Below are 72,089 nucleotides of genomic sequence, written 5' to 3'. Positions count from 1 at the left end.
CATTACACAAAGATGCGTGTAGCAGATTAAATAATTCACGAGGATTTCGAGGTGGATTTCTTGAATACTCTTTCAAGTGATATCACTCCCCACGATAAGGCGTAATAAGTCCACTTCTCAACATCAATCCAGCATCAACAAGGTATCGCACCTCCTTTTTCCATACCCGAGAGGGTACAAGGGAGTTTTCTCCAATTAAAGGACAGTCGAAACGGGATTTGTTTGTTTGTTTCAGAGTCGCCACTTGGGAATTTTAAGGCGTCCCAAGTCACCAATTTTAATCCCTGAATCGAGGAGAATATGACTCTGTTTATTATTCTGCGAACCAGAAATCCTGAATAAGGAATTCTGTTAATCCGGAAGAAGGTGTTAGGCATTTCCGAATTCCGTGGTTCTAGCACGGTCGCTTAACTGTTTTTATTCTTGGCTTAATTATCTCGATTTTACATTTTTATTGCATGATTTTGTTACCGCTTTTGTTTAGATTGTTTATAATTAAAGACCCTTCTTCGAATCGAATCACGCGTACGTGTATTCGTTTTATATATTATATATTTTTTTAACGTGAGGAATCGTGTCACGCGCACATGTACACAATGATATTGATAATATATTTATTATAAAAATAATTATTATTATTTTTTTCGAAATTGTGTTTAAAAATAAAATTAAGAACATTCGCCTTTCTTAAATAGTGAACCGCACATCTCGGGTTTTATAAAATTAATTTAATATCCCCCGATGAATCTCTTTTTAATAAATATTTGCTCGAAATTGCGCGAACGCATAATCCGAATTGCTTTTAGAAGTATAATCAAGTCACGCGAACGCATCCTTAATTATGCAAATATTCTTGACAGTAATATAAATTCTCTACAAATGTTTATTGCATCCATATATTTTTAAATGTAAGGGTCATGGAGAATCACCGATTGGGATGCCACCAAATTTCTTGACAAAGAATTCAAAATTTATTAGGCGTTGCTACAAGTCTTATTTTACGCGTATGAATTATATACCTCAAAACTATTCAAATTTTAAAGAATTAATGATATGAAAAAGAAACAAACAACATGTAACTAAAAATACTACCATTTTTATCGTGGATACAACATTAATATATCCAAAAATCAAATCGCATATAAAACTGGAAAAAGAGTTCATTTGATAGACAAATTAATAATTTCTGAAGAATTTTCATTGTTATATTTAATGCGAACTCTATTTCTACATATCCTTGACATAAAATGTTGCAATTCGCGCTTATAAATCTCATATCCTTCTCATATATTTGTTTTTAGTCCAAAGTTATAATTATTTAGTTAATTTTTGATTACGAAGATTGAGTTTGAGATAAATAAACTAATTCTTATTCTCTGCCTACGCGAATATTTGCAAACACTAACTCTATATTTTGTAAAAAATCATCGACATTATTTCATACATTAAAAGAAATGAGTTGATCGCGTTCCTAAAATAACTATGCCATTTGTTATTAAGAAAGAGAACTAATCTACCAATTGATTTAATAAGACGACATCATCTAGCCTTAAACAAAATTGGATATTTGACAAAATAAGCTAGTAATGTAATTTCTGGGTATTTCCGTACTATTCTTTACTTAGCTCAATATCACAAGATTTAATTAATGGCCAATTTTCTGCAATGTTCCCTATCTCAACAATTCAAACAGTAAATGTCATCACTAGTCCTCAAAACATATAAGATTATCGTGGAATTTACTACTCCAGAAGGTTAATTAGTTAACAGTTTATCATATCAAGTATAATACTATGTTAACCAACTAAAACAAAACTGAAACTTAAACTAATAAAATTTAAATAAGTAGAAGACATCCTTATAATTCCAAACTTCATTTACTTGCCATGTTGAAGCTTTTCATGACATGAATTTACAGATATGTACCTGATATTGGAAGCAAAAGAAAATGATGATGAGAATCAGCGACAGTAATAACAATACAGCAACAACAGTCCAGCAACAGTAACAATCCAGTAATAGACCGGTGGAGTAGTAATCCCAAAAACAAAAGCTTTAAGCTTTGAATGAAACAACAACCATTAATACTAATTTCAAACAAAGAAAGAAAGCAGAAGATTTTTTAGTTTTTATTTTTTCTTTGAAAGCTTAAATATTTTTCGGAATTTTTTTTTCTCTTAAATGTTCAGCCCTTTTTTTTTCTCTCTTCTATATGTGTATTTTTTCTCTCTGTCTGCCCTAAATCTGATTTCAAGACTTCATATATATAACCCATCCCATAAACCTTTCAATTAATTAAAATCCATACTTTTTCTCTACCCAACCCATTATCTTCTTACTCATCCCCATTACATTAAATAAACATATCACACCACCCCATTATATTTTGTCCCACATGCCTAACATAAAATAATGCAAGATTCCCCCCACTAAATTTTGTCTTGTCCCCCCTTTATATTAAATAACCATATCACAATCCACCCCATTTTATTTTGTCCCCCATGCTTCATATAAACAATTGCAAAATGTACAATTCCTAAACTACCCCTCCGACCTTACTCAAAATTACCAAACTACCCCTGAACGTACTACAAATTACCAAACTACCCATCAGCTATAACACATCAATTAATCAAACTTAACCAAAATATAGGCAATATGATTAATTTCTAACAATGTTCAAACAACAAATTTCATGAACATGATTTCTTCAACATTTCAATAACAAATCACATGAACATGATTTCAACCACAAATCATATGAACACAAATTGAACAACCAAGAAGAACTAAAATTTGATTGAACAATATTTTTAGCAACAACAAACCTATTTTCGGATTTAAACAACAACAACAATCAACCAAGTATATTTAGATTTCTAAATTCAATAATATTGAACTTAAAATCAACCATAACAACATTACAACCAACAATTCCTATATCACACTTAAACAAGATTATGAGACAAATTCAAGAGATAATCATAAATGATAAACAAGAAATCAAACTATACAAATTTCGGATTCAAAATCAACAAACAAAGTATGAACATAAATGAATCTATTTTTAGCAACAAACATGACAGATTCTAACGATTCAAACAACATTAATATTTTCTGGAAAAATTCATAACAACATGAAACAAATTGAAGAAATAATTAATTAAATTTCAATTTGAATCTAACAAACATTAAACCAACAAATATTCACTTAAACAACAATACAAACATGAAATAAACATGAAAAATAATTAATTAATCTTTCATTTGAAATCTGAAAAATTAATTTAACAAACAACACATGAACATGAACTAAAAATTAATTCAAACGCTAAACAAAACAAACATTTGCCGATTTTAGATTCGAAAATATCAAAACAAAATACGGACAAAAATAAAACTCAAAAACTACTAATCGGATCGAAATGAAATATGTACGGACTGTTTCGACGAACCTCGAATGGGAATGAATCTGTCCGGATTCGACGACGAACTCACCTTCCTTGTAAACTTTGACGAACTCAAAACGACGCTCGACGACCTCGACTAAAACTCAACCGAGCAGCTCGTCTGAAGATACAACAGCTGGAACGAAGGAGAAGTGATGAACTGAAACAGCTGGAAGTGAAGAAGAAGGTGGAACGGGAAGCAGCTGGTCGACGTTTGGACGCCATGGACGTGAAGCAGAAGCAGCAGCTCGGAGACGTCCATGGCGGAACGGACTGCTCCCGATGGCAGCGTGCGAGCTTGGCCGTGACGAGCAGCGGCGATGGGAGCTTCGAACAACAGCTGACTCGTCGAGGCTGTGTTCGTTTGGTTGTTTGGTTGAGACAGAAGCAGCCTGGTCAGCCATGAGCGTCGAGCTCAATCGAGCTTCGTCAATGGCGGATAGGGCTAGGAATTTTGGACGAAGAAGAAGGAAATGAAGACGATGTAGCCATGGGTGGTCGGAGAGCAGCTTTGTTGCTGCGTCAACTGTTGGACGAAGGGTGGTCGACGGGCGGACATGGGAGGGCAACTTGGAACTTGAGGAAGAAGAAGAAGATAGGAGGGTGGCGGATGATTTTGCAAATTTTTTAGGGTTTTCTTCATTTTGTTTTGTTTTGTTTTTTGTAAAATGTAAGACAAAAGGGGTTTGGGTCTTTTGGGTTATGGACTGGGTCGACCCAGTTCGAAATGGACTGGGTTGTAGGGAATATTGGGCCAATTTTTGGGCCTGTAACTTGAAATTAAAGAAGAGGCCTAATTCCGACTTTCTTTATATTTTTGCTTTCTTTTCTTCTTTTATTTTTCTAAAACTAAATTATAAAAATACTTAAACTATTATTAAGAACTAAATTAAGTTATAAAAGCGCAAATTAACTCCCAATAACAATTAACGCACAATTAAGTATTAATTAAGCATAAAATTGTATATTTGGACATTAAATGCTAAAAATGCAAAAGATGCCTATTTTTGTAATTTTTAATTTTTGTAAAACAAATTTAATTACTAAAAATTGTAGAATTAAATCCTACATGCAAAATGCGACATATTTTTGTATTTTTTTATTAATTTAGCAAATAAACACGCACAGACAAATACAAATAATTATCACAAAATATCAGAAAATATCACAAAATTGCACACCAAAGAAAAATCATTTTATTTTTGAATTTTTTGGGAGTAATTCTCATATAGGGAAAAAATCACGTGCTTACAGCTGCCCCTCTTTGCCCGAAGACACGAAGGGTTTTCGTGCAAAGATAAAGCGGGCAATTTTTGCCCATCCGAGTACTCCGTGTGAAGCATTTTTTTGAAAAAGATTTGACCGAACCTTTGCTTCAAAGGTTTCCTACATATCCTGGGCTAAACAGGAATCAGGTCAATGTAGTTCGGGAAGTTTTGGGTAGCTGGGACTACCGTGGGACTGTGATGTTACTGCTGTTTTGTGCTGCTTTTACTGCTTGCTGACCTCCTTATCACACCTTGTTTCAAAGGTAATACAAAAAGCTAATTCCGTATCTTGTTGTCTTGATATCTTGGTGACTCTTGGGCATTTGGCTTATTCCGTATTCCTTTTCATTGTGTCCCATACTTTCTTTATCTGTTTGGACTCTTGTTGTTTCCTGCTGGGGACTTTGTTGGACTCTTCTGCTTTATTGACTCTAAGTGTGCTCCTTTCTCATATGAGCGGGCTTTTGACTTCAACACTTCAATTGTATTCCCTTGTTTTCCAGGTGGGTGCCTGACTTCGGCTGTTTTAATTGTATTCCCTTGTTCTCCAGGTGGGCGCCTGACTGCTTCTTCTTCTTTTCTCATCCTCATTCTCCAGGTGGACGCCTGACTTCTTCTTTTCTCATCCTCATTCTCCAGGTGGACGCCTGACTTCTTTAATTCTCATCCTCATTCTCCAGGTGGACGCCTGACTTCTTTAATTCTCATCCTCATTCTCCAGGTGGACGCCTGACTTCTTCAATTCTCATCCTCATTCTCCAGGTGGACGCCTGATTTCTTCTTTAATTCTTCATCCTCATTCTCCAGGTGGACGCCTGATTTCTTTAATTCTCATCCTCACTCTCCAGGTGGACGCCTGACTTCTTCAACTCTTTGTCCTCATTCTCCAGGTGGACGCCTGACTTCTTTTAATTCTTCATCCTCGTTCTCCAGGTGGACGCCTGACTTCTTTAATTCTCATCCTCATTCTCCAGGTGGACGCCTGACTTCTTCTTAATTTCTTCATCCTCATTCTCCAGGTGGACGCCTGATTTCTTTAATTCTTAACCTCATTCTCCAGGTGGATGCGTGACTTCTTCTTTATCCTCATTCTCCAGGTGGACGCCTGACTTCTTTAATTCTCATCCTCATTCTCCAGGTGGACGCCTGACTTCTTCTTTTCTTATCCTCATTCTCCAGGTGGACGCCTGATTTCTTCTTAATTCTTCATCCTTATTCTCCAGGTGGACGCCTGATTTCTTCAACTCTTCATCCTCGTTCTCTAGGTGGACGCCTGACTTCTTCTTTTCTCATCCTCGTTCTCCAGGTGGACGCCTGACTTCTTTAATTCTCATCCTCATTCTCCAGGTGGATGCCTGACTTCTTCTTAATTTCTTCATCCTCATTCTCCAGGTGGACGTCTGACTTCTTTAATTCTCATCCTCATTCTCCAGGTGGACGCCTGACTTCTTCTTAATTTCTTCATCCTCATTCTCCAGGTGGACGCCTGATTTCTTTAATTCTCATCCTCATTCTCCAGGTGGACGCCTGACTTCTTTAATTCTCATCCTCATTCTCCAGGTGGACGCCTGACTTCTTTAATTCTTATCCTCATTCTCCAGGGGGACGCCTGACTTCTTCAACTCTTTGTCCTCATTCTCCAAGTGGACGCCTGACACAAATGTTGTTTTTGCCCCTGTTTTAAATCAAAGAAAACTTTATTAGTTTTAAAACAGGAGGGTTAACTGGGCATTCTCGCCGACGGTGGGGCTTTCTCTGTCTTGTTTTGTTGCCTTGAAATGGTTGAAAGACTGTTTGTCCTTGTAATTGATCCTTAACTATAGGATTCCCCTCTGTATGTTTTCCTTCAAACCCTTTTAATCGTAATCATATGTTCTCCTAACATTGTTGATCCGCTTTTGATTCCATTTTTCTTACACCCATATCTTATTATTTTTATCTCCCGCCTTTCATGGCCGTATTTTGCATCATGTAATCTTGAATCTTGGTAGTATACCTTGACATTCCTTCTTATTTGTTTGGAATAAAACTTATCTCAAAGCTTTAGAAAAGTAAGATTATTAGTGACGAAACACGCTGATTTCGACAATTATAGAATGAAAGAAAAAATCCAAATTTGGATGATCGTTGACGAAGGAATAAAGGACTTATCTGATTGGAGTCACTGGCGCCAATGATCATGGTATGCAATTTGGATTAATCAACCCAGTCTTTTAATCAATCTCCTTTCAATTGTCTCATTTTTGTTTTCCCCAAAATTTCCGTAATCCAACTTCATTTTTCATTTTACAGACCTGTTGGACTTGCAATATCTCAAAGAGTTTTTACCGATAAACCTTCCTCATTTGTTCATTTCTTACTTCCTTTTCGCCTTATGGTACCTACGAAGGTTTTCACCAATAAGACTCTCTCATTTTACTTTCTCTCAACTTCTGTCACCTTATGGTGCCCGTGTGGGTTTTCACCTATAAGACTCTCTCATTTTTACTTTCTTTTCTTGTTTATACCAGAGTGTTATGAACCATCTTCATTTGCTTGACTCAGCATTTTTCTAAGATTGGTCGAAAGGTCTTTTTGGTATGTGGTGGGAAATGGAAAAGTATCAAAAACTAAACAGTTTTGGTATGGGTTTAAAATTACAACTCTTGGAATCTTTTTCTTATTTCCAATACAACTCCTGCCCCAGTTTTCTTGATTGGGGTCTCTTGATGCTTCTTTTGTGCACATTATGCATATTGTGCACCCTATGACCGAGCCGTGAGGCGCCTACGTATCCTTCTTTGAGAAATCAGGTCAAACGTAGTTCACTAAATAATAGTGATTTTCTTTTTTTTTCTTTTTTTTTATTTATTATTTTTTTATTATTATTGTTATTTCATATTTGATTTTCATCGATTCCAAGAGAGGGTAGGAACGAAACAAATATGGCTCAAAAGGGGAAGCAAAGGGTATAGTGTTTGAATAGCAGAATAAATTGCCTTTGTCATTCCAATCTTCGAAATAATGCTAAATACAAACATTCAAAAGTTATGCATAATATCTTTTTACCGCGTCAGAATTGATCGCCATATCTATGCATTTGCCTTCAATATCTGTTAAGCATAGTGCACCATTCGATAATACTCTGGTCACAATGAATGGTCCTTGCCAATTCGGGGCAAATTTGCCTTTTGCCTCAACCTGATGTGGAAGAATACGTTTCAGCACATGTTGGCCCACTTCGAACTTCCGTGGACGCACTTTTTTGTTGTATGCTCTTGCTATTCTTCTTTGATATAATTGACCATGACATACTCCGGTCAATCATTTTTCATCAATCAAGTTTAACTGTTCTAGACGGGTTTTGACCCATTCATCATCATCAATCTTTGCTTCGGTGACGATCCGAAGGGAAGGAATCTCAACTTCTGCAGGAATTACTGCTTCAGTGCCATACACCAACAAATAAGGAGTTGCTCCTACTGAAGTGCGAACAGTAGTGCGGTATCCCAATAATGCAAATGGTAATTTTTCATGCCATTATCTTGAACCTTCTACCATTTTCCGAAGTATCTTCTTTATGTTTTTGTTGGCTGCCTCGACTGCTCCATTCGCCTTGGGCCGATATGGGGTAGAGTTGCGATGTGTAATCTTAAATTGTTGACATACTTCCTTCATTAAGTTCCTGTTAATATTAGCCCCGTTATCTGTGATGATCACCTTTGGGATTCCGAATCGACATATGATATTTGAGTGGACAAAATCGACCACAGCTTTCTTGGTCACCGATTTGAATGTCTTGGCCTCAACCCATTTGGTAAAATAATCAATGGCTACCAGAATGAACCTGTGCCCATTGGATGCTGCCGGCTCAATTGGTCCAATCACATCCATGCCCCAGGCAACGAAGGGCCATGGTGCCGACATTGTGTGCAACTCGGATGGTGGAGAATGAATCAAATCTCCGTGTATCTGGCATTGATGACACTTGCGCACAAAACTGATACAATCTCGCTCCATGGTAAGCCAATAGTAACCAGCTCGGAGGATTTTCTTTGCCAACACATATCCGCTCATGTGGGGTCTGCAAACTCCCGAATGTACTTCAGACATGACAGTTGTAGCTTGTCTGGCATCTATGCATCTTAATAATCCAAGATCTGGTGTTCTTTTATACAAAACTCCTCCGCTTAAGAAGAATCCATTTGCCAATCGCCTAATGGTCCTCTTTTGATCTCCTGTGTCTTGTGCGGGATATATCCCCATCCTGATATACTCCTTGATGTCGTGGAACCATGGTTCACCATCAAATTCTTCTTCAACCATATTGCAATAAGCGTGCTGATCGTGGACTCGAATATGTAGTGGATCCACATAAGCTTTGTCTGGATGGTGCAACATTGATGCCAAAGTAGCCAATGCATCGGCGACCTCATTATGGATCCTTGGAATATGCCGAAACTCCACTGATTGAAACTGCTGACAAAGATCATGTAGACATTGTCGGTATGGTATGAGCTTTAAGTCTCGGGTTTCCCATTCTCCTTGAATTTGATGTACCAAAAGATCCGAATCTCCCATGACTAAGATTTCTTGGATACCCATGTCTGCGGCTAGCCTTAACCCCATAATACAAGCTTCATATTCAGCCATATTATTGGTGCAATAAAATCGCAGTTGTGCCGTAACAGGATAGTGATGCCCTGTTTCAGAAATGATTACAGCTCCTATTCCGACTCCTTTCATGTTAGCAGCCCCATCGAAGAAAAGTTTCCAACCAGGTTTTTCAATTTGCTCCATCTCGTCGATATGCATTATTTCTTCATCAGGAAAATAGGTTTTCAACGGTTCGTACTCCTCGTCGACCGGGTTTCAGCTAAATGATCAGCCAATGCTTGGGCTTTTATTGCAGTTCGAGTCACATAGATGATGTCAAATTCTGTGAGCAATATTTGCCACTTTGCAAGTCTTCCCGTTGGCATAGGCTTTTGAAAAATATATTTCAACGGATCCAAACGCGAAATGAGGTAAGTAGTGTAGGACGACAAATAGTGTTTCAACTTCTGAGCTACCCATGTTAGGGCGCAACATGTCTTTTCCAGATGGGTATACTTAACCTCATAAGCTGTGAACTTCTTGCTAAGGTAGTAGATGGCCTGTTCTTTTCTGCCGGTGAGGTCATGCTGCCCCAATACACAACCAAATGAATTTTCCAAGACCGTCAAGTAAAGAATCAGAGGTCTTCCTGGCTCTGGCGGGACCAACACGGGTGGGCTTGACAGGTATCCTTTTATTTTGTCAAACGCCTCTTGACACTCATCGGTCCATTCGACCGCAGCATCCTTTTTCAACAATTTGAAAATTGGCTCACAGGTTGTTGTGAGCTGAGCAATAAACCTGCTGATGTAATTTAACCTTCCCAGCAAACTCATTACCTCAGTTTTGTTCCTTGGAGGTGGCAATTCTTGGATGGCTTTGATTTTTGATGGGTCTAGCTCTATGCCTCGCCGAATGACTATGAATCCCAGCAACTTTCCAGATGGAACTCCAAATGCGCATTTGGTAGGGTTAAGCTTGAGGTTGTACTTGCGAAGTCTTAAGAAGAACTTCCTCAAATCCCCAACGTGGTCGGCCTGATGCTTTGATTTTATGATCACATCGTCCACGTATACCTCAATCTCCTTGTGTATCATATCATGAAACACTGTGGTCATTGCTCTCATATAGGTTGCTCCGGCGTTCTTCAAACCGAATGGCATTACCTGGTAGCAATAAGTTCCCCATGGTGTGATGAATGTCGTCTTTTCTGCGTCTTCTTCATCCATTAGAATTTGATGATACCCGGCATAACAATCCACGAAAGACCCCATATCGTGCTTGGCACAATTATCGATCAAAATATGGATATTGGGTAATGGGAAATTATCCTTCGGACTGGCTTTGTTGAGATTGCGGTAGTCGACGCATACCCTAATTTTGCCGTCTTTCTTTGGCACAGGAACGATATTAGCCAACCAAACAGGATATCGAGTGACTCGAATGACCTTTGCTTCCAATTGTTTGGTGATTTCTTCCTTAATTCTTACACTCATATCAGGCTTGAATTTTCTCAGCCTGCTTGACAGGAGGCACCGTTGGATCGGTGGGCAATTTGTGAACCACTAAATCAGTGCTCAGGCCCGGCATGTCGTCATATGACCATGCAAAAACATCTTTGAATTCTATGAGTGCTTTAATTAACTCTTCTCGGATCTTTGGTTCGAGATGGACACTTATTTTAGTTTCCCGGATATTACTCGTGTCCCCTATATTGATGTCCTCGGTATCACTCAAGTTAGGTTTGATTTTTTCCTCAAAGTGAATTAACTCTTTACTAATCTCTTCAAAAACCTCATCTTCATCATATTCTGATTCATAATCACAATATATTTCTTGAATTATTACTTCGGAACCAGATTGATTTTTAAGACTGGGCTGAAGATTCCTCATGCATGTCATATCACTAGAGCCAGCGTAAAAAGAACTGTACAGAAAAAAGAAGAAATGGAAAAAGAAAACTATCAGGAATGATAATGAAAAAGGAAACTGTATTTTATTGGATGATGAAAGATAACAAGGTTTGCACACTTCAAACAAACTGTAAGATAAGCATTGGGATTACAACCCTGAGGTAACCCAAACAAACTGAAAAAAAATCAAAATAAACTACCAAGACTCCTTTCGAATGGGGAGAGGAGTGGCTTTCCAATTATTAAGCTTTGTTTTTTGCCCAACGAATTGAACTTCTGCGTTGCTACAACCTTCCCCGCTTTCCACCATATTCACATCGTCAAACAATTTCTCGAATCTTTCAATTAATTCCTCCTCAGGATTGACCAGGGATTTAGGAATTGTTGTTATCGGGCGATTTTTAGCACCGGTCTTGACAAAAGACTTTGACAGTCGTGGGACTGGTTTTGGAAGAACCCATGCCTTGTGTTTCAACTTTCTGGCCTTTGTCACGTCATTGACAGTGGGTATGAACCCCAAACCGAATGTTCCCCAGTTCTCGGGGAGAGATACTGGTTGTGTAATTCCTTGCAACGATGAGCCTAGACCTTTGCCGGGTATAAAACCATTTTTTAACATTTCATAGGCTACCATGACTGGTGCAGAGGATATTTTTGGATTCGGAAGGTACTTCCCCTCTGGAATTTTCTCTACCGACACTGTGTCGGCCACTTGGTATACCCATGGTCCCTGGTCATTTTCTGTTCCCTCGACCGGTACAATGGCACTGCTGTGAGCATTTAAACTTTCTTCTCCATGCACAACTATTTCTTGATGATCCCATTCAAACTTGACCGCCTGGTGTAGTGTTGACGGGACTGCTTTAGCAGCATGGATCCATGGTCGACCCAACAACAAATTATAAGAAACAGTTATGTACAGTACTTGAAACTCCATTGTGAATTCAACTGGCCCTATTGTCAGTTCTAACACTATGTCACCACATGAATCTCTGCTTCCACCGTCAAACCCCCGTACGCAAATACTATTTTTCTGGATCCTCTCTTCTTTGATTTTCAATTTGCTTAAAGTGGAAAGAGGGCAGATGTTTGCACTTGACCCATTGTCAACCAATACCCGGGTTACTACGGAGTTTTCACATTTCACGGTGAGGTAAAGAGCTTTGTTGTGCTCGGTACCTTCCATAGGCAATTCATCATCAGAAAATGTAATTCTGTTTGCCTCAAAGATTCTGTTGGCTATTCTTCCCAAATGATTTACAGAGATTTTTTCAGGAACATGAGCCTCATTCAGGATTTTCATCAAGGCCAGACGGTGCTCCTCTGAATGGATCAGTAATGACAACAATGAAATTTGAGCGGGCGTCTTCTTCAATTGATCCACAACAGAATAGTCATGGAGTTTCATTTTTCTTAAAAACTCTTCCGCCTCTTCTTCCGTCACAGCTCTCTTTATTGGTGTTGGATTATTTTTAGTTTTTCTTAACTCTTCGGGCGTAAAGCATCTTCCCGAACGAGTCAAGCCTTGCACCTCACACACTTCTTCCTTGACTTTTTTTCCCTTGTACATTACAGTCACCCGTTCATAGTTCCATGGGATGGCTTTGTTGTTGATCACTGGCAGCTGGGTTACAGGTGTGATAATAACCCGATCTGTACGGGCTCCTTCCACGAATACAATGGGTTTGTTGGCAACCCCTGGTACTATCACTTTCGGCTTTTCTTGTTTTGTGGCAACTTTGCTCGATGATCCCTTCTCGACTATCATAGATGGTTCGTCACCATTTCTACTCTCTTTAGGTACCGGCTTCTCCTCTGTTAACTGCTTATCTGGCTTGGCTTCATGAGACTTGATCATCATGACAGTTTGTGACGGCTTCTTTGTCTCCCCATCAGCTTGTATGATTTCTATCATATTGGCCTCTTGATGGGCTGGCATTGGATTTCTATTGATATTGGGAGCTTCGGGAGTTTGAACCTCGATTTTATTAGTATCAATCAGCTCTTGTATTGCATTTTTCAAATGCCAGCATTTCTCCGTATCATGGCCTGGTGTACCGGAGCAATACTCACAGCTAATGGTGTAGTCCAGATTCTTTGGAGGAGGATTGGGTAGCTTGGATTGTATTGGTCTTAGCATGTCCAGCTGTCTCAGCCTGTGGAACAGACTAGTGTAAGACTCTCCCAATGGAGTGTACGTTTTCTTTTTCTGTTCCCTTTCTCCCCTGAATGCTGGCCTAGGCCTGAAACTTGGTCCGGGATAGGCTCGTGGGTAAGTACTTGGTATGGCAGGAGCATGCCAATTGGCGTGAACAGGTGGCTGATTGTATGCTTGCGCATGGTTAATGGAAAAATGAGGCTCCGAAGGGTGATAGTAGTGTTGGGATAAATCGTGATGGTAAGTTGATTGGCGAGGTCGTTGTTGATTATAGTAAGGCGGTGAACCTCTGGGTCCTGACCAAATTCCTGAATCAACTACTGCTGCTTCCTCCCTCTTCTTTCTTCCGATTCCTTCCACCCCGCCTTGAATAGCTTGAGTAGTTGCCTTAATTGCTGAATAGCTCATGATTTTATTTGTCTTGTGGCCTTCTTCCACCATACCTCCCATTTTTACTACTTCGTTGAATGATTTACCTACCGCTGAAACCAAATGGGCATAGTAAGTTGGTTCCAAGGCTTGGAGGAAGTAGTCTACCATTTCACTCTCCTTCATAGGAGGATCCACTCTTGCTGCCTGTTCTCTCCACCGGAAGCCGTACTCTCTGAAACTTTCATTGTGTTTCTTCTCAAATTTTGTCAAAGATAGTCGATCTGGGATGATTTCCAGATTGTATTGGAAATGGTATGCGAATGCTTATGCCAGGTCATCCCAGGTGTACCATCTCCCATGGTCCTGGCGTGTATACCACTCCAAAGCTGATCCGCTTAAACTTTGACTGAAGTAAGCCATCAATAATTTGTCCTTTCCCCCAGCTCCTCGCATCTTGCTGCAGAAACCCCTTAAGTGGGCTACTGGGTCGTCGTGCCCATTGTATAGGTCAAATTTAGGCATCTTGAAGCCAACTGGTAATTGTACGTTTGGGAACAAGCACAAATCCTTGTAGGCTACACTGACTTGCCCACCTAATCCCCGCATGTCTCGGAACGATTGTTCTAGACTTTTGACCTTCCTGAACATCTCTTCTTGTTCAGCATTTTTGGCTGGCTTGTCAATTTCGGTTGGGAGGTCAAAACGAGGAGTAGTTGAATGGATTTCAGAGGCTTTGAGGGTGGGTTCCGGGGGGTAATATTGGTTGTCCTGGGCCTGGAATGTAGGCTCACTAGGAGATTTGTGGAATGTAGCCGGGGGAGGTGCTACGAAAACAGGAGTCATAGGTGGAGGAAAGTATGAAACTGGCTTCGGAGGTGGAGACTGCGGTGTCTGAGAGGTGGTTCCTCGGTAGTGTTGGTAAATGGGGAAATTTGGGGATAATTCAGTGGTAATATTATCCTGAGTTTGGGTCATTGATGGAGCAGGGTTAGTTGGGTAAAATGGGGGTAACTGTCCTGTAGACCAGGCTTGGTACATCTCAGCCATTTGCTGCTTGAGTTTAAACATCTCTTCTTTCATTTTCCCGACATCCATCTCCTCTAGCTCAATACCTGTGTCAACATCTGGGATAGACATACTTTCGGGTATTGGTCCTTTTGATCTCGTGTGATAATGATAATATGCCAGTATACTCTTTAGAGAAACTAACTGCTTGAATTCTGAAAATGAACAAACTCGTTAGTCTTGAGAGTTTAACACATATATAATTACACGTTGAGATGCAATGCTCCTAGACAAATATCCCCTTTCTATTATGCATTTGCTCGGCCGCTTGTGTCATCCCAGCTTTCTTGAAATTTTTATTGTTACTCACTTTTATTTTATTTATTATATTCCTTATTGTGGTGGTCGAATCTTATAAAGATTGTCTACGTATCATGCCCCCGTGTGAATCAGACCTTGCGTAGTTCGGACATGAGGCAAACATTTTTATTCATTATACAAAGATGAACAGACATTACATTTGAAAACTTTGTAAGAAAATGGCTTGAAACACACACACTTAAATCAAAATAAAAGATACAATTCTTAACATCTCACAACGTGCCCCACTTTCCACTTGTGTTGTAAATTATTAGATTATTTGCTCAATGTGGGGTTTGACCTGGATGACCTCCCAGCGTACGATACATCCTTTCCAACTCCATTGCTAGATGACGGGCAAAAATGGGTGCATGCTCTGTAAACCTTTCATAATCCATTCCTTGGCAGTTTACGTAACTTTGAGAGGTGTAGACCGCCAGGTCATGGATTTGTGCCCTGAAATCTTGGAGACGTTGGTCTCGGTCCTGCAATTGCTGCTGGCGAGTGGTGGCTATATCTCTAACACGGTTTTCACGATCTAGAGCTGATTCTAATAGAGCTCGGAGTCTGGCCTGCTCTAATCTTGCATGCGCTCTTTCCCTGTCGATGTCTGCTTGTTGATGTTCTCTGTTGCATCTTCTTGTCTCTTCTAGTTGTGCACGAAGCTGGTCTTCTGATCGTATCCAATGGTCTTTTTCCTTCTTGAATTGTGCCCTGTCTTTTTCGGATTGCCTATGTTGGCGTTCCTTATTAGATCTGGCTTCTTCGTTTAATTGTTGGATCCTTTCTTTTGCTTTGCTCAATGCCCTTTTCCGCAAGAATGGAATCATAATCTTGCATTCTTTCAAAAAGATTGGCGATGGTTTTTTTATCCTTCCAGCTCCACTTTGGTGTTTCAGAAACTCTTTTCATTTTTTGGAATCGAGCATGAAGATTTTCATTCTCATAAGCTAGACTCTTCTTCTCGCCTTCGGCTTCTTGTGCTTGCAAATCTTTCTCCAAACTGAAGCTTCTCAGATTTTCTTTTAGGGCATAGATAGTTGCTTTGTACCCTTTTTCCTTTTCTCCCCAGATCAACCGCTCTTGGATTTTATCATCGAAGTTTTGAACATGGGGTCTTTTTTTTGGCCTTCTTAGCTCAGGCTCTGGTACATCATCCACGCGAGACCATTTCTCAAACCACCTTGCATATCCAGGATTTATCTCACCCTTTGTAGTGTCTGAGACTTAAGTATCACTTTTCAAGTATCGACCTCCATTCCACATCTGTTGAAGTAGAGCCTCAGGAATAGTGGCTTCTGGGTGTAATTCGATTACTTGCATACTCAAATCTTCATCATCAGGAACTACTTGATATCTCCCTAGTTGTCTTAGGACTCTTAGTGGCGCATACGGCTGGATGCTTCTCAATCCCAATAGTAGCAGATAACTATTTGAGGTTGACATGTGTATCACTTCCCTCATCGGGAGCCATCCCAAAGTCCATTCAATCTGATTTGCCGTTAAAGCCCTTAGATGAGATACCCATGCTTCTATCCCTTCTGGAGCCTGATAATTTTTTATTCTTTCCTCATAACTCTCAATGTAATTATCATTGTTTGGCCCATACTGTATGATCTTGGGCTGTTGTTGGAGATGTTCAATCACCCACATTTGCAACAAAATTTTGCATCCTTCGAAGACTTTTGCTCATGACTTACATAAAGTCAAAGCCCGATAAATGTCTGATAGAATGATGGGGACAAGGGTGTGATTTTCTTTGGTGGTGAGGATTTGCACAACTTTCGCGGTGCGAATATCAATTGTTCGCTCTTTGTTTGGGAAGACCATGATTCCTAGAAAAGCCACCATGAAGGCAAAGCGACGGTGAATCTGCCAAATGTCTTTGTTTTGCTTGTTAGTAAGGCCTTTCTTATGAATTTCGAACCCATCTGACTTTCCGAACCTTGAATACAAAAAGTTGAAGGAACAACATCCATTGATGACATTGTTTTTCCTGATTTGACTGCTGATGTTCAGAAGACCGAAGAATCGATGTACCGAGGGAGCCTTTGTGAATATCAGGCTTTGATTTCTTAGACTTCCGTCAAAACCAGCATATCCAGCTATCTCCTCTAATGTAGGAGTAAGCTCGAAGTCAGAGAAACGAAAGACATTGTGAACAGGGTCCCAAAAAGTTACTAACGCTGCAATCAGATCATCACGGGGTTTAACTTTCATAATATCCGTGAGATTTCCCAAATGCTTGACGACCCATTTTTGACCATCTTCGCCTAAATCATACCACCACATTTGAAGCTGAAATAGAAACTCTTCTGTATTCGTGGATGGGGGTTTTGCGTGGCGCTCATTTTGTATCTGAAATTTAATTTTAATAAAGTCAAAACTCATTTTGAAAATATACACTAAAAAAAATTTCCAATTTTTTATTTATTAAATACCCTTATTTCAAGATTTAAAACTATTTTTTGGGAAATTTTTAAAATAACCCATTTTATTCCTCGGTTCTCACCATGATTTCATTTAAGCTGGTCAACAAGTATGTTCGAGGCAAATGAATGCACAGGTAGCAAGTAGGATGCATCAGGAGGATCTTTTTGTTTCGGGTTCACCTGTCCTAGACAGACTCAACCCCTGTATTGAGTCTCCAAGGCCAAATGTACATGATGCAAATAGACGTTCCTACTAGGGATCCGGTTCATGGCTGAGTTATTCTAGGTAAAAACCTGAGGTTGATTGTTCTAAACCTGGCTTACCCAAACGGACAGTTTGAGCCGAAGCGGGGGCAACGTACCGGGAGCACGAAAGTCTACCCGGCCTAGTTACTTGTCCCAACTTCGTCTTATTTGGTATGACTTTAACAGAAAGGTGGGTCACGCGCACGTGTGCACCATAAATTTAGAAGACTCGGAAAGAAGGAGGTTTCGTAGCAGCTGTATATATTCACAATTCAAATAATATTAAAGCGGTAAAAAGCAACATTTAGCATATTAGCATATAAACAGTTGAAAATCATATAGTAAATAAAGCCAATTAACACAGATATTTTAAGCTCGAATTCTTTAAACCCTGAACCAATGGTTCTGGGTTACAGTTTACACTGTACTTTATTCCCCAGCAGAGTCGTCAGAGCTGTCGCACCTCCTTTTTCCATACCCGAGAGGGTACAAGGGAGTTTTCTCCAATTAAAACGGGATTTGTTTGTTTGTTTCAGAGTCGCCTCTTGGGAATTTTAAGGCGTCCCAAGTCACCAATTTTAATCCCTGAATCGAGGAGAATATGACTCTGTTTATTATTCTTCGAACCAGAAATCCTGAATAAGGAATTCTGTTAATCCGCAAGAAGGTGTTAGGCATTTCCGAATTCCGTGGTTCTAGCACGGTCGCTTAACTGTTTTTATTCTTGGCTTAATTATCTCGATTTTACATTTTTATTGCATGATTTTGTTACCGCTTCTGTTTAGATTGTTTATAATTAAAGACCCTTCTTCGAATCGAATCACGCGTACGTGTATTCGTTTTATATATTATATATTTTTTTAACGTGAGGAATCGTGTCACGCGTACATGTACACAATGATATTGATAATATATTTATTATAAAAATAATTATTATTTTTTTTTCAAAATTGTGTTTAAAAATAAAATTAAGAACATTCGCCTTTCTTAAATAGTGAACCGCACATCTCGGGTTTTATAAAATTAATTTAATATCCCCCGATGAATCTCTTTTTAATAAAATTTGCTCGAAATTGCGCGAATGCATAATCCGAATTGCTTTTAGAAGTATAATCAAGTCACGCGAACGCATCCTTAATTATGCAAATATTCTTGACAGTAATATAAATTCTCTACAAATGTTTATTGCATCCATATATTTTTAAATGTAAGGGTCATGGAGAATCACCGATTAGGATGCCACCAAATTTCTTGACAAAGAATTCAAAATTTATTAGGCGTTGCTACAAGTCTTATTTTACGCGTATGAATTATATACCTCAAAACTATTCAAATTTTAAAGAATTAATGATATGAAAAAGAAACAAACAACATGTAACTAAAAATACTACCATTTTTATCGTGGATACAACATTAATATATCCAAAAATCGAATCGCATATAAAACTGGAAAAAGAATTAATTTGATAAACAAATTAATAGTTTCTGAAGAATTTTCATTGTTATATTTAATGCGAACTCTATTTCTACATATCCTTGACATAAAATGTTGCAATTCGTGCTTATAAATCCCATATCCTTCTCATATACTTGTTTTTAGTCCAAAGTTATAATTATTTAGTTAATTTTTGATTACGAAGATTGAGTTTGAGATAAATAAACCAATTCTTATTCTCTGCCTACGCGAATATTTGCAAACACTAACTCTATATTTTGTAAAAAATCATCGACATTATTTCATACATTAAAAGAAATGAGTTGATCGCGTTCCTAAAATAACTATGTCATTTGTTATTAAGAAAGAGAACTAATCTACCAATTGATTTAATAAGACGACATCATCTAGCCTTAAACAAAATTGGATATTTGACAAAATAAGCTAGTAATGTAATTTATGGGTATTTTCGTACTATTCTTTACTTAGCTCAATATCACAAGATTTAATTAATGGCCAATTTTCTGCAATGTTCCCTATCTCAACAATTCAAACAGTAAATGTCATCACTAGTCCTCAAAACATATAAGATTATCGTGGAATTTACTACTCCAGAAGGTTAATTAGTTAAAAATTTATCATGTCAAGTATAATACTATGTTAACCAACTAAAACAAAACTGAAACTTAAACTAATAAAATTTAAATGAGTAGAAGACATCCTTATAATTCCAAACTTCATTTACTTGCCATGTTGAAGCTTTTCATGACATGAATTTACAGATATGTACCTGATATTGGAAGCAAAAGAAAATGATGATGAGAATCAGCGACAGTAATAACAATACAGCAACAACAGTCCAGCAACAGTAACAACCCAGTAACAGACCGGTGGAGTAGTAATCCCAAAAACAAAAGCTTTAAGCTTTGAATGAAACAACAACCATTAATACTAATTTCAAACAAAGAAAGAACAGAAGATTTTTTTAGTTTTTATTTTTTCTTTGAAAGCTTAAATATTTTTCGGAATTTTTCTTTCTCTTAAATGTTTAGCCCTTTTTTTTCTCTCTTCTATATGTGTATTTTTTCTCTCTGTCTGCCCTAAATCTGATTTCAAGACTTCATATATATAACCCATCTCATAAACCTTTCAATTAATTAAAATCCATACTTTTTCTCTACCCAACCCATTATCTTCCCATTCATCCCCATTACATTAAATAAACATATCACACCACCCCATTATATTTTGTCCCCCATGCCTAACATAAAATAATGCAAGATTCACCCCACTAAATTTTGTCTTGTCCCCCCTTTATATTAAATAACCATATCACAACTCACCCCATTTTATTTTGTCCTCCATGCTTCATATAAGCAATTGCAAAATGTACAATTCCTAAACTACCCCTCCGACCTTACTGAAAATTACCAAACTACCCCTGAACGTACTACAAATTACCAAGCTACCCATCAGCTATAACACATCAATTAATCAAACTTAACCAAAATATAGGCAATATGATTAATTTCTAACAATGTTCAAACAACAAATTTCATGAACATGATTTCTTCAACATTTCAATAACAAATCACATGAACATGATTTCAACCACAAATCATATGAACACAAATTGAACAACCAAGAACAACTAAAATTTGATTGAACAATATTTTTAGCAACAACAAACCTATTTTCGGATTTAAACAACAACAACAATCAAACAAGTATATTTAGATTTCTAAATTCAATAATATTGAACTTAAAATCAACCATAACAACATTACAACCAACAACTCCTATATTACACTTAAACAAGATTATGAGACAAATTCAAGAGATAATCATAAATGATAAACAAGAAATCAAACTATACAAATTTCGGATTCAAAATCAACAAACAAAGTATGAACATGAATGAATCTATTTTTAGCAACAAACATGACGGATTCTAACGATTCAAACAACATTAATATTTTCTGGAAAATTTCATAACAACATGAAACAAATTGAAGAAATAATTAATTAAATTTCAATTTGAATCTAACAAACATTAAACCAACAAATATTCACTTAAACAACAATACAAACATGAAATAAACATGAAAAACAATTAATTAATCTTTCATTTGAAATCTGAAAAATTAATTTAACAAACAACACATGAACATGAACTAAAAATTAATTCAAACGCTAATCAAAACAAACATTTGCCGATTTTAGATTCGAAAATATCAAAACAAAATACGGACAAAAATAAAACTCAAAAACTACTAACCGGATCGAAATGAAATATGTACGGACTGTTTCGACGAACCTCGAATGGGAATGAATCTGTCCGGATTCGACGACGAACTCAACGATGAACTCACCTTCCTTGTAAACTTTGACGAACTCAAAACGACGCTCGACGACCTCGACTAAAACTCAACCGAGCAGCTCGTCTGAAGATACAACAGCTGGAACGAAGGAGAAGTGATGAACTGAAACTGCTGGAAGTGAAGAAGAAGGTGGAACGGGAAGCAGCTGGTCGACGTTTGGACGCCATGGACGTGAAGCAGAAGCAGCAGCTCGGAGACGTCCATGGCGGAACGGACTGCTCCCGATGGCAGCGTGCGAGCTTGGCCGTGACGAGCAGCGGCGATGGGAGCTTCGAACAACAGCTGACTCGTCGAGGCTGTGTTCGTTTGGTTGTTTGGTTGAGACAGAAGCAGCCTGGTCAGCCATGAGCGTCGAGCTCAATCGAGCTTCGTCAATGGCGGATAGGGCTAGGAATTTTGGACGAAGAAGAAGGAAATGAAGACGATGTAGCCATGGGTGGTCGGAGAGCAGCTTTGTTGTTGCGTCAACTGTTGGACGAAGGGTGGTCGACGGGCGGACATGGGAGGGCAACTTGGAACTTGAGGAAGAAGAAGAAGATAGGAGGGTGGCGGATGATTTTGCAAATTTTTTAGGGTTTTCTTCATTTTGTTTTGTTTTGTTTTTTGTAAAATGTAAGACAAAAGGGGTTTGGGTCTTTTGGGTTATGGACTGGGTCGACCCAGTTCGAAATGGACTGGGTTGTAGGGAATATTGGGCCAATTTTTGGGCCTGTAACTTGAAATTAAAGAAGAGGCCTAATTCCGACTTTCTTTATATTTTTGCTTTCTTTTCTTCTTTTATTTTTCTAAAACTAAATTATAAAAATACTTAAACTATTATTAAGAACTAAATTAAGTTATAAAAGCGCAAATTAACTCCCAATAACAATTAACGCACAATTAAGTATTAATTAAGCATAAAATTGTATATTTGGACATTAAATGCTAAAAATGCAAAAGATGCCTATTTTTGTAATTTTTAATTTTTGTAAAACAAATTTAATTACTAACAATTGTAGAATTAAATCCTACATGCAAAATGCGACATATTTTTGTATTTTTTATTAATTTAGCAACTAAACACGCACAGACAAATACAAATAATTATCACAAAATATCAGAAAATATCACAAAATTGCACACCAAAGAAAAATCATTTTATTTTTGAATTTTTTGGGAGTAATTCTCATATAGGGCAAAAATCACGTGCTTACAGCTGCCCCTCTTAAAGATAAGAAGTAAAAGCTTTAATTATTTATTCATCACATCTAACTTTCCCTATATAAATATATAAAATATTTACCTTCTGGAAGTTTTAGCGGGTCTTGTCTATTTAACGCTTCTTTCATGATTCTTGAATCAGATGTCGTCCCTTCCCAACCAGCTAACACATATGTGAATTTTAAATCAAATGTGCATGCAGCCAATACATTTTGTGTTGGATAATCTTTTCTTCCACGGTATCTAGGTGCTTCACGTTGTGAAACTTTAACACGTATATGTGTTCCATCAATTGCACCAATACAATCCTGACATTATTATAATAAATTATATGCAATCAACCTTGAATTTAGCTAAAAGTTCAATAAAATTGTATTTGTGTTCACCTTAAAATATGGGTAGAATCTTGGGCTGCTGGCAATTTCAGAAGGAACTTGAGAGCCGTTAGGTTGTTTAATAATTTTTTCATATAACCCCAAGATCGCTCGTAGGACAATATGAAAATGACGACTAACCGACTCCCCAGATCGTCGAAAGATAAAAGCTAACTCGCGATTTGTCATATTATGCGCTAACAGGTAAAGTGTTTTTGCAACTTGCTCTTCAACTGTAGCTTGAAGTGTTGGTCTAAGATCAACCTCTCTAACTAACATCTCACATAAATCGGTAAAAGCTAAAGGGGTCATTCTAATAATATTACGACAAAGTTCAGTTAAGAATAAATGACTCAATAATTCATGTCTAACTTGTTCATTTTCCAGTCGTATATCATGTGTGATCATACGTCGGTCATTTTCAATTTCACGTACATAAGTCCAAAACCAAATAGCTACTAAGCAAGCAGCATATGTAGCTAAAGAGCTCACTTGTTCCAATATCTGTCTATTATTTTGACTATTCCGATCAGCCATCTATAATAAAATTAAGTGAGATACATTAACCAATATCATAGATGAACTAACCAGAAAAAATACTGAAAAGATTCAACAAAGTGACAGCAGTAATACCAAATAATTGACAAAAAAAACAAGCAGACAAATACACCCCATTAGCAATCTGAAGTAGTTCAACATAAAACGATATGAAAGTGATGTAAATTATACAAATACATAATGATATGAAAGTGATAACAAGCAGACAAATACATAAAGTAGTTCAATGTAAGGAAAGTGACGTAATAAGAGTAATGATGCAACAGAAATAATACTATAATTCATAGCCGTCGATATTTATATTTCATATGTTTACAAAAGTGAATTGACTACAACGACTCCACAACGAAAATAGATGAAAGAGAGGATACCGTCGTTGGAAAGAGACCTAACCTGTAAAAAGTTGGTTGGAAACTGGAAAGAGACGATACCGCCTGTTGACTTGCACGGTAGAAACAAGATGAGACAAAGTACTTATTATGGTGAATATAATATAAATAATAGGGTAAAGGGTAAAATTGAAATATAGAATAATAAGTGTGGGCATAATTGGAAAGGAAAATATGAAACAATTCCACCACACGGATTTGGTTGTTTCAAAAAATGGGGTTTTTCATTGTTTCGGAACAGTGGATTAAACAATACGATACAATCAGTTTTATATAAACAATCAAAACAAACATTGTATGTGAGGTAACAATACAATACAATACAACCGGAAACAACCATCCAAACACAGTGTTAGTTATGAAGGGAAAAAAAAAAGTAATAGTTTCGTGCACCGGTAATTAAAAAAATATTTACAGTATCAAATTATTAAAAAATAATAATTTTATGAATATATACTAATTAATAACTAACATAAATGAGTAACTTATATGTGAATTTAACTTAAATTCAAAAAAACAAGAAAGTTTACCTTGCAAAAATTATTTTCTTCGAGGAACGTCAAAGTCAAACGCCTCAACAGCAAAAATAGAAAAGACTTCTAGATAAACCATAGTCTATAAATGATAAATTCGGTTTGAAATTTCCACGCTTTTAATCCATTTAGTAGTAGGAATAACTTATTTAATAGATTAATGAGCTAGCCCACAGGTTATAATGAACAAAAATTTCTAAGATTGTCATCTCCTATTAATTCAAAATCTGCAGTTCAAAAATGAACATGAGTTTATTAGCAGCAACAATAAAACGAATCAACTACTGGTTAGCAGAACAAAAATCAATTGTTGCATTTCAATGGAGTCCAATAATGTGGGGGTCAACTTGGTCATTTCTCATAATCTCTATTTCCACTTATATAATCACCTCCGCCACCCTCCACCTTCTTCTCCTCCTCTTCATAGGGCGGCGCCGCCCCATACCGCTTGGACCCATCCCCGCCCTTCACAGCCTCGCCATGTCCCTCATCTCCGCCACAATCTTCCTCGGAATCCTCTCCTCCGCCACCGCAGAAATCCGTGACACGCGGTGGATATGGCAGCGTTCTAAAACCCCGTTTCAATGGCTCCTTTGTTTCCCTATAGGTACGCGCCCTTCAGGGCGCGTGTTCTTCTGGTCATATGTTTTTTACCTCTCTCGCTTCCTTCACATTTTTCGCACGTTTTTTACCATCCTACGACGTCGTACGCTCTCCTTTTTTCAACTATTTAACCACTCAATTCTCATTTGCATGTCATTTCTTTGGCTTGAATTTTCACAATCATTTCAAGTCATAGCAATTTTACTAATGACTTTGGTTTTCACTTTGGTTTACGGGTACCGTTTTTGGACTGAGATCGGGTTTCGGAGGGCCCGATTTCCGTTTGTGATGAATTGTCATTTGGTTTTCTTAGGCTGTAATTTGGTTTGTCATATTGGAGTTCTTCTGTTGCATTTTTATAAAGGCGGATGCAATGGAATGGGAGCTTGGTTTTTTAACTCAGTACTCAATAGCTTTGTGCTTTTGATATTCTTGAGATCATATGTAAAGACGTATTATTTGATTAGAGAAAATTACTTTCATGTTGCTGCTTCGTCGATTTCTGAAGTTGGAGATTTTGTAACTTCACAAACAAGCAATAAGTCAGTTGTGAGCAAAGCCGAACCCAGGATTTGAAGGTGCCGGGGCACACGAGCATACTGTCATCTAACTTTTGATCTTAAGGATTCCAAGTAAAATATACGACTGTTTTCCACATAAATACGTATATATTTAAAATTTCTGCCAAGTTAACGGAGTTCGGTGACCTCAATTGCTCTAAGCATAGGTCCGCCTCTGAGGAAGAAGGAAATGTAAGGACATGAATGCAACTGAGTTCAATATGGTTCTTTTGTTATTTGCTGTATATGTAAATTCTTTTGTTTTATCTCTTCTGTATCCTCTTGGCTCTTTTTATGCTCTAGCCTGGGTAACTAAATGATTGTAAGTTATCCATTTCTTTGATCTCGTCTTCTCTTCATCTTTAATTTTGAACCAGATTTTCATTTTTCAAAAAAATACTTTACGTGATTAGATTATTCGTTGCTGTTTGATTATCTAGAAGCTAACTTTTACGAAAATATTTTTCATCAAAAAGAGAAAAGATGACTTTCAACACTCATGGACAGAACTGAGTGACTAAATTCGTTGCAACTCTCTTAACTTTTAATTTCATATCATAACTTATTCTAACAAACACTTAAATATAAATATCAATCTTTAATACTCAAAAATTTCATCAAAACGCAATTCTATTTGCAAACTATTATTACTAATTTTCAAGATACTAGTATGATTTTTCAGAAAATATTTTCCACTTATCAACCAAATACCAAATTTGTACCAAAACAAATTTTAAAGTGATTGAAGGGTTTAGCAGAAACTAAGAGATTCTCGAGAATATTATTACAGTTAGGCCGAATAATTAAAACACGAAATTAATGAACTTAATTATCACAAGTTGACGAATGATTTCCAATGTGAATCTATCTTTAGGGGTTTGGTACATCTACTAATGCTATTCCTTTGACTTCCACTTCGCCATAGGCGGCGAGGCAATGTAGAATATATGGAGGAGAATATATCTATATGGAATTGAAGCCAAGTTTGACAACATATACATATTTGAAGAAGCTTCCATGGAAGAAGAATTACAACAATTAGTTTGACCATATATTTCAGAGGAAGCTTCCATTCATTAATAACAAGACTTAGTAACGCCAGCTCGGCCACACATAATTTCTAGAAACCTATGGTCATTATTTTAGGTTTAAACGTAGAGGCGGACCCATAATCTGAAGTGACGGTGAGCATCTAACTTTTGATTCCAAATAAAGTATAGGAGTAATTGTTTTTAAGGGTATATTTTTGTTGAAGTTAACGAGGCCAACAACCCCTCTACTTCAAACATAAGTTCTTCTACAAGCTATTAAAGGTGAAGGCTCACTAAGTCTACAATATTATTATATATTGGTGCTATTGAACTTATTGTTGTTGACATATGGATAATGAATGATATATAAAGTATAAAAATTTTGGATTTTCGGAAGAGGTGTGAATTATGAGGCAGAATTTTTATTAAAATAAGACAAATGAGAAAAAAGAAAATCAGAAGGAAAAACGAAAAAGATAAATGCATTTGCTGGTCATAGGGAATTTTCGTCTCACTTTTTCAATAGACCATAATTATATACTCTAGATGCGCCGTGTGACCTCATCTGCTCGAATATTTGCATATTTACCAAAAGCGTTCTCTACTTTTGAAATGGTTTATTTGAGTTACTTCGATATAGCAACATTGTCATTTTAAAAAAGAAAAGTCTTCCAAGATCTTATGCATGAAATATAGAGCCTGTTTGGGTTAGCTGAATTTAAGTAGCTTTTAAGCAGTAAGCACTTAAAAGCTTTTTAAGTGCTGGAGCTGAATTTATAATTAAGCAATTACGTGTTTGGATAAAAGAACTGGAGCGGAAAATAAGCAGCTAATGTGTTTGGTAAAAAGTGCTGAAATTTTTTTTTCTGTTAAAATGACTGAAATACCCTTAAAAGTATTAAGCGAAAAATAAGCTTGTTATTGCAATATTTTAAATTAATTCAAATACAAATTAAGTTATGTCTCAATTAACTTTAGGTTATAGATTGTTTTGATAAGATTATTTTTAATAAATATAAAGTATTTTTAAAAAAACAGAGGTCAGTACGAGGCCGCCCGAGGATTAGGTGCGGCGCCTTGACTAAGGTTAAAGCTCAAGAGTTGGAAGGAAGGTTGTCGGCAATGGGAGCTTGGAGAAGTAGTGGGGACGCAAACACTATGTGGTCGACGACGGCGGACTATATAAGAAAGGCGGCAAGAGAGGTGTTAGGGGTATCTTCAGGCCGCACCTGTGGCCACAAAGGAGACTGGTGGTGGAATGGAAAAGTGGAAGCGAAGAAGGTGGCTTACCTGCGGTTAGTGGGGAGCACTGGAGAGAAGGAGAAGAGAGCGAACATTGCGAGATATAAGGTAGCTAGGAAGGAGGCAAAAATGGCAGTGACGGAGGCAAAGACGGCAGCTTTTGCTCGTTTGTATGAGGAACTAGGGAACAAAGGCGGGGAGAAGAAGTTACTCCGACTCGCTAAGGTGAGAGAGAGGACGGCTCGGGATTTGGACCAAGTGAGGTGCATAAAAGATGAGGACGACAAAGTTTTGTTGGGGGATGACCAGATAAAGAAGAGATGGCAGACCTACTTTCATAAACTTCTAAATGAGGAAGGGGATCAGGATATTGTACTAGGTGAATTGAGGAACGCCGACAGCCCCCATGAACTAAGTGATTGTCGGGACATTGAGGTCGATGAAGTCATAGAGGCAATGCGTAAGATGAGAAGGGGCAGTGCTACCGGACCAGATGAAATTCTGGTTGAGCTTTGGAGGTGTGTGGGTAGAGCAGGCTTGGAATGGCTTACTAAGTTGCTTAATGTTATATCCAAGACTAATAGGATGCCCGAAGAGTGGAGGTGGAGTACAATGGTCTCGTTGTATAAGAACAAAGGCGATATCCAGATCTGTAACAACTATAGGGGTATTAAATTACTAAGTCATACCATGAAAGTCTGGGAGAGAGTGGTAGAAATGAGAGTGCGAAGGACGGTGTCTATTTCAGACAACCAGTTCGGGTTCATGCCGGGGCGATCTACCACAGAAGCTATCCACCTTATTAGGAGGACGATGGAACAATACAGGGATAAGAAGAAGGATCTCCACATGGTGTTTATCGATCTAGAGAAAGCGTACGACAGGGTTCCTAGGGAGGTCTTATGGAGATGCTTAGAGGCTAAAGGGGTCCCGGTTGCCTACATTAGGGCGATTAAGGACATGTATGATGGAGCTAAGACTCGGGTTAGGACAGCAGAAGGCGATTAAGATTATTTTCCGGTTATTACGGGGTTGCATCAAGGGTCTGCGTTCAGCCCTTTCCTATTTGCCCTGGTGATGGATGCTATAACGCATCATATTCAGGGGGAGGTGCCATGGTTCATGCTATTTGCTGATGACATAGTCCTAATCGACGAGACACGACGCGGTGTCAGCGAGAGGTTAGAGGTTTGGAGACACACCCTTGAGTCCAAAGGTTTCAGGTTGAGCAGGACGAAGACGGAATACCTTGAGTGCAAATTTGGGGCAAAGCCGACGAAAGCGGGAGTGGAAGTGAGGCTTGATTCTCAAGTCATCCCTAAGAGGGGTAGTTTCAAGTACCTGGGGTCATTTATTCAGGGGTCCGGGGAGATCGACGAGGATGTCACACACCGTATAGGGGTGGGGTGGATGAAATGGAGGTTAGCGACGGGAGTCCTGTGTGACAAGAAAGTGCCACTGTTACTGAAAGGTAAATTTTATAGGGCAGTGGTTAGGCCTGCTATGTTGTATGGGACCGAGTGTTGGCCGGTGAAGATCTCACACATCCAGAGGATGAAAGTTGCAGAGATGAGGATGTTGAGGTGGATGTACGGGCATACAAGGAAGGATAAGATTAGAAATGAAGATATTCGAGAGAAGGTGGGTGTGGCCCCCATGGAGGACAAGATGCGGGAAGCAAGACTCAGATGGTTTGGGCACATTCAAAGGAGGAACACTGATGCACCGGTGAGAAGGTGTGAACGACTGGCGGTGGTGGGTACGAGGAGAGGTAGGGGGAGACCTAAGAAGTATTGGGGAGAGGTGATCAGACAGGATATGGCGCGACTTAAGGTTACTGAGGACATGGCCCTAAACAGGGAATTGTGGAGATCGAGCATTAAGGTTGTAGGTTAGAGAAATTGTGATGTCTTTGTTACAGCGCACTAGAGTGAGACTAGCCAGTTAGGAATTAGTCTTAGGATGCTATTGATCAACTACTGATGATGGGCTTTATCTCCTGTGTATTAATACCTTACATCTTTCTCGTATTTTCTATATCTCTTATATTGCTGTTACTTTGTTTTTTATGGTATTTATGTTATGTTATGGATTTTATGGTACTTTATGTTGTTTTATTATGAGTCTAGTGATAGTACTAATATAGTGTCTCTTGTTGCCTCTTTGAGCCGAGGGTCTCCTGGAAACAGCCTCTCTGCCCCTCGGGGTAGAGGTAAGGTCTGCGTACATATTACCCTCCCCAGACCTCACTTGTGGGATTACACTGGGTTGTTGTTGTTGTTGTATTTTTAAAAAAACATTACGTTTATTTTCGAAATATACAATAAATTAGAATCGTCTCAGAAACACAATTTGAAATTTGCTACATAAAATCCAAACAAAGAAAGGCATCCACAATGGCAATATTCTCACTACCCTATCAAGACACTTGGATTGAATCAAATCACTCTATTACTCCATTATTCTCAAAAGAGGCTAGAGAACCATAACCAAAATATCTAGAGTTGTATCTATACCTAGTAAAATGTCCAAAACAAAATTGGAAATAGCTAATGTAAGCGTTCAGCATATTGCCAAATATCATCAGCAATCATGTCACGAGTAGCCATCCAAATGTTGTCACTTTGATTTTCCACATTTTCTACGTTTACGCTATTCCCTTGTAAAGAATGATCGATCAACTATACTTTTCCTTCATTTGTAGCCAAACAATGCATTATCTTCCTGGTTGTGAGCACGTGATTTTTGCCTCACGAAAACTACTCCAAAAATAAATCAAAAATAAAGTTAATTTCTTTTAGTGTGCAATTTTGGAAATTGTGTTACGTTTTGTCCGTAAATGTTTGTTTTGTTATAATTAAACAAAATTAAAATTAAAATACATGTTTCATGCATATCTAGGATTTAATTATGCATTTAATAATTGATTCAAAAATAATAATCACAAAATATGCATTGATTCTATTTTAAATGTTTCACTGTGTGATTAATGTTTTGTCTATTTGTTAATAATTGTTAAAAGTAATCAGTATTTTTGTAATAATAATTTTTGTTTTTTATAATTTTAATTAGGATTTTAATAAATTGAAGAATAAAATTAGAAAATAAAAAAATAAATTCTAAAAGAAAAATCGGACCTGGACCTAAATCCAGGCCCAAACAAAGTAAGACCCACAACCCAGTCCAAACAAACCTGTCCGGTCCAATTTAAACGAGCCAAAACGTCAGCGTTTGGTCGTATTTCATCAATGGTCGTTGGATCAAATCCATCCAACGGCTGAGATCTCATCACCATAACCCGTAATCCTTACCCGATCCAATACCCGGTTCAACCCGTCCCCCCAACTTAAACCAAACAACATCGTTTGGTTAAGTGAATAGATCCTGGCCTTTCATTCTGCTTGATCTAACGGTCAGCATCAATCCACCCCGTCCCTATATAAGTCCAAATCCCTACCCGGCCCCCTAACTTAACACCCCCCCTCTCCACTGTTCATCATCGTCTCCAAAAAAACCCACCCCTAACCTTAGCCGCCCTCATTCCCCACCGCCTGAAACCCGGCGGCAACAACGCCGCCGGTCACCACCTTAACACCCCAGAACCCCCTGAACATCCTCTATCCAAATATGTTAGCCACTTGGCTCGAATCCTCCTGAAGGTTCTCGAATCTTCATTTGAAGATTCGAGCCAAACTCAGATCTAAACCAAACAGCCCCTAATTAACACCATAGCATCCCCTATCCATCCTCATCACGGATCTGTTAGTAGCATGGTTCGAATCTTCATGGAACTGCTCGAATCTTCATTTGAAGATTCGAGTGAAACCTAACCCTACTTAGATTCCTTCCAAATTAACACCAAATGACCCCTAGGCTTCCCTCACCCTTGTGTCATCTTTGGTTCCCTTCGAATCTGCCCAGAAGTGTTCAGATTTAAGATCCAAAATCTGAAACCCTAAAAAACTTTCCAATCTTGGAATTTTTTCAATTCAAACGAGGGATTGAGGTTTAATCAACCTTAGTCGAAGTATTTTTAGTTGAAAATACTTCGACTAAGGTCTGTTTGATTTCAAAAGTCCGAATCCAAGTCGAGTTCGAGTCCGTATGAAGTTTAAAGATTCAGAGGTATTTTTCCTATTTCTTTTTGTTTCCTACATGTATAGTTGTTTGTTTCAATAAACTGTTAATTTTTCATATTTTTGTTTGATTAATTCTGTTATTCTGTCTCGTACCAGCTTACTTGATCAAAGTGTGAATTGTTTCTGTTGTTTGTGATTGTTTACAATGTGTGTAATCGACTCGATTAAGTTCGTCGATTAGTTACATTATGAATTCCCGTTTGTGATAATGCTAGTTGAAACAATCTGTTTACCTATTGTTTGTGGACAATTGTTATAGATAATCAGTTTGATTAATACTCGTCAGTTAAATCATCCTTGATTATATTTCAATGAGTCCGTCAAATGAATGCTGCGTGTATGTTGATTTCTGAACCAGTTGGTTTCAGGGCATTATCAGTATATTGACAATGCTCCTGTGTTTGTTTGATCTTAGTTCAATGTTGAAGTTCAGTTTAACTTGTTATGTTGAATCCTGTATTATGTTGTTGTGATGTTGGGTTTGAATTCAAGTTTACAGGGGTTGGGTAGATACAATTGTGTTAGGAAGTTGATTAGGATTGGTTCTAGCTGTTTAAATCAGAAGGATAATTAAGCTTGAACAGATTTGTTTTAATCTGTTTTGTAACAGATTCTGATTTTAGTTTAAAGACTGTAATAACAGTAGGATTCAGGGGCATTTCTGGGAATGAAACAGATAAAACAATGAGGGTAATATGATAATAATAGTGGGCTGAAAGTGGAATGTTAATAGTTTTTAATCTAATGGGATAATGGGAAACAAAAGGTAATGGAATGCTGGAAATCAGGAAAAGGGTCACTTAATAGGATTTAAAGTTTTTAAAAGCAGATTTTGGATATGATTTTCTGATTTTTAAAAGAAAGAAGGGGTCCAGGTAGCACTTAAGAAAGGGGGGCAGACCTGTATAAATACTTGAAAAGAAAGAAAAGTTGAGATCTGATTTTTAAGGCATTAGGGGAATACACACAGAAATACATATACATAGAGAGAAAAATCTGGATAGAAGTTAAGAAAGGAAAACAGAAACAGTAAAACAGAATTCTACATCGGAAACTAGTATTGAAGCTGATTCTGTGTTTTGAAATTGAAAGCTTTTTCAGTCTGCTTTGTTCTAAGTCTCAAATCAGAAATATTATTCTTTCACTGAATCTGTCCGGATTTATTTGATCCCATTGTTCAGTTAAAATCTGAAGTTTCTTAAAAAATATTGTTACTGTGCATCTGGGTTCCTCGGGTCTTATTATTGCTCAAATCTGTGGAAATACTGCTATTCTGCTGATTTTGTTACTGCTACAACTGCTGAAATTTACTCCTTCTACTTTCATTTCCAGGTACATATCTTTTAAATTCTATGTTGGGAAGAGATTCAGCATGACAAATTAATGAAGTTTGAATTGCAATTCTATTTTTATTTGTCTAAGTTCATTATTTTAAATTTCAGTCTTGTTTCATGTTGGTTAATATAGTATTATGCTTGACATGATAATTAGCAGTTGATCATTTTCTTTTGAAACTCATATAAGTGTTGTAATAGTATTATCTATTCCAGAATTTCATTAAAGTATAGTTATGATTGAATTGTCAAGATAGGGAACATGGCATAAAGTTGGCCATTAATTAAGTCTTATGACATTGTTAGTCAGGTACAGAGTAGTATGGAAATGTCAAGAAAATGCATTGTTAGCATATTTTGAGTATTTGGTTGTGGATTAAAGCTAGGTGATGTTGGTTGCATTTTGCTATATTATGGCATAACAATAGTTATGTTTATAATCAATAGTTGAAAGTTACCTTAGTAAAATCCGCTATGTTCACAATGTCAAAGATATGGCGAATAATGTTGTATGCAATATCATTTTATTAAGTCAACAAGTAGACTTATTCTCTTTCTTAATAACAAAGGGCCTAGGAATTTATACAATGCGAAAGTAGTGTTTAGCAATAATTCACATAGATTGAGAATCAAATTGGTTTGATTATGTGTATATATCCCAAACTCAATCATAAGCAGAATTAATTAAAATAATTTCGCCTATTGGATTAAAAACAAGTATATGAGAATGAGATGAGATGTATAAGCACGAATTGCAACATTTTATATCAATGGTAAGTAGAAATAGAATTTGCATTAAATAAAAATAATGAAAATTCTTCAAAAATATCTCTTCCCTTTATAAATCATTTTTAGTTTCATATGCAATTCATTTTTGGTGTATATATATATATATATATATATATATATATATATATATATATATATATATATATATATATATATATATATATATATTGTATTTACGAGAAAAATGGTAGTCTTAATCACACTTTGTTTATTTTACTCCTAAAATTTGAATGGCTCGAAAGAATATAATTCATATGTGAAAAATATAATCAGCTGTAAACATTTAATAAATTGTGAATTTTTTTCAAAGAATTTAAGGGCCTCTAAAAATGGGAATTTCTCATGATTTTCACATAAAAATGTATGAATATAATAAACAATTTGTGGAAAATCCATAATACCATTACAAATATTTTGCGCAATTAGGGATGCGTTCGCGTAACCTGATTATATTTTTAAAAGCAAATTCGGATTATGCGTTCGCGCAACTTCGAGCGAATATTTAATAAAAGGGATTTCTCCAAAGATGTTAAAATAATTTCATATAACCCGAGATGTGCAGTTCACTGTTTAATCATACAAGGGCGACGGTGTTCTTAATTTTATTTCTAACTTCGAACATGTGATTTTTTTTATATAATAAAAATATAAAAAAAATATTATCAACCTTTTGTGTACACGTATGCGTGGCACGATTCTCTGTAATTATAAAAGGTATATAATACGAATATACGTACGCGTAATTCGTTTATATAATTGTAAACAATAAACAGAAGCGGTAACAAAATCCTGCAATAAAAATATAAAATCAAGATAAGCCAAGAATAAAGAAAAACAGTTAAGCGACCGTGCTAGAACCACGGAATTCGGAAATGCCTAACACCTTCTTCCGGATTAACAGAATTCTTTACTCAGGATTTCTGGTTCGCAGAATAACAAACAGAGTCATATTTTCCTCGATTCAGGGATTAAAACTGGTGACTTGGGACGCCTTAAAATTCCCAGGTGGCGACTCTGAAATAAATAAATAAATCTCGTTTCGACTGTCCTTTAATTGGAGAAAACTCCCTACGAGCCCCACGGGTGCGGAAAAAGGAGATGTGACACTGGTGAATGCAAAAACTCATAAAGTGTTCATAATATTAAATTGTTTATTATTAGAGCAATTACTACTTGTGAACTATACGATGCTATCAAGTGGATTGCTTTCTCCAATATGTTCAATTTTATCATAATGAATTCTCTACTATGCAACAGAAAAAAAAATTGCATCAAATAATGACAATAATATACTCAAAACTATAGTGATCTTATGGCTGATATATAATAGAAACAAAAATATACCATAAACATTGCAATTATTCATCCATGCAACGTTAAATTACTTCAACCATTCATATTGAACTTTCTTCAAATAACAAAAGAAAAAAGAACAGACATAATTTTTTTGTTAGTGAATCACTAATATCTCATCATGATCTTAAAACGAAATAAAACCAAAGTAAAAGAGAGGACCTTACCTTAAATTGATCAACAACGTTGTCTACCAAGCAACTCAACCTCCAAGTTTCTTTACTGCACACAGACTTTTATCTCCAAACGAGGAAGAGATTGTGAGCTCTAGTGAGAGATGAGGGATGGAGAGATTGTAGCGTAGGAAGGAAAGTTACGTGTTCTCTGGAGAAAAACTGCAGAAAGAAAACATCAAGACTGACTGGGAAAAGAAAAGAGTCGTAGTTAGGGTTTTACCGAGGGAAGGGTATTTTGGGGTTTATAAAATAATTTAAGGGATAGTAAAGTAATTTTCTTGGTCAAACGAAAAAAGTTGTTGAGCTAAAAAGCAATAAGTTAGAGGTGGCCAACTTATGGCTTTTAGCTTGTTTTAGCTTAAAAGCACCCTAACTTAAAGGCACTTAGATGTTAAGCAAACACCAAATTAAGCCAAAAAATGCTTAAAAGCTGGTCAACCCAAACACCCCTCATATTAGCTTTGTGAAAGTTCAGAGATAACGAAGGAGAAAGAAATGAGCTCAATTTGATCTCTAATGGCAGAAAAGAGTGAATCGTACAAGAGAAAGAGAGAGCAGACCGAATAATGAAGCTTCTAGAAGAGAGGAGCTAATTTCATTATTATAACTCAAAAAGAAATTACAAAGTTAATGACCTATTTATAGGAGCTGTACAATTACCTAACATTATCTAACTACCTAATAACCAATACAAGTATGAAAGAATGAAAGAATAAATATAGAGCAGTCCAGGTCAATAATCTCAACACCCTCCCTCAAGTTGGAGGGGAGGACCTCACGTCCAACTTGCTAAGAAGTGCAGAATGCTTGATCCCTATTAAAGACTTGGTCAAGATATCAGCTAACTGGTCATTAGTAGAAACATGATGAAGGGAAATTAGCCCTTCCTTCAGTTGATCTCTCACAAAATGACAATCCACTTCGATGTGTTTCGTACGTTCATGGAACATAGAGTTTCTTGCTATATGTAAAGCAGCTTGGCTATCACAGAATATGGGGATAGGCAAGGCCAATGGAACAGTAAGTTCATTGAAAAGTCTTGCCAACCATACAAGTTCACCAACCACTATTCTGGCTGACCTATATTCAGCTTCTACATAAGATAGTGAAATGGTAGACTGCTTTTTTAGACTTCCAACTAATAGGACTGGTACCAAGCAACACAATGTACCCACTAACTGATTTTCTGGATTGGGAGCAAGTAGCCCAGTCTGAATCACAAAATGCCCTTACTGCATAGTCTGCATTGTTGTTGAGGAAGATGCCCAAGGATGGGTCACTCTTTAAGTATCTTAGGACATGGTATGCTGCTTTCAAATGAGGCTCCCTAGGGCTTTGCATGAATTGGCTGAGATGTTAAACACTATAGGCAATGTCTAGCCTAGTGTTAGTGAGAAAGTTGAGTTTGCCAATCAACTTCCTATAATAAGAAGGGTCTGCCAGTTGAGCTCCTTCATCAGCCTTTAATTTCATAGAGGGATCCATAGGAGAAGTCATAGGAGGGCAATCTATACATCCAAATTCTCTTAAAAGATCAATAGTGAATTTCCTTTGTGACATTAAAACCCCTTTCTCTGTGTATTGAACTTCCAGTCCTAGAAAATAATTTAGTCTCCCTAGGTCTTTTATCTTAAAGGTACTATGTAGAAAAGTTTTCAGGGACTCAATCTCTTGTAGATGGGTGCCAGTAACAAGAACATCATCTACATACACAGCTACAAACACTACTGAGCCTTCACTCTTCTTATAGAACAAAGAATAATCAAGCATTGAATGAGTGTACTCCCTAGAACACAAAGCTTGAGTTAATTTCTCATACCATTGTCTACTTGCTTGTTTGAGTCCATATAGGGACTTGTTTAACTTGCACACCAAATCTGGTGAGTCCACAACTAGGCATGGTGGTATCTCCATGTACACCTCTTCATGGAGATCCCCATGAAGGAATGCATTATTTACATCTAACTGTAGAATCTGCCACCCCTTTTTGACTGTTATTGCTATTAGGGCCCTAATAGTTGTCATTTTTACTACAGGTGAGAATGTTTCTGTGTAATCTATCTCAGCTTGTTGTGTATACCCATTAACTACTAATCTAGTTTTAAATCTTTCTACACTACCATCTACTTTATGTTTGATCTTATATACCCAGTTACACTCTATTGCCTTCTTTCCAATTGGAAGAGGAACTAGGTCCCAAGTCTTATTTGCATACAATGCTTGGAATTCTTGGTTCATTGCTGCTTGACAGGCAGGCGTTACAGCAGCTTCCTCATATGAGCTAGGTTCACATTCATGTGGACCAGTTCCTATCAAATGCTGACAAGTGGAATTTATTTCATTAGGTGAACTATCAAAAGGTTTAGGGACAGAGGTATTAAAAGAAAAAGACTGTGTACTCTGGCTATCATTTGGAGAGGTTGATTGGTTTTGATGAGTTTGCTGAAGTCTGGGAAGTGTACATTCATAGTCTTTAAGATAGGTAGGAATTTTCAAGGTTTTAAAGGGTCTGTTCTAATTTGAGACTGAAGCTCCTTGATCCTGGATTATAACAGTTGGGGTTTGAGGTGCATTAGGAGGTACCTCTCTTGGACTGTCAGCAACAGGAAAGTTTCCTGATGTCTGACTCCTCAAGGGTGACTGAGAAGGTCTAGAGTCATCATTGTGAAGGTTAGATAGGGGTGAACCGGGCTCAGGCTTGGACAAGTTCCCTGGTGACACTTCATGGTGAACATTATCATTAACTAAATGTGGAACACTACCTATGTCACTGGAAGGAAATAGATCATCTGACAAGTATGACTTCATTTGAGGAAATGAAGGGAAAACTTTACTTGACTCAGTGAACATAGCAAATGGGAATATATTATCATGGAATACTACATCTCTTGAAATACGTATCTTCTTAGTGGCCAGATTTAGTACCTTATAGCCTTTTATCCCAAAGGAATACCCACAAAAATATGGGGAGTAATTCTTGGTTCAAACTTATCTTTGTGTTTTGAGAGTGGTAGGAAAGCATAAACAAGCAAAACTTCTGAGATGAGAGTAGTTTGGCTTTTTCTGGTACAATAGTGCAAAGGGACATTTGGTTTTGAGTGATGAAGAGGGAAGCCTATTTATTAGGTAAGTGGAGGTCAGAATGCACTCTCCCCAATACTGCATGGGTAATTTTGATTGATAGAGTAGTGCCCTGGCTATTTCTAACAAATATTTGTGTTTTTTTTCCACCACACCATTTTGTTGTGGTGTATATGGGCACGTTCTTTGATGTATAATACCCTTTGACTGGAAAAAAGAAGTGGCCCTAAGGCTGGTGAACTCAAGACCATTGTTAGTTCTTATAGTCTTGATATTGGTATTGAATTACTGCTCTACCATGGCAAAGAAAGCCTTAATGGTGTGTAGAGCATTACTTTTATAGCTTAATAAGTGGGTCCATGTGGACCTGCTGTAATCATTTACAAGGGTAATGAAGTATTTATATTTATTATATGGTGTAACATGGTATGGCCCCCACAAGTCAATGTGTAGCAGTTCAAAGGATTTGGTAGTCAATGTTGTTCTTTCTGGGAAAGACAGCCTAGTTTGTCTTGCCATGAGACAGATAGGACAAAGAAAAGGTTGTTTGTGTGCAAATGTAATAGGTATAGAGGAAATCCTTTTAATTTTGACAAAAGGTACATGTCCTAATTTGTTATGCCATAAAAGATCAAGTAAATGTTCTGTAGTAGAGGAACTACTAGACAAAGAAGACTCACTTTTATTACTTGAACTATTTACAGAGTGATGTGAATGTGGAAATGAATTACTCCTATCACTACTATAAGATGGGTTAACCATAGTGGAAGCAACAGGGATAGTAGAAACCAGATTATTTGTGTTAGCTAGTTGAGAAGAAGAAGGTGAGGTAGATGTGTTAACTATAGACTGTATCTTGTCTTTATTACTAGTAAAACATGAAATGGATGCACTAGAAGAATTAGAAAGGGTTGAACCAGTGTTGCAGTTGCTTGAACAGTGTAGGTACAAACCAGTCTTGGCTTTACCAATCTCCAGTGGCCTCTTCAGTGAAGGGCCCTGTAGAAGAATACAAATGTACTTGGTGAACACCACAATACAATCAAGTTGAACTATCAAAGAATGGACTGATATCAGATTGAATTTAAAACTGGGAACAAAAAGGACCTTCTTGAGACTGAATTTTGGACTTAAAACTACATCACCAATCAGTGTCACCTTAACCTTGTAGCCATTTGGTAGGGTGACCAGGTATGGGTAAACCAAGGCTTTAATGTTAGTTAGGATTGATTTGTTATGTGTCATATGATTTGTGGCTCCAGAATCAAGGATCCAAGTGTCAGCATTTTAACTAGAACTATCACACAAAGGGTTACTAGAGTCAAAATGAGTACAGCATGCTGATATACCTGCAAAGTTCACAGCTCGTCCATTGATGGCATTGCTTGTGGATTTGTCTCCTCCTCCTTGAAAGCTTTCCAGGATGGTGAGCAGTTGGCCATATTGCTCTTTGGTCAGACTGTGCATGTGTCGACTCTACTCCTGTTCTTGAGGGTCATTCCCATCATCCTTCACTGCAGTAGCTTCATTTGATGGTCCAAACATATTTCTAGCAATTCTTCTTCCCTTATTGAACTTGGAATTCTGTGGGAATCCATGAAGTTTGTAACATTTGTCCTTAGTGTGCCCTGGCCTCTTGCAGTAGTCACAGAATGGTCTAGGTCTGTTATTAAGTCGGTTTCCCTTATATCCACCATAGGTGTTGTTGCTTCCCTGTTGACTGTAGTTAGTTCTGAAATTGTTATTTCCTGATCCACTCACATTCAAGGCAGCAGAGTCCATTGAAAAATTGTTACTTGGTTTAACTTCCCTTTGTTTCTCTTCTTGAATAAGAATGGAGTTGAGCTATTGTTGGGAGAGGGTTCATCATCAAAATACTTCCTCTCACGACAGTATACACTTCGTTGAGCCCCATCAGGAACTGAATTAATCTTCTATCCTGTTTAGCCTTATGCATGTTTTCTCTTGCTCCACAGGTGCATTTGCAAGCACATTTGGCATGAATGTTCAGCATGTTAAGTTCTTCCCAAAGTTTCTTCATTTTTGTATAATATTCAGTGATGTCCAGGCTTCCTTGGCTCAGATCATTTATTTCCTTTTGAAGCTGATACAACTTGGCACCATTAGTTTGATCGTATCTATCTTCTAGTTCCTGCCAAAGCTCTTTAGCATCATTGACGTATTGCAGGCTGTCCGCTAGGTCCTTAGAGAGAGAGTTTAAGATCCACGAAGTTACCATATCATTGCATCGCTCCCATTAATCAAGGTTAACAAAATCATAGCCTGGCTTCTTACATTTTCCGGTGATGAACCCTAATTTGTTTTTCACGGAGAGTGCTTTGAGGATTCCTCTTTCTCCATGATCTATAACCGGTTTCGTCAAAAGCTATCGGAACTAGCATAGATCCAGCACTTTCCGATGGATGCATGTACAGTGGGCTTGTTGAATCTAGGGTTGTTTTGTCCGTCACCGGGGCTTCGTCTTCTCCGGCCATGATCCAAATTGACTAGGATGAAATAGTTATCAGTGAAGGTAAACTGCTAGAATCAATCGACTGATTGATCGATTTCCACACAAGAACCCTAATCCCCAAAAAGCAAGTAACGATGGTCAATTTCTGACTTTGTGGGTAGAAGAACGAGAAATTGTAAGGAGATGAAGCTTCAGGTCGTTGTCCCGCTCTGATACTATGTGAAAGTTCAGAGATAATGAAGGAGAAAGAGATGAGCTCAGTTTGAGCTCTAATGGCAGAAGAGAGTGAATCGTACAAGAGAAAGAGAGAGCAGACCGAATAATGAAGCTTCTAGAAGAGAGAACCTAATTTCATTATTACAATTCAAAAAGAAATTACAAAGTTAATGCCTCATTTATAGGAGCTGTACAATTACCTAACATTAGCTAACTACCTCGTAACCAATACAAGTATGAAAGAATGAAAGAATAAATATAGAGCAATCACGTCAATAATCTCAACAAGCTTCATGTGTGCAAAACATAAATAAATTAATTATAGTTAAATAATAAAAATTTGTGACGGAAAATAAACGTGGTATACATGTAATAGGCGTCTGGACAATATATATTTGGCAGATATTGAAGGATAAAGAGTATTTAAAGTTAAAACTGAAAAAGGAAAAAACATATGTTTATATCTTTTTTATTTAATTTTGTGCTCGTTACGACAAATATTTTGCAGGCCTACCATATCGGATGCGAGGTTTAATCATTTGTAATCCCAATCTCTTCTAAGGTCGTCATTTTTGAAGTCGTATACTTAATTTCTTTATACATGCATATATAAAATATCTGTACAAGATTTGCGCTAGGGGTGTACATAGGTCAAGTTGGTTCGGATTTTCTAATTACCAAACCAAACCAATTGTATCGGGTTATTAAATTTAAAGACCAAACCAATAAAAGTCCGGTTTTTCAATCTCGGTTTTTCTCGGGTTTTTCGGGTTTTCGGATTTTTTCCCCATAAAGTCTTCATAGCACAAAATATAGAATTTGTGCTCCAAATATTTCTTTAATCCTAGTAGGATAGAACTACATATGGTGTTTTTCAATAAAATAACATAAATATGAGATGAGTCATGTCATTGTACTAAAATATTCAACAATAAAGATAATAAAATCACATAAAATAAGTATCATTAATAAACCATAATTAAAACAAACATAATTTAAAATTACTAATAAGTGCTAAAATAAGTACGATTAATAAGCACTATTATTTACATGACTAAACATTAAAAGAAAAATAAGTTATGCATTTTATCTAAACCACAGAAAAACTAAAAAATAGATATCCAACACTATTTTCATTCAAAGTATAATTGAATTGAATGTTTTTTATTAGCATTAGTATTGATTGGATGTTGGTTTAGGATTTATTTGAGTTACTAACATTTATGAACTATAAAACTTATTGGAGCATCTAAAAATTATTAGTCCAAGCTTGAATTAATACGTGAAAAGATAAAACTTTGAAAAAGCTTAAGAAATATTTATAAACTACACTATAATAAATATTTTTATGTATTAAATATATTTAAAACTTCTATACATATAATGTCGGGTTGGTTTGGTTTCGGTTTGACTTATTTAGTTAAAATCAAACCAAACCAAATATGGTCGGGTTTTTTTTTTCCAACACCAAACCAAATCATAGTCGGGTTTTTTTTCTATGTTGGACTCGGATTATCGAATTGGTGCGGTTTGTCGGTTTCATTTGTACACCCCTAATTTGCGCTTACATCAGCTCCTATGTTTACTGGCAGCGTTTTCAATCTTGTAGAAATTTAGAGAACTTCTGGTGTTAGAGAGTCTAAATTTCTTTACTTACGCATCTAATTCAGTAGAACATTGATCTCTCAACAGAGGGTCAGTTTGTGTTATCCTAAAAAATTGCTTTGTTCATAGCAAGAGAAATAAGTAATTCATGAGATAGGATATTAAGATATAACCCTTAATTGAAGTTGAGCAATAAACAACCAGAAGAGACAATATCCTGGTTCTTTCTGTGTATGTCTTGACTAATCAATGCATTTGAGGTAATCTATTGGATTTTTCGCTTGGTAAGCAGTATTGGAATCCTTCGCTAATCAATGGTGTATTTATGTACAACACTTAAATGCCAAAGTAGTTTAGAAAAACTACATTGTCCACCTATAGGGTATTAAATTCATAGTATGTTGTATGAGTTATTCCTTTCATGTGGTATAACAAATGACACATTTCTTGACTGTTGGATAGGTCACTTAGTTCTAGTAATCTAAAACCAGCCAAAAAAAGCATTTAAAAGTGTAACCTCATTGCTTTTGTTTAGTTATGTTGGATGTGACTTTGACCTGTAATTCCTTAGGAATCATCTCAGGCACAAATTATATTTCATAGTTGTCATCAATGTTTGCTGGTTTCTGTTGCGGTTACGGATCTATTGTCTAACCGAGGGTCTTTCGGAAACAGCATCTCTACTCATTCGTGATAGGGGTAAGGTCTGCGTACACTCTACCCTCCCCAGACCCCACTTGTGAAATTTTACTGGATTGTTGTTGTTGTTGTTGTAGTTGTCATCGATATAAGTTGTGAGGTTTTCTGGCTCTTTCTTGTTTGCAAAAGAACCATCTTTGCTCTTCTTCTCACAACAGAATTTACCCCCATCTAGTCATTGAAGTTAAAAGATATTGAGAGTGCATGTTTGAGACTTTAGCCGATGCAGATCTTCAGTTGTATTATATAGTTGCACTGAGTGCCAAACTACAGCAGGATGGAATTTCAAGAGATTTCTGTCTCAGTTAAGAAATCAAAACATTTTCCTCTGACTCCTTTTAGAATTATAAGGGGTGTGATATGTTTATTAGTTCTACTTTCAACAGCATTCGTTTTCTTGATCTATTTCGTACCTGTGGCAGCTGTTCTCCTGCGCTTCTTCAGCACTCTTTATAGTAGGAAAGTTGTATCACTTCTCTTTGGTCTTTGGCTTGGATTATGGCCATTCTTATTTGAAAAAATAAATGAAACCAATGTGATTTTTTCTGGTGATCATGTCCCGCCAAAAGAACGTGTTCTGCTGATCGCCAACCATAAATCTGAGGTCGATTGGATGTACCTGTGGAATCTTGCATTGAGAAAGGGATGCTTAGGCCACATCAAATATTTACTTAAGAAAAGGTTGATAAAATTGCCAGTCTTTGGCTGGGGATTTTATGTGCTAGAATTCATCCCATTGAAGAGAAATTGGGTAGTCGACGAACAGGTGATAAGACAAATGCTTTCGACGTTTACAAATCCTCAGGATCCATTGTGGCTAACCGTTTTCCCTGAAGGAACAGATTACACGTAGGTTTATCTTATGCAATATCTTGTGCATTTCTTTTCTTATTTTGGTCCTTTTGGTCTTGTCGTGGAAACAGCTTCTTGCAGAAATACAGGGTAAGGCTGCATGTAATAGACCCTTATGGTCCGACCTTTTTCCGGACCCCGCGCATAGCGGGAGCTTAGTGCACCGTCCTTTTGGTATTGTGTTCTTGTTTTGTTTCTACCTATGGAGCACGACAATTGAGTTTGCTAATAGTCAACATATCATATAAGTATATTTTAGCTAAAAGTTTCGACTTATAGCATTGCAGAACTTCTGGATTTGTGTTTTTTTTCACCTCTCTTAGATTGTAACTTGCCTTTATATATAGTGAGCAGAAGTGCAAAAGAAGCCATGATTTTGCCACCAACAATGGATTATGCCTGCTTGGAAATACTAGGAGCTCTTTGGATGCAGGTTCTATCTTGTGACCATGTCTAATAGAAATTTCTCTTTGCTTTTATTTTTATTTGCTCTCTAGCATTTGAGGGGTAATGTTGATCTTTAAGTCACATATTATCTTCAGATTGGAGATGTCATCTTCTAATCCGTCATTAGAAGTTTTGACACTTGCATTAAGAAAATCATTTGATAGCATTAATTATAATGAGTACTTGACTAAATCGCTCGAGTAATTACTGAGTATATGCCTCAAGGCTGGATTAGAAAAAAAAAATACTAATGCCTTTTGGTTTTCTAAAACGCTATGTTGTGCAGACTGTGCAAACATGCAGCCGCACCCGTATTGAATCCTCCAAAACGCATTGTTTTGGAGGATTCGACACGTACCCACAGGCATGCATTTTCAGAGTGTCCGAGCCACCACGACTTAAAAATGCGATACCTAGTATCTCTCTCGTGTTTTTTCAATGTGGGATTCGCCTAGAGTGTCACATACCTCGGCGTCTTTGCTGAGGTTTACCCTATCATCATTCAAGGTTGCACGTGGAGTGGGTCGGATACCATATGTAACAACTCAGCCCACTGGTGATATTATCCGTTTTGGGCCTAGGCCAGCACGGTTTTAAAATGTATCATTAGTGTCTAAGGCTTATTTACTGTAATATATCCAATATCTTTCCTGTATTTTGTCGATGTGAGATTCGCCTAGAGTGTTACAGCAACATAGCTAAAATGAGCATATTCAACAATTGTTTTGCTTAGAGTGACAATAAAAAGAAATGGAGTTATCTTGATCTTCATAGCACCTATTTTTCTCCATTCTAATTCACACAATCTCACATTCTCCAATTTGCTGAATTTGCAGTTTATGATGTGACTATTGCATATAAAAATCAGTGCCCAATTTTTTTAGACAATGCTTTTGGTGTTGATCCGTCTGAAGTACATATTCATGTTAGACGCATTCCTCTTGAGAAAATCCCAGAATCTGAAAAGGAGGCTTCTGAATGGTTAATTGAGACATTTCAGTTCAAAGATAAATTACTCTCTGATTTCATTGCTAATGGTCATTTCCCTAATGAAGGTACAGAACAAGAACTATCAACACCAAAATGTTTGCTTAATTTAATAATAGTAATTACTCTTACTGGAATATTTATATTCTTTACATATTCATTCATCTGGGGAAAATTTTATGTAGGTTTCTCTTGTATATACCTTGCTTCTGCTGCTTGCTTCAATTTTCGACCATATCCTATTATTGGTTCTGTACCCTGCAACCACAGAGCATACTTAGACAATACCTTGGCTCTGATACCAATTGTTGCGGAAGCCAAATGTATATAGTGTGAATAAGTCACAACTACTATACCAAAAATTATGACAGCCACCAAATAATAAATAAGACAATAAAACAACAATAAAGGGAACACCAGAATTTACGAGGTTCGGCTAATTTTGCCTACTCCTCGGACACAACCAAATATTTTATTCCACTCCAAAAATACAAGTGAAATAATACTAAAGAGAGAAGATACAAATGCCTTAAACAGATGAGAAGGCAAATGAGAGGTGTGTTTCAATCCTAAACATTAGGCCTTCTTTTATAGGGGAAAAATCCCCCCAAACTTAACTCCCAACCAATGTGGGACTTTGGCATTTTGCCAAACTTCAACAAATCTCCACCTTGGCAAAATTCCACATTTTCAATTCTCTCTCAATAACAAATTTTGGTTGTGTCTTCATCTTCAATCTTCAGTGTTCAACAATGTTGATCAAATCCAAACAATGTTGAAACTTGACCGCAGTCACCACCTTTGTCAGCATATCAGCAGGATTCTCTGTAGTATGAATTTTCTTCACCGTGACTCCACCTTCTTCTATGATTTCTCGTACGAAATGATACCGAACATCAATGTGCTTCGTCCTTGCATGATAAACTTGGTTCTTCGCTAATTGAATAGCACTTTGACTATCACAAAAAATTGTGATACCTTTTTGTTCAACACCAAGCTCCTTTAGCAATCCTTGAAGCCAAATTGCCTCTTTCACAGCATCTGTAATAGCCATGTACTCTGCCTCTGTTGTAGACAAAGCAATTGTTGACTGCAAAGTAGACTTCCAACTAACTGGTGCCTTTGCAAAAGTAAACACATAACCAGTAGTTGATCTTCGTTTGTCCATATCACCCGCAAAATCTGAGTCACAATATCCAACTACAAACTGATTGTCTTCCTGCTCAAAAACTAACCCGACATCTACAGTATTATGAATATACCGTAGAATCCACTTCACAGCTTGCCAATGCTCCTTCCTGGATTGTGCATATATCTGCTAATAACTCCAACAGCTTGTGAAATGTCAGGCCTTGTGCAAACCATTGCATACATCAAGCTACCAACAATATTTGCGTATGGTACCTTTGACATATACTCTCGTTCAGCTTCATCCATTGGCGACATAGTAGTACTTAGCTTAAAATGGGAAGCAAGTGGAGTACTAACTGGCTTAGTCTTGTCATCTATGCCAAAACGTTGAAGTACTCTCTTCAAATATTCCTTTTGAGATAAACAGAGTTTCTTTGAACGTCTATCTCTAATTATCTCCATGCCAAGAATTTTCTTTGCCTCACCCAAATCCTTCATCTCGAACTCCTTCTTCAGTTGAATCTTCAACTTATCAATTTCTTCCAAATTCTTGGAAGCTATCAACATATCATCAACATATAGGAGAAGATATACAAAGGAACCATCTTTAAGCTTGTGCAAATACACACAATGATCGTATTTGCTTCTCTTGTACCCTTGCCGCAACATAAACTCGTCAAATCGCTTGTACCATTGTCTAGAAGATTGTTTCAATCCGTACAACGATTTTTCAAGTTTGCACACCATATTTTCTTTTCCAGCAACTTTGAATCCTTCTGGCTGAGTCATGTAGATTTCCTCCTCCAAGTTTCCATGTAAAAACGCAGTTTTTACATCCATCTGAACTAGTTCCAAATCCAATTGTGCTACCAAAGCCAACATAATTCTAATGGAGGAATGTTTTACAACTGGAGAAAACACTTCATTGTAATCAATTCCCTCCTTTTGAGCATATCTTTTGGCCACCAATCTTGCTTTGTAGCGAACATCTAATTGGTTAGGAAATCCTTTTTTCTTTGCAAATACCCATTTGCACCCAATTGCTTTCTTTCCCTTCGGGAGATTGGCCAATCTCCATGTATGATTCTGATGAAGGGACTGTATTTCATCATTCATGGCAATCCTCCACTTATCTTCTTCTGAACTTTGGACAGCGTCTTTATAAGTAGTAGGAACATCATCAGCTACAATTGAGGTTGCACAAGCAACCGTCTCTATGAGACGAACAGGTTTCGTTATTGTTCTTTTTGGCCTGCTGGTTGCTATTGATTCAAGTTGTTGTTGAGATTCCTGAGTTGGAATCTCCTCTACTGGCTCTCCTTCCAGAGGGTAATCTTCATTTGTTTCCTCCTCTGCTTCTTGTGTAGGAAAAATAAATTTTCCCTCAAACTCCACCTGCTTAGAAGCACCTTCATTTTGTTTGGTATCTTCTGTTACCTTATTTACCATAGCAAATTCATCAAAGGTAACATCTCTGCTGAATATTACTTTCTTTGTCATAGGGCACCATAAGCGATATCCTTTGACTCCAGAAGTAATTCCCATAAAAATAGCCTTCTTTGCCCTTGGATCCAATTTTGACTCCGTCACATGATAATATGCAGTTGAGCCAAACACGTGCAAAGAGTTATAATCTACAGCAGGTTTTCCGTACCATTTTTCAAATGGTGTTTTGCCATCAATAGCAGCAGATGGTAGACGATTAATGAGGTGACATGCATATGTAATTGCCTCAGCCCAAAATTCTTTGTCCAAGCCAGCATTGGACAACATACACCGTACCTTCTCCAGCAAGGTCCGGTTCATACGTTCTGCCACTCCATTCTGTTGTGGTGTATGTCTAACAGTGAAGTGTCGGACGATGCCATCATTTTCACAGACCTTATTGAAATGATCATTTTTGTATTCACCTCCATTGTCTGTGCGAATACACTTGATCCTCCTGCCTGTTTGATTCTCCACCATCGTCTTCCATTTGAGAAAAATTCCCAGCACTTCATCTTTGTTTTTCATTGTATACACCCACACTCTTCGAGAAAAATCATCAACAAAGGTTACAAAATAGTGCTTCCCACCCAATGAAGGTGTTTTGGAAGGACCCCAAACATCAGAGTGTACATAATCCAAAATGCCTTTAGTATTATGGATCGCTGTACCAAATTTAACCCTTGTCTGTTTCCCTTTGACACAATGCTCACAAAACTCCAAGTTGCAAGCCTTTACTCCTTTTAACAATCCTTGATCTGATAGAGTTTTCAAGGATTTTCCTCCAGCATGTCCCAAGCGCATGTGCCATAGCTTGGTTGCTTCTGCCTCTTTGTCGTCACTGGATGTTACTGTCGCTGTCCCAATAACTGTACTGCCACGATAGCGGTACATATTATTATTCTTCCGATTAGCCTTCATTACCACTAGTGCACCGGAGCATACTCTCATCACTCCATTTTCTGCAATGATTTTGAACCCTTTTGATTCTAGGGCTCCCACAGAGATGAGATTCTTCTTCAAATCCGGTACATATCGAACATCTATCAATGTTCTGATCATTCCATCATGGTTCCTTAATCGTATTGAACCAATGTCATATGAGGTAAGAGGGCTGTTATCCGCTGTGTGGATGACTCCATATTCTCCTTCTTGAAATTCCATGAACCAGTCCCTGTTGGGACACATATGATAGCTACAAGCCGAGTCCATCAACCATATGTCTGATGATGTTGATGACTCTGTTGTAACTAATGAGAAGTCTGAATCATCACAATCAGCTACATTTGAATCCATAATGGTCTTTCCATTGTTATGTTTGGCCTTATTCTTCAACTTCGGACAGTCTTTCTTCCAGTGCCCTTTTTCTCGACAAAAGGCACATTCATCTTTGCTGGGTCTGGATCTTGACTTGGATCTTCCCTTCTTTGTCCTCGTTTGATTTTGAGGACGACCCCTCACAAATAGTGCTTCTCCTTCTCCGCCCTTCTGTTTTTCTCGCTTTCTTTGTTCATAGCTGTACAAAGCCGAACAAACTTCTCTGAGAGAAACTTCGTCATTTCCATGGAGTAGAGTAGTTTCAAGGTGCTCGTACTCATCAGGAAGTGACGCCAACAACATCAAGGCCAGGTCACCATCATCATAAGTTGTATCCATATTTTGCAAATCTGTAACCAACTTATTGAAACTGGTGATATGTTCATTCATCGTGGTACCAGGAACATAGGTGAAGTGAAACAGTCTCTTCTTCATGTACAATTTATTTTGACTGTTTTTCTTCAAAAATTTATCCTCCAGTGCTTTCCATAATTTACTTGCAGAAGTTTCCTTTGTGTATGGATATTTCTGCTCTCTAGCAAGGTAGGATCGAATGGTACTGCAAGCAACACGGTTGATAATTCTCCAATCTTCTTCTCCAATAACATCTGGTTTCTTTTCTTCAATGGCCAGATCTAGCCCTTGTTGAAAAAGGACATCTAGAACCTCGCCTTGCCACATCCCAAAATGTCCGGACCCGTCAAATATTTCGACCGCAAATTTCGCATTTGACACAATTCTTGTCATAAGCGAAGATGCCAATGATGACGTATTGTTGACACTTGATGTAGATTCTTCTTGTTTATTGTCTCCCATCTTTGACACAAATATTATTTAATAGCTGACGACACAAATCAAGATTATTTCCTTTCTGGTGTGGAAGATCAGACTAAGCTGCAACCACAGAGCATACTCAGACAGAACCTTGACTCAGTTACCAAGATAAATCTTTTCTGATGTGGAAGATCAGACTATGCTGCAACCACAGAGCATACTTAGACAGTACCTTGGCTCTGATACCAATTGTTGCGGAAGCCAAATGTATATAGTGTGAATAAGTCACAACTACTATACCAAAAATTATGACAGCCACCAAATAATAAATAAGACAATAAAACAACAATAAAGGGAACACCAGAATTTACGAGGTTCGGCTAATTTTGCCTACTCCTCGGACACAACCAAATATTTTATTCCACTCCAAAAATACAAGTGAAATAATATTAAAGAGAGAAGATACAAATGCCTTAAACAGATGAGAAGGCAAATGAGAGGTGTGTTTCAATCCTAAACATTAGGCCTTCTTTTATAGGGGAAAAATCCCCCCAAACTTAACTCCCAACCAATGTGGGACTTTGGCATTTTGCCAAACTTCAACAAATCTCCACCTTGGCAAAATTCCACATTTTCAATTCTCTCTCAATAACAAATTTTGGTTGTGTCTTCATCTTCAATCTTCAGTGTTCAACAATGTTGATCAAATCCAAACAATGTTGAAACTTGACCGCAGTCACTACCTTATCCAACTACATGTATTTATGTATAATGATCACTAACTTGCTACAACTACAACCGGTAAAAGTAGATCCTTTTTAAGGTTAAACTACTAGTGCATAAATTCTTTATATTCAGCTATATATAATTGAAATCCTTTTAATACATGTTGAGTAATTCCAAATGGAATTTAGTGTTTGTACACTGAATCACTGATAGTGTAAAATTTGTCACATTTAAAGTTATTAATCTCGAGAAATAAAATTAAAAAACAAACCACAAATTTTAATAATTTGGAAATATTATAATACGTTCCCAATATCTCATCACTAACTGCAACCTGCTGCCACCAAATTGAATTTTTTTGTGCAGTGCGTGCCTCAGACCTTTCGATAAATGAAAATCGTTAAGAAAATATTTATGTGAAGAGCTTCTTTCTGTCTTTTTTGGTTCAACCAAAATGACTCCTTATCTTTTTCCTTCTTCCATATTTATTTTGAATAGTCTTGTGTAAGTACCAAAAATAAAAAGTGAAGGGAATAATAACTTTAGTAGAATGTTTTGTTGGTGGATTTTACATGGCTAAACCAACTTGATATAACCAGACAAGAAAACACAACTGGATAAGAAAAAGAAGCAGTTAGTTCTCTCATCAAACTCGCCTTAAACATAATTTTTAAAGTCTTGTTTTTCGTCATTGAGTTAGGTTAAAATGAAACATCAAACATCCTTTGCGTGTATTAGGTTTTTTTTGTCTTCCATTAATCCCTTTCATATCCACACTCTTGACCTTTCAGAATTTCACCTAAGGGAAATGTTGTGTGTTCTTTAGGCTTTGAATCCAAACAATTACAAATCAAGCAATACATATTATACATGTTGAATTTAACTTTTGTAAACTGACGGTATACAATACTATTAGGTTTAGATTACCTACAACATTAATCTTAATTTGGTAACAAAAAACACAATAAATATCTTGCTCTAATCGACTAAAATATATTAATAATGTAAAAAACTTTGCATTATCAGTGCATATTTGAACCGTTGAACGAGAACAAAACACCACATATATGTAGACATGCAACATGTTTGCATGTAACAATTGCAAATAAATAACACTTATCACCTTAGACTTTTCCGAAAGGAAAAAAAATAAAGAAAGAAAGAAATCCTTGGATATAAAAACATGAATCATGGAATGTTAGTGAGACGAGTCGAAGCAAGTGATTGGTAAAAGGTTGCACTAAAAAAGTTATACAGTAACCTAGGGATTAAACCTCAATTCTTCATGTTTGCATTTTTGTGGTAATACAGAATCTATTACGTACCTGGATGAAAGAAGCTCGAAGTTATATATTGACGGTAATTAAATAGTTTACGCAATGTTAATTGTCAAAATCTTATCAAAACCAGACCTTAAATGACTTATCAGTTCTATCACGTTTTGGCCCTAGCAGAATTACTGGTAATTAAATACGCTGACTCGCCTGCAAGGGTTGGCTAAGTTGGTTGGGTGAGTAGTTTCTCACATAGAAGACGTAAGATCGATTCCTCTCACCAGCACAGCCTCCTCAATTATAGAATGTCGCACCGGGCTTGTCTGGTGCTGTTTATATCTCCTGCCTAGTTTGCGAGCTATTACATTACCCGGTGTGTACCCGAAGGATGGTGATTGTGAGTTTTCCTAAGAATTTTCCAAAGAAAAAAAAAACCGCTGACTCTAACTTCATGAATCATTAGGTGAATATTCTCGTATTTCCTTTTTCATATTTTTTTTTTCTGTTTTGTCCTCTTATCTTTGATATACTGTTTTCAATTGTTTTGGGTTTGGTGAACTAATATTCGAAAATGGTTTATAAATCTAGTCATTATATCCGTGAAATAAACACCTAACTCGATTAAGGGCAGGTGACCTAGCTTGGCAATATGCAATATTTGTTAAACCCTATAAAATTGTTTCATCTATGTATCTGTCATTATAATGACTATACCAGCACGTTATGAGTTAGTTTGTTTTGATTTGTAAGATTATGTACTCTAATTTCATCCAATTGAATCTTGATTATCTCAAAAGTTGTGTTAATCCTAAGAAGACAGTTCAATGGCGTCAATGATCCAAAATAATTACAACGACGTACCTTCTAACATTATTTTAACAACGCGACTGACAATTTCTTACACGAGCCAAGGATCCATGATTTCTGATAAAGAAAGAAAAGGAAAATATTTTATCCGATCTTTTTATAGGATTAATAATTATATATAGGGAGTAGCGAAGATGCGAAACTCATGAAATTGAAATTTGAATTACAATAATCTTGGTGGAGAGCTATATACTAATAATTAAATAGGTACAAAAGTTAATCATAGTGTTGAATTGAGTTTAAGTTGTGTCCGTTGACAATAATAGTACCAATTTTATACTATATCAAATTAAGATATCTACAGTAACTAATGGCGTAGCCACCTAGTACACCCTTCGCCAAAAAATTATATTGTATATATAAGTTAAATACTATTTTATATGGTTATATATTATATTTTAAACACCCTTAACACAATTGAATAATATAATCTAGGCGGATCCAGAATTTTAAGTTATGGGTTCCTAAAAAAGTCTCAAGTTAATATATAATAATAACTAGATTAACGAATTGGGTTCTAAACTAAATATTTTTCTAAATTTATAGATTTTTTAATACAAAATACAGGATCTAGACAAAACTACTGGGTTCACGGGAACCCGTAATTATTATGCTAGATTTGCCCCTATCTATTGGCTCAGGGTATTCAAAGTGATGTATTGTTCCCGGGTTTAATATTCTGCCCATTTTATTTGTCAAAACTAAACAGAGACCATCATGTATGGTCTATTTGATGCTTTTGCAATCTGAAAATTTTTCTAATAAAGTAACTTTTAAAACTTAAAATTTGTGTAGAAATAAGCAACTAATCTTAGAAGTAATTTTTTTAACTAAAAGTTGATCTTAAATAAATTTTTATAATTTAAAAATCAAGCTCTAAAAAAAATTTGGTACATCATTCATCGACAAACAAAAGTTAGTAATTTGTTTAAAATTTGAACACCCTTGACAGAAATATCTTAATAATATTTTATATAAGATATGATTAGATAACCTAAAAATAAACGAAATAAGAGGAGTACTATTGAATTTATGCTCTACTATAGGAACAATTTTTTTCCCAAACGACTAACAATTTGGCCATGGAAACAGGTGCATGTTGTAGCTGCCAATGAGACGTGTGATATTGGAGCCGTACTTTTTATGTCTCTGATACTCTGATGACTGAATCCCTTGGCTTTAAAAATATGTCGTCATCACGTGCTTCATGGAGCCTAGCACGTGACCTGTTTAGCAGCTCCTTATTGTTTTTTTTTTTTTTTTTTTTTGCTGTCTTTGGTATCATGAAAATCATTTTTTAGGATATAAATGTTCTCTATACAAAATAAACTGTTGGTGTCATTCTCTGTAGAATCTTTGACTTTTAAGTTAAACTAATTGTTACAGTTAATATATTGACATTATTCTTTAGGTTTTTCACCAAAATATGTAAAGATTTTCTAACATTATTAATAATTTTTACTATATATCTTCTTTTGAAAAATATTTTCAACACCAACCAAACACCATATATGGAAAATATTTTTCTTCCCACGAAATGGATGGAATACGTTTTTCTTCTATGAAAAATAACTTCGGTAATATGAAACACGTCATAGTACTAGAAGTTTTTCAAACATGATTAATACTCGATGGAAGTTAGAGAACCATTCTTTTTTCCCCTTATAACAAGAATAGGTTTGCGAATAAATATGGTTTTCTATAAATATAATTTCTTTCATATTTTGTAACTTACCTTAACAAAGCGGACGTAATATATAGTTCTTTCTTGTAATATTGTGCACGTAGTGTTCTCTCACACCAAGTACTCCATGCTAGAATTTAAAGTTTTTTCTAAAATTAAAAAAAATTGTAGAATTTACAAAATCCATCATGCTTTTATTTAGAAAATTTAAGGTGGAGCTGGTAATTAATAGAAGGTTTTGAATGCGTGCTTGTTGGAGAATTTTTCTACTAATAAGTGGAGAAAAAGGACCAAAGGCAAAGGGAGTGTCACAAATATTTGGAAAGAAATCTCAAAGTTATTAATTGCCATTAAGCGAAATTTTTGCGTGTACATTTAGTTAATGGAACTTGACCACAAAGATACCTTTGCATGGCAATAAAATCTATGGGATTTCAAATATCACGCAAAGAAATCAAAGTTTTCGCCCACAAATCCGCACACAACATAGGTCATGGTAAATATGCAGATACCCAATAAATTCCATCAATGGTAATTAAATACTATAAACATATTAGTCTCGCTCTTTCGACCTAATGACAAGGCTCCGTCTAATTTGAAGTATAAATAGATTTAATTTGTATAAAATTCCATATTACAGTATACCGTTTTCGTTTTCTAAATAAAATTATGCATATATGATATAACTAATAATATCATAAAAATAAGGTAAAATAAGTCGATTTTTCTTTTATAGACACTGATTTGTCCATGCAAATTAATTTTTCCTACGTGATGGGGGGAGGGGGAGGGGGAGATATGGGAATAATGAGTTATAAATAGAAGGGTCCAATGCTTTGATAGTCCAAATTTAACTTCCACAAATCTAGTCGCTTAATCTCCACTTCCCCGATTTTCTCCCCCCAATTACTACCATTATACTCCTTAATATTTTGTTTCTTCTGCTAATTAATTCCAAATATGGCCGCCTTGCAAAAACAGCCTCTTTTGCTCCTAATTGCTCTCTTCATGTTCAGTAAGTTTTCATCTCTTTATTTGCCCAGATTTTATTTTTAGAGATTCATATGGGTAGTGTATTTTAACTAATTTGAAATTGAGATGTCGTAGTTAATACCAGGGTCAACTGAATGTATTTTGTTCTATTTTTTATTATGCTTTATACGTTCATAATTTTTACCAAAACAGAGCATGTAACTTCTTCTTCTTTTTTTACCTTTTTTCTGCAGAAGCAATTGCTGTTTCAGCCACGCAGTTTACGCTTCAAAACAATTGCGGTTACACAGTTTGGCCCGGTACACTTTCCGGCAACGGAGTTTCTATCTCCGGCGATGCTGGTTTTGCATTAACTCCCGGCGCAACCATCCAACTCTCCGCTCCAGGCGGTTGGTCCGGCCGGTTCTGGGCCAGAACCGGTTGCAGCTTCGACGATTCCGGCAACGGTAAATGTACAACCGGCGATTGCGGCGCATTGAAGTGCATCGGTGGCGGCGAACCGCCGGTAAGTCTAGTTGAATTCACCATTGCTAATGCTAACGGCAACGATCAGAAGGACTTTTACGATGTTAGCCTCGTCGATGGATACAATGTCGGTATCGGCGTACGGCCTACCGGAGGCTCCGGTGACTGTCAATACGCCGGTTGCGTCAACGATTTAAACTTGAATTGTCCGAAGGAGTTGCAGGTGATGGATAACGGCGCAGTGGTGGCGTGTAAGAGCGCGTGTGCACAATTTAACACATCGGAGTATTGCTGCACTGGCGATCATGCGACGCCGGCGACTTGCTCGCCGACGCAATATTCGAAGCTGTTTAAGGATGCATGCCCTTCTGCTTATAGCTATGCATATGATGATGCTACAAGTACCTGCACTTGCTCTGGTACTGATTATTTAATCACATTTTGTCCAACCAATTCATAAGTTTTTTTTTATGAGTAACAATTTATTATTATTATTATTATTATTATTATTATTATTATTATTATTATTATTATTATTATTATTATTATTAGTACTGTTTTTTGTAATCTCTATTGAGTTATAAGAAGTGGCGAAGTCATATGGTCATAAGGGTGGTCAACTGACTATTTTTTGTCAAACAATTGCACTGTGTATAAGTAAAATATTACGTTTTAAAGGTATATAACACATACTGAACACTCTTTATCAGAAAATTTTTTCATTGCTTTTAAATTTGAACACGCTTTAGAAAATTCCTAACTTTCCCACTGGTTATAAACACTATGGATAGAATTTATTGTTATAAGGATACTAGTCTTTGATTTAGTAACGTTTTGGCCCTTAATTACAAGAATAATATACCATTTACTTCCTATTACTTAATCGCATTTTGTCCAAGCAGTTAATAAAATTTTATGGTTGATCATTTATTTGGTTGTTACAGAGTACTGGAGTATTATTTTCCGTAAACTTGATCATGTTATAAAATTTTTTGATAGAGAAATGTTAGAGTATTACTTATGTAAGTTGGCTGCTCCAATTATACTGCATTAAAAGTTTCATTTACTTTTACGTGCGTGGAATTGTCGGGACAAGGATGGAAAGAAGTTAAGGGGATTCAACACTTTATATATATATGATGGAATTGTCGGGACAAGGATGGAAAGAAGTTAAAGGGATTCAACACTTTATATATATATGACAAAAAAATTAATCTTATATATACAGTGTGATTTTCGACGAAGTTAGTTCAACTAAATCTCTTCCGCCCTCCTAGCTCCTCCCCAGGCTGGGGACATCTCAATTTTGATCATTCTAATTTCTATGTAACAAGAATTTCTCCAAGACTCAAATTTAAACGAAGAGAGCTCATTCATTTCACCATATCCCTCAAGGTGTAACCCTAATCTAAAACTAAGTGAAAATAATATAGTAATCCATTTTATTACTCCATAATTTTGAGGTGAAAAGATTCTTTCCTGGGTCGGTGTGAAGCTTGTGAAAATTAGGTATATCTATACATTGGAGTTCAAAATGGTCTATTTGGGGACGGAGAGGGTCAAATCATTGGTTGATTGAATGATAGATTTAGTTGAACAAATACAAAAAAAGACAGAAGTCAGTCAGATTTGTCCATTTTCAGGGGATTGCAACTGAAGCAACATTTTTAAAAAATAGTGTAGATCAATCGAGGACACTAAACTTTTCTGTTAATTTAATATCCAAACCCCTCGAGTACTCTTCTGAAAATGTTAACATGGATTAATAAATAATTAAATGCTTAATTCATTGTAGAGCTTCGTCATTGGTTACCTGCTAGCTCCAGCGAATATAAAAAGTCCAGTGGTTGCAAAATAGTTAAAAGAAAATAATTATTTACCCATATTAATCGTTAAAAATTGGTTGGATAATGAACTTTTTAAAAATTGGTCAATATGGATAAGAATCATATTATTCACTTAAAAATGGATAATCAATGAATTTATTTTTACATTTGCGAAGCCTTAGGGTTACATCAAGTTTGTGAGACTAGGAGTTCTTCAAAAGTGATCGTATTCATTCACCAGTTAACCTTTTTTTATCCGTATTAAATATGGGTGGGGGCAAATAATTTATCCGTTTTACATTACTCATTTTAGACCCGTCCATATCCGACCCGACCCAACCGTTTGCGACTCTAATAAAAACCAAGCCTATTAGTTGCTTGAGATTTCTAATTTCTAGATTCCGTTTAAAATGAAGCTTACGAGAGAACAAGCTATTTACTGGGGTCAGTGGGGAAGTTTGTACAACAGTTGGAAAACAGAATATTAAATAACAAAAGCTCTAACTTTTACAACAACGAAAAAAAATTTAGTGTAATTTCACAAGTTGGATCAGTAGTGTATATATAGTCTTATCCCTACTTTGAGAAGGTAGACTGACTATTTTCAATGGATCCTCGGCTCATGTAAAGATGAAAAAGAAGCAATAGCAAGAAGCAACAACACTAGCAAGATAGTAAAAACCGAAGCAAAGGAAACAACAAGGTAATAAGAAAACAAAGCAAAAGAACACGTAATAAAAGCTCCAATTTCTAGGAATAAAAAAGTTTGCCTTAAGTTTTCAAGTAAACAGTTTAACACCAGAACAGGAAAAAGAAAAAAAACACAGAAACTTAAAAGGTAATGCAGGTAATCCAATTTAATAAACATTACTCCATCCGGTCCAAAATAAGCGAATTTTTGGCTTTTTTCTTGTGGTCCAAAATAAGTGATTTTTTCAGATTTCAAGAATGAATTAATTATTTTTTTCCTACATTGTCCTTGGAGTAAATAGTGTTGAAATATGTGTTAGAAGTGTTTATGTGAGATAGTAAAGGTTAATATGGTCAATTCTATTGCTAATTAATGCTAAAAGGTGGATTTCTTAATCTGTGTGAAAACATCCAAAAAATCACTTATTTTGGACTGGAGGGAGTAATTGATAACTTATAATAAATGCTACATAACCTATTATACTCCCTCCGGTCCAAAATAAGTGATTTTTTAGTTGTTTTCACACATATTAAGAAATCCACCTTTTAACATTAATTAGCAATGAAATTAATCATATTAACATTTACTATCTCTTCACATAAATACTCTTAACACATATTCCAACACTATTTACTCCAAGGGCAATGTAGGGAAAAAATAATTCATTCATTCTTGAAATCTGGAAAAAAATCACTTATTTTGAACCACAAAAAAAAGGCCAAAAAAAGAGTAACAGGTTATGTTACACTGTCAATATATATTTCCTGAAAATCTAGGTATTGCAAGTCTCAAGAATGAGTGGACTAGAAGTGGCAACTACCAATGAATGAACAGGATCGAAATGCCAATCGACAAAATGAGGTAAGAAAAGGATTTCAAGTTCAGTAACTAAGGTGACGACTTTGAGGCCAAGAATTCGTCTCAAACTTTGAGGCTAGAAATCCAGTATTAGACTCAGTCAAGCATCAACCTGGCTACGAACTTAAATAGAAGAGAGAAAATTATAAACCTATCCGGACACCACAAAAAAAAAATTGTTAAATCTGAAGAATGTAAAATGCTCCACAGTTGAAAGAGCAAGCATAAAATCTAGGAACAGTAAGGGAATTAGGGAAGGCACAAACCAATATGAATACACAATTAATTGATGCAAAGGCCTTGGGCCAATTCATTTTTGCTCCTTTTTTTTTTCCTATTATCCTTTTCCTTGTACACTTTCTCTCTACATTCTGAGACTTCCAAGCCAAAATCTCAAATTAATTTTCCCACCCAAATCTTTTACCAAATGATATTTGGGCTGGGAGCTAAAAAGCAAAAATAAAATAAAAACACTAACTTATGAGCGCTTCGCGCACACATTTTCCTACCCAAGAAAAAAGCTTACAACACATTACAAGCCAATTAAAAAGAAAAAGAAAAAAAAAACTAACTACCCTACAATTTACACCAAATTCATTTTCTAAAACCAATCTTTGCCTGAATAGTACCCTCTAAAACCAAGCGTCCAATTCGCCCCAACCTGTGCAAAGACCTTTACCCTCGCGTTCACTGCTAAAAAGTGTCTGGTCCGAGCAATCAAGAGACGCTCCACATGCCACATTATATGATTGGCAAGCTGAATGACACACTCGTAGCCGGTTGTCACCATCATTGTCACATTTTTGGATTGAGATCTGTTTTTAACCAGTTTAACAAGAATAATGAATAAACTATACACACAAATGCATAATAAGCTTGTTTGAGCTCAATAACAAGAAAAGGCGGAGAATTTTTGCTGCCTCAAATGTTGAGGACATAGCGGATAAAGAAACTTACCCAGCAGGCTAGTCGTTTAGCCGCTCCATCACAATCTCTACCCCTAAAAATGTTCAAAATCTTTCGAGGACCAGCTGGGAATAGTCGGTTGTAGTTGGGCATCACCACTACTTCTTCCAGCTGCTGCAAGATACTTAACTCGCTAGGTGCACAATGTTGTCCCGATACATCATTTTGAAGCACGTCTTTGCAAACGGAGAGACTGGGAAGAAGCATGGAGCTATTCTGGCACGTGTAACCAGCATAGTCAGAACAGCGGAACTCACACACTCCATTGTCACAGACCCCACCGTGAAGGCTGCACTGCTCGTCACAAACAGCTGCGTATCGCCATAGAAAATATAAGCTAAAGTAAACAAATCAACCTTCATGCATCCTTTGAGTGATGTATCATTTAAAGGACAAAGTGAGACATGCATAAATATAAGGTATAACGTAAAGGAAATGTAGTCAGAATGCTGTCTTATAGGAGTAGTCAAATTTGACGTTACAAGATATTTCTCTACCTAATGGTTTCTTCAATTCCATTACTTCCAAGCTCCATTTCAAAAATAATTTGTTTTAGTAAAAAAAGAAAAGTGACATGCTATTCCAAGAATTTCCTTCCTTTTTATCTTTCCTAAGCTGAGGGTCTACCGGAAGCAGGCTCTCTACCTTCTCAAGGTAGGGGCAACGTTTGCGTACACACTACCCTCCCCATACCCCACTTGTAGGATTACACTGGGTTATTGTTATTGTTGCTTGTTGCTATTCCAAGAATTATGAGCTGGTTCGACATACTAAGTTGACTGTTTTTACAGCTAACATATGCTACTGACAATGTATTTGGCTTCAACAATATTACATTACCTGTGGAACAGTCGATGCCCGTATACCCATTTTGACATTCACAAACACCACTCCCAAGACACTTGCCATGTCCACTACAATTCCCAGGACAGGAGCCTGTAAATAGAAAGCAGAAGTTATTACACCAATTAAACAGACTTTCCAAAAGTTTACAAAAGCACAGAAAAAAAGTATGGCAGCTTACGTTTGCTACAATCATGACCACCAAACCCAATAAAGCATTGACATTTTCCACCTAAGCAATCTCCATTGAAATTGCATGAATTGGGACAATGACTAGACAAAGAAACTGGATCCACATCACAGAGTTCATGGTAAGCTGGGCATATGAGCTCACCTACAATTGGAAAAAAAAAATTAAGTAAACGAAAAGGAGGGTTAAAGTTGCATAAATAAACAAAGAGACACTTCAGTGATTAACCAAAAGTAGCACAATTAGTATTACCATTAAAGGCAGGAAACTGGATAGGTCCACCAGCTTTAGGACAAACTTTCCAAATGCCGTCTACAGCAACCTGTGCGGAAATTTCACCAGATAACAGATAAAAGTGAGCTACTCTTCCCCAAGATTTTTTTTTCAAATATAATCTAAGCTGGAAGAAGTGAACTAGGATAAATACCTTAGATCTAGAGCACAGAAAGAGGAATACTAAAATTCCACTACTAGCATTACAGAAATTAACATGAAACTTGCCACTACCATTTTTAATGACCCACTGCCGATTTTAGTCCATCGTAAAATATAGACCTCTCTCCTTAAATGACAATTTAAAATATTCCCGTATGCAGACTGACTTCAGTAATACAATTCCATCTTATTTCAATTTTGATTTTGATAGGACATAAATGTTATTTCCACATGTTCCAACGGCTGTTTATCGTTTTTCTAACAAAAACAATATGATAAGTACATTCAGTATTTCTCTTTTTGTCTCTGCATTAGTCAAACTATGAGGATGGTTAAATAGCCTTCTATTATTAGAAGGGAATATTCACGATGTAGTTACAGTTATGCTTCAGAGGAATGTTGTTTCTTGTAGGTACTAAAGTCCATTCCAAAAAGGTATGGATAAATAGGAGTAGAGTTATTTAGTATATTGTGGACTAGGCATATTGCAAATATTATAACTTCATATTTTTGGATCTCCAAACTGCAAACTCGGAGAAAGAAAATAGAAAGGAATGGAAGAGAATGATCTCTAGTTAGTATCTTCTCATGAGCTCACATATACATTCTCTTGCAAAAGCAACTAAATGAAAAGAAAAGATGAATAACTGCATAGAATAGACGAGTAATTTCCGAAGCCATACCTCTAACGAATTGTTTGAGCACCTATGCTGATAACAACCATTGCCTTGGGTCATAGAACCACGTACAAATCCAGTACGCACTAAAGATGAAGCCATGCACCTGTATTGATTCAAACTAAAACTAGTGAGCTAAATATCCAATTAGATGTAGATCTCCAAAAGCTACAGAAGAACGCCTCACCTTGAACTGCTTCCTCTCACTTCACCTAACATTCTGTCAGGTGCACGAGCACCATTGGTGTCTGTGCATGATCCATCAGAGTAAGCAACAAAATAAGTGCAATAATCAGCCAACGATGACTGACCACCTGCAACAGCCATCCACCATAAGTTACAAAAAAAGAAGCTCGTTCTAGAACTTTATTAAAGCAGTAATATTGGTTTGTGAATGGTAATTGGAATTTACCCAACGATATTATTAGTTAACTTGTTTCTCAGAAAAGTTCAGAGGAGACAAGAAGATTGTGTATCCAAGACAAAAATCAGTTTTCAATGGCTTTGAAATTATCATAATAATAATGGCACACCTCTGTTAGCCTGTGGAAAATAACGAGCCCATTGAGGAAGATCCCCACTATAATTTACAAGTGGACAATAACCTTCTGCCTCCCTATTATATGTACATCCAGATAACTGGGTAGTGTTACAATGATAGGCTCCGTTCCAGTGATTGCAGGGAGAGGTAACAAATTCAGATCCTTGGTTGCGACCCCAATCAAGACGGTCAGCCATGCTATAATTAGCGCGGTACCATCCGCTGTCCTCAAGTAAAGCAAGAGTCATTTTAGAAACCACTGATCTTGTATCCACCGACCCCGTCATAATCTCATTCATCAATAGCCTTTTCTCCCAGTGAGAACCTGCACCAATTTGTTAATTACACAATGGATCCATATTTATTTAGCAAAATACAATCTATAAAGTTGACATCCTGGAACCATGAAAATGCAAGTGTGTGTATCTCAAAGGGACATATTCAAAGACCGGAAGAAGAGAGAATTCTCAACCTGATGTACCACGTCCACCTCCATCTTCTAGTTCCAGTCCAGTGAAATTCTCGGAGAATGCCTGAAGGGATAAACTGGTTAAAGGTATTATAGCTTTGCCCATAAATTTAACTTGGCTAAAAACAACTAGCTAACATACGCTATAGGAATTAGAGAAGGAAAACTTAAGAAAATGAAATACTATAGAATATACCCCATAGTGATAGCGAGCATGCATGATAACTCGAGGAAGCACCACTCGAGTTACCATTCGTCCAAGCTTTTCATCCATTGCCTGTTCAGTAACCTACAGATGGAAATGACAAGTAAATGCACATCAGGCTTCGGCATAACCAGGTTTAGGACCCTTAACTGTCTGAAAAATAGCACAATACAGAATTCCTTGTTAGCAAACAAAGATAATGAAGAAAATATGTATGTTGAAAGGATTTTTGATATATCCAGAAATGGGCACACGAACTGGAGAAAGAGGTAATATCCTTTACAGATGCTGTAGAAGACAAGATTTGGGAATTCCTCAAAGGCAAATATTAGATCCAAAAGGAAATTTGGGATAGTCCACAATAGTTGACAGAGAGAGGAGGTGCTTCACTTTGGGAATCCTATATGCCTTTAACAGCGACAAGTTACAGCAAACAAGAGGAGAGAGCACCAAAAAATGTAGACTAGGAGGAATTAAATCAGTTTGGGCAAGTTTGAGCATCATTCGCAACTTCCAATTGTTCAATTAAACTATTTATAAGGCTTGACATAGTCTTTCCAGTAATAAATAAGTTGAACATAAAATCTCCTATATTTGGAGTATAATGTAGTTGCCGAACATCGAATTGCTATTAAAAGGGAAGAGATAGAACACAATAATAATAAGCTGAACCCCTATACTTCAAAACTTTGAAAACATTTCCCCTTAGGACCTCTTTCACCCCACCTTCTAGTCTTTTTTTTCCTACATTCCAACTTCTTTCAATTGACTAATGAATTGCCTGTTGCACTCTTGAAATAGTCACAAAAGAATAATGGAAGATGATCATATCAATTGACTAACCATATGCTTATCAAGTTATCGAAATAAAAAAAAAATTGACTAATCATATGCTTTTTCTCAAAAAAGTTAACAGGAGAACCAACTTGCAAATGCTTTCAACAGTTTGAACACAATTGACCACAGAAAAGAGAAAATTATGTTAGGGCTTTCCTAAATCTAATAGAAACCAAGCTAGTGGACAATAATCGTTCATCTCTGTCATAAATATTAGACATAATTCCAAAATAAGATGTACTAAAAGTTGTTTACGAAATGGATAAACCATAATAAAAACAAATGTCATTTTTTACTACAAAACCAACGAAAGTGCACATCATGCTTAGTCTTTTATTGTTTTTTATAAATAAAACTAGGTACATTTGTTCCATGTTTAGGTAGATGTATCACATTTTTGGCCGACCTATTTTTTAGTTCCTCAAAAAGAGAAAGGAAAATTTAAGTCTAGCACCATATTTTGTTTCTGCAGCAACGCTAACATAAGGATATCAGAATTTGTGTATATCTTCTACTTGGAAGTGGGAATACGCATAACTTTTTTTTGGTGATTTTTTTCAAGAGATCACCACTGCAGGGGAAGGGAGATATAGTGCAGTCTATGAACTCTTACTAACATGAGTTTCTACTGGTGCTCCTCTGCAAGGTTATATAGCACATGCAAAAATTGACAATTACCTGACTACGTCTACGCTTCCTCTCATCACGGAAATGAGAAAAGGCATGAGGATCAAATCCAAGAACATGCATCACTTCATGTATCAAAGTAGCTTGAAGTAAAGTTTCTGCTTCAGCAGTTAAATGGCGAGGAGCAACATTGACATGCCCTGAAAATGGAAAATGTCAGATTAGAAGCAGTGTCCATATAAAATTTATGCAATGACATGTTTTTGCTCACAAAACACTCACCAGCAACAGCACGACCCCATTGATCACGCTCACATGCTACAGCCCACGCAAGAGTGTTGCCTGTTGTTGGCCTTGTAGTCACCAAAAGAACCAAATCCGCATTTGCAACACCCTCTGAAGTATACATGGAAAAAAATATGATAATTTCTTCCCAAACACGACAATAATGAACCAAATAGAAATGAAAACATTGCAACAGAATATCAGGAATGCCAAACAGATAAGAATCCGAATAAAATTACCTTCAACGTATTTCCTTGGGAGTTGTACACCTCCATCTTGTCCACAAGCAGAATATCCACTTAACCGCAGGTTTCCCCTAACTGGTTCAACAGCTAATGCTCTTCTAAACCAGTCTGCTGTCTGCTCGAGAGCCTGTATTGGATCCAGTAAAAATATTAAATTATTGTCTTTTATCAAAGACAACACAACTATTAACTTGTCAAGTTCGTGACTGTATATTCAGAGACTTTGTGGAATACATACTATACAAAACATGGCCTCACTCAAATACCATTACTTGCATTAGAAATGGCATTGCATGACATAGATAGTCTTATCACGCATGTTCATATTTCATCGGTAATTTTTTTTAAAAGATTCACTAATCTTGCCAGGTATTTTCAACATGCAAATACTAGATCAATTTGCAGCAGAAAAATGCAAAGACATGCTCATCTGGGACAATTTAAGAACAGTGAAGAAAAAGAGGATAAACCTTGCGAAGCCGATGCCTTTTGTCCTCCCCAGCTATATCATCTAAAGTGCAGTTATACCAGCAATCACCATAAACTGGAGGATCCCCATGTGGATTACAAGAAGATGTACCAGAAAAAGAAGCACCTGGTGGCTCCCCGAGCTAATTAAGCAGAAAGAAAATTGATAAATCAGTAAAGACATATATCAAATTTCTCATAAACATTTTCCAGCAGATGATAAGTACTTGCCTTCACAATGTCCCCTACTTTTTGACAGTCTCTCTCAGATGAATGACCAACAGCATCATAATTCAAAAAGATTCTAATGGGTTGCATGACATCATTTTGTTCTTTGGGAATTTCAAGCAATGCCCTTCCTCTATGGTGAGGCGGGTTTGAAACCACAGACTCCTCGTACACCTGAGGAGTGACGGAATACACTTGCAAACCAGGTCTTTTTCTTTGTTCAATTATCTGATCATGGATGCAAGAATGGGATATGGTACTCTTATCTTCTTGTCTCAACAATTCATGGTCCGGCAAAGTTGCTAAACTGGTCTTTAAACACACTAGTAGCAATAGAACCTAAAAGAGGCAAGATACAGAAGATTTCAGAAACAACATCAATCAAAATTTAGCTTTTCTTTCTAAATGTTATCACCATAACACCTTAACTAATCGAGCGGGGAAAAACTATGCCTCGAGCATATTAAGCTAGCGTTTGGCCATAGATTCCAAATTTGTTTTGAAAAATCTGATTTGGGTGAAGTTTGGTTTGAAGATGAAAATGTGTTTGGACATACGTTTTCAAAACATATTTCCCAATTTTATTTTGGAAAAACATGTATATAATTCTCAAGTTTTGGGATTTTGGCCCAAAATCAGCAATTGGGGTGATTTTGAGATTTGGGGTTTGGAATTTGGGATTTTGCCAAAATGTGGGCAATATTTATGGCCAAACATGAGTTTTCAAAATAAATCCCAAATTTATTTTGGCAAAACTCATGGCCAAACGGGGCCGAAGATTAAGAAATAGATGCTCAAAACATATTAAAAAAAATTAAATGTCTCTTCCTAAGATTAACAGCTAATCTCCAAAATCTACATCAAAAATTGAAATCCATAAGCAGTTCAAACCAAATCCACAAGCTTACTAGAGCTGGCCAAGAACCTTACAAACACTAAAGCATACTAGAGCTGGTTAAGAACCTTACAAAAAATTAACAATTACCCCAAGCTGAATAAAGTCCATCACTATCAGTGAAAATACAGATATTAACCCCTCAAGCAGAAACCCCCAATCTTTAAATTCCAATTCAACCACAAAGCTGAAAACGTTTACCCTTATTTGAGCTAATTAATCAAATATACTAAGTTTATCAAAATACCCATTACCCAAAATAAAAAAGAAGTAGAAAATGAAACTTCATAAGGAACAAGAAGATCTTATAAATGGAAATTACCATAAAATGCAACAAGTTCTTGAGGGTAAAAGAGCAACATAACTTCAGTAGATCCAAAAAAACAAAAAAAATCCTAAGTCTCCAAAATCTTTTACAACTAAGAAAACACCTTAAAATTTTCCTCTTTTTAACTTCAGATAATTTTCCAACTATCCAAACAGCTTCCCAAAACTCAACATTCCTAGTATTAAGATACCAGCATGTTCTCCCAAAAATAAAAATACAATTAACCACAAAAATGAAATAATAAACCCTAAATCCCCTTATTTTAAAATTTAAAAAAAGCTTACCTGAGGAAAAAATATAGCAAATCGAAGCTTAGCTGAAGAGCTGGATTTTGAATGAACACTTAAAGTACTTCTACTAATACTACTCCTACAACACCAAATCTTCAACTCCATGAAACGCTGCGTTTAACAAAACACAACACTGCTAACAACAACCTCGGACCCATCAAATCGCCGCCGTGAACGGCGTTTCTCCGATCAGACTCCTCCACATTATATAACAATGATGTAAAGATTGAAACTTTACCACCCACTGAGGTGAAAAAATTGAAACTTTACTAATCTTGAAGATACCCTTTTGGGAATTAAGAACAATGAGAATAAGAAAATGTGAAAAAAATAGAAAAATCTCAGTTCTTGAATTTTCTCTGAACTGGGTTTTTGTGGTTCTGGGCAAAGGTTACTTCTTTAGCTGCTTCTTACAGAGTGAACCAAAAATCTGTACATTTTTTGTAAAGCAAAGTTCTTGTATTTGTTTGGACACTATCAATAAATAAAGAAGAAATATTCAAGGGGATGATATGAAATGTGTATATAATATAAATTAATATAGTATAAAGTGAATAAGAATAGGTAAGGGTGGGTGGAGTTAGATCAAAAAAAATTTGGGATTAGATTAATATTTTATGGTTTTGTTTAATTGGAAAAATGTTACACTTGTTATATAAAATATCATGGTGTTTTATAAAAGGAGTCTTGCTTTTTCTTAGAATTACTGAAATACCATTGCCTTTTTCCTCCATTATAAAAAATGAGTGGCTTACGCTAACCATTGTATGATTAATTATTAGCTGAAAATATATTGTATTATAACCTTTACTTTGTTGAAATGATAAGGACGACCTAAAATACTAATTTAGTTTTGTTTCATTAAATATAAATTTCTTTCTTTAATTATTCGTAAGGAACAAAATAATTGTCTGTTTTTCCTGTCCAGACAGACCTTAAATTTTGGGCTAGAAACTTGTCAATTTAGAATTTCAGTTGCAATGAGTAAATTAAGGTTTCATTGAATGACATTTGGGTAATTTTTATGATGGTTTTTGTTTTATAGGTCTTAAATTGTATTATTGTTCGAGGAATATAATTTGGTGTCCAATTTTACATACATGACAAACAAAATATAGGTAAAGACTTGTAAAAAGGAATACAGCAAATCAACCATGGAAAAGTTTGTTGTCAGCTAGCTAGTTAGATAAACAAATTTAGGTTTTATATTCATTCTTTCGTCACAGCACTAACAACTTTATTATAGACATATAAACTCGACAATTATGTCTAAATAGGTGATATAGTACTAATTAATTAAATTTTAATCATGCTAGTATATTTACTTTAAATTCAATGTTCGCTAGATATTCTTGATCGAGATTTTTATTTCAGTAAAAATATATATTTCAATCATACATGAAAATTAAGGATACATGTAACTGATCAGAATTTACTTGGAATTGAAGCATATTAATTGATGTAACTGTGTATTAAACTAGAAAACAAAATATGCTCGATCCAATAGGTAGTGTATTTGAGCGTATCTCTTTTTCATTGCTTAGTATTATATTATTCTCTTATCCTTATATCTTTCTCATTATCTGTTGTTTCTTTTGTTTCAGTTACTATATCACCTTATTGTTAGGTGTTTGTCCAGATTTTCTTATCATAATTGGCTTTCCCATTTGATAAAAGAAAGGACAACATATTTATCATAATTAGGTTTTTCCTTTGCTAGAAGGAAAATATAATTCTTCCATATTTGGCTAGTCCCTTTTCTTGTAGGAAAAGGTTTAAAGTTCTATAAATTGAAGATCTGTCTTTCTCATTCAGCTGCATCCACAATATAGCCATGTAGGGTTTGAGAGTCGTGTTTAGGGGGAGAACTTTACAGGATGAGTGTTAGTGTGTCATTTGTGTTTGCCTCTTCGTGAGGTTGTTCTCTCGATATTTTGTACTCTCTTTTATATAGTGGATTGCTCCTCTCCGCGTTGGACGTAGGTCAGTTGACCGAACCACGTTATATGTTTGTGTCTCTTTTGGTATATTTTTATGTTATTATCTGATTTATCGTCATTCAAGATTTGCTTAGCTAGTTTCCGCATGACGCCTGATTTTTCGGTCTTAACACTTATTTTATTGATTGTCACTATTTTTTATTTGTCTTTGATCCGAGGGTTTATCGCAAATAGATCATCTGCATGGAATAAGATCTGCATAAATACTACTATTTCCAAATTCTACTTGTGAAATTATAGGGAATTTGTTTTTATTATTTGCTAGTGGGTCATGGATTGTGGCACGAGATTTTACCCTTTTTGTGTGTTTTCCCCTTTTGTTAAAGGTGTTGCAACAAAGAGCAAATCGTGTATGTATTTATTGTACACGCGTGTACAAGTAGTAAGTAGCACTCCTTCCGTTTAAATTTATGTGAACTCATTTGACTGGGTACGGAGTTTAAGAAAAGAGAGAAGACTTTTGAACTTGTGGTGTAAAATGAGGCACATATATTTTGTGTGGCTATAAATCATTGCATAAAGGTAAATTGTTTCCAAATAAGGAAAGGGGACATTCTTTTTGGCACGGACCAAAAAGGAAAGAGGTTCACGTAAATTGAAACGGATGGATTACTTTTCTCTCTTTCAAAGGGCAAATCCTGTAACCTTTTAATGGCTTGAGGAATTGGAGCAATTTACAACCTAAATTGGGCAATTCGAATTTAATTTATGTATATTCTTCTCTTTCGTCCTTTCCAGAAATACATATACTTAGCTGATTTATCAAATGAATTCCATATATAGGTTTAATAACAAGTTTCATCGCTGATAAAATAAAACTACTGAAAAATATACTAAAAGTATAAACAACAATAATTATATTCCAATCTCAAACTAATAGGGGTTGGCGATATGAAGTTGTATATATTATATCATGAATTGACAAGTTTTATGTTGGTTGTCAATGTACCGCAATCCTCCTTCTTTATTCGAACTTGACATTAATAATGCGAGCAAACTCATACAAGTGAAATTAAAACAAAGGTACTAAAATTATAATCTACAAATTAGTTCCTAACTTTGAAAGTAATCCAAGATCCTTAGTTGACCGCCAAAATATTTTTGGTCAATTGAAAGATAATTCTACCATCTATTTTGTTGATTATTTAGTTGTTTCCACCATTCCCAAATGAAGCATTCTGTCTTAAAACATTAAGTTAAATAAAGCTGATAAAATGAAGCAACTAGCTAGTGA

General features: G+C 36.4%; 5 protein-coding genes across 5 annotated transcripts; 3 read left to right on the top strand and 2 right to left on the bottom strand.

Annotated features, from left to right (window-relative positions):
• The first annotated feature begins 24,811 nt into the window (after window positions 1-24,811).
• On the top strand, window positions 24,812-26,183 carry LOC107803417 (fatty acid elongase 3-like). The gene has a single exon (XM_016627133.2). It carries the CDS (start codon window positions 24,889-24,891, stop codon window positions 25,825-25,827), a length of 939 nt encoding a protein of 312 aa, XP_016482619.1. The 5' UTR covers window positions 24,812-24,888; the 3' UTR covers window positions 25,828-26,183.
• Window positions 26,184-40,757: 14,574 nt separating this feature from the next.
• LOC107821342 (uncharacterized) lies at window positions 40,758-41,451 on the bottom strand. The gene is made up of 2 exons (XM_016647779.2): window positions 41,269-41,451; window positions 40,758-41,159 (listed from the first exon to the last, which is right to left on the bottom strand). The coding sequence occupies exons 1-2, from the start codon at window positions 41,449-41,451 to the stop codon at window positions 40,758-40,760; spliced, it is 585 nt and encodes a 194-aa protein (XP_016503265.2).
• A 2,452-nt stretch (window positions 41,452-43,903) lies between these two features.
• On the top strand, window positions 43,904-54,970 carry LOC107821334 (putative 1-acyl-sn-glycerol-3-phosphate acyltransferase 4). Its single transcript, XM_075231970.1, has 4 exons — window positions 43,904-44,798; window positions 45,149-45,234; window positions 46,085-46,488; window positions 54,902-54,970. Exons 1-4 carry the CDS (start codon window positions 44,227-44,229, stop codon window positions 54,968-54,970), a joined length of 1,131 nt encoding a protein of 376 aa, XP_075088071.1. The 5' UTR covers window positions 43,904-44,226.
• A 1,360-nt stretch (window positions 54,971-56,330) lies between these two features.
• Window positions 56,331-57,484, top strand: LOC107793260 (pathogenesis-related protein 5-like). The gene is made up of 2 exons (XM_016615588.2): window positions 56,331-56,508; window positions 56,720-57,484. Exons 1-2 carry the CDS (start codon window positions 56,454-56,456, stop codon window positions 57,409-57,411), a joined length of 747 nt encoding a protein of 248 aa, XP_016471074.2. The 5' UTR covers window positions 56,331-56,453; the 3' UTR covers window positions 57,412-57,484.
• Window positions 57,485-60,597: 3,113 nt separating this feature from the next.
• On the bottom strand, window positions 60,598-69,484 carry LOC107793270 (uncharacterized). The gene is made up of 16 exons (XM_016615595.2): window positions 68,850-69,484; window positions 67,346-67,681; window positions 67,117-67,257; window positions 66,641-66,773; window positions 66,399-66,512; window positions 66,168-66,316; window positions 64,644-64,736; window positions 64,451-64,511; window positions 63,971-64,303; window positions 63,625-63,751; window positions 63,444-63,543; window positions 62,578-62,647; window positions 62,317-62,469; window positions 62,133-62,228; window positions 61,284-61,603; window positions 60,598-61,141 (listed from the first exon to the last, which is right to left on the bottom strand). Exons 1-16 carry the CDS (start codon window positions 68,958-68,960, stop codon window positions 60,959-60,961), a joined length of 2,520 nt encoding a protein of 839 aa, XP_016471081.1. The 5' UTR covers window positions 68,961-69,484; the 3' UTR covers window positions 60,598-60,958.
• Between the last annotated feature and the right edge of the window lie 2,605 nt (window positions 69,485-72,089).

The sequence above is a fragment of the Nicotiana tabacum genome, chromosome 16, assembly GCF_000715075.1.
Source record: "Nicotiana tabacum cultivar K326 chromosome 16, ASM71507v2, whole genome shotgun sequence".
NCBI lineage: Eukaryota > Viridiplantae > Streptophyta > Magnoliopsida > Solanales > Solanaceae > Nicotiana > Nicotiana tabacum.
Note: the sequence above shows the minus strand (reverse complement) of the source record. Positions and strands in the feature narration are given on the sequence as shown.

Coding starts and splice junctions, on each gene's coding strand:
- LOC107821342 (XM_016647779.2), bottom strand. CDS start 41,451: ATGGCCGGAGAAGACGAAGCCCCGGTGACGGACAAAACAACCCTAGAT. Junction 41,160..41,268: donor TCCGTGAAAAACAAATTAGG/GTTCATCACCGG, acceptor TCTCTCTCTAAG/GACCTAGCGGACAGCCTGCA.
- LOC107803417 (XM_016627133.2), top strand. CDS start 24,889: ATGAACATGAGTTTATTAGCAGCAACAATAAAACGAATCAACTACTGG.
- LOC107821334 (XM_075231970.1), top strand. CDS start 44,227: ATGGAATTTCAAGAGATTTCTGTCTCAGTTAAGAAATCAAAACATTTT. Junction 44,799..45,148: donor CCTGAAGGAACAGATTACAC/GTAGGTTTATCT, acceptor CTTTATATATAG/TGAGCAGAAGTGCAAAAGAA. Junction 45,235..46,084: donor TAGGAGCTCTTTGGATGCAG/GTTCTATCTTGT, acceptor CTGAATTTGCAG/TTTATGATGTGACTATTGCA.
- LOC107793270 (XM_016615595.2), bottom strand. CDS start 68,960: ATGGAGTTGAAGATTTGGTGTTGTAGGAGTAGTATTAGTAGAAGTACT. Junction 62,648..63,443: donor GCTCAAACAATTCGTTAGAG/GTATGGCTTCGG, acceptor ATTTCCGCACAG/GTTGCTGTAGACGGCATTTG. Junction 62,229..62,316: donor TGGTCATGATTGTAGCAAAC/GTAAGCTGCCAT, acceptor TTCTATTTACAG/GCTCCTGTCCTGGGAATTGT.
- LOC107793260 (XM_016615588.2), top strand. CDS start 56,454: ATGGCCGCCTTGCAAAAACAGCCTCTTTTGCTCCTAATTGCTCTCTTC. Junction 56,509..56,719: donor AATTGCTCTCTTCATGTTCA/GTAAGTTTTCAT, acceptor TTTTTTCTGCAG/AAGCAATTGCTGTTTCAGCC.